Consider the following 72,089-nt stretch of genomic DNA (forward strand, 5'->3'; position numbering starts at 1 on the left):
ATGTTTTGAACATTCTGTTCACTGGAAAAATTTTAAATTTTACAACTTAGCTGCTTTCTTGACAATCACTGAAGATTGTTCGCATTTTTCTTTGGCACAACAGTAGTCTCCTTTTATGCAAAAGCTGCATTGAGATCTCCAGGTGCATATATTTTTGAACAATAATTCATTGTGGGATAGCATATTCTTTTCCAAAGGTTTTTATTGCGCCGTTTCATTTTAAACATCACACAGTCATTCCAAGTCATTTCTACATCAGCCATCTTCATTACAAATACCTTACAACTTCATTAAAACTGCTACTGACTCGCACCAAAACACTCTAAGCAGACAAGAACAACACACCGATATTGTCAAGACAATTAGTATTATGTTCAGTGAGATACACGCTACTGTCATTTCTTTTTACATTTGTTTCTATAATTAAATGTAAATATTGGAATAATGACAGTTTCTAATGTAATTATGATTTCAAATTAAATGGAAAATACTGAAAGTAATTATGTTTATTCGAAATTAAATCCATGTCAGTTCCATCTCTCATTTCTGTTTACAAACGGTATAAGACTGAGTTACATTGTCAAATTTACAAGTACAGAGTTAAAATTCTGGTTCTATGGATCAGGTTGTGAAAAAATTCATATTGGATTCTTCCACATATGATGAAACAGAGAGGTGCACTGACTAGCTCCAGTATAGGATGCATTTACTGTGCTTGTAATATGTTACTTGCCCCACATGCACATGAAAGGAAAAATTTCAGTGTAAAACTTATTGTTGTATTCATTACTTAAATACTTCCTGCAACATTTGAAGCAAAATTACAGAATGCTTTAAAACTTAACATAATCGTTTTCTACACTGGCCACACAGGATTAGCCGAGTGCTCTAAGGCGCTGCAGTCATGGGCTGTGCGGCTGGTCCCAGCGGAGGTTCGAGTCCTCCCTCGGGCATGGGTGTGTGTGTTTGTCCTTAGGATAATTTAGGTTAAGTAGTGTGTAAGCTTAGGGACTGATGACCTTAGCAGTTCAGTCCCATAAGACTTCAGACACATTTCAACATTTTTTTTCGACATTGGTACACACATTTGAATTCTAGAAAAACTACTAGAAATTATATTTATTATAATGTCAAATAGTTCACATAAGGCCCATGTAAACAGTGACCCAACAGCCACCACCATGCATCATTATCTACATTTTAAAAAATCAACAGTTCTGTTACATTACTATAAATATTACATTCTCACTAAATTTATATTTTTCATACTATAATGTATTTTATTTCCATTTTATATAAACTGACATTTCAGTGTCTGTAACTCAAAAAATTGTTCCTCTTAACTTTCAACATTTTTTTAAACTTTACTTGGCTGTTGAGATTTGTACATTTATATTTATCTTGACAATGAGCATTATTATTACTCTCATTATCTCTGGTTTTCATAGAACAGTTTAATTAATTCACAATTCTGTCTTAGCAGTGTCAATCGCTTATACAAATTATATGAACTTGTAACATAAAAAAAATATTCATGTATTTTTATAATGTCATTTTTGATTACACAAAGAAGAAAATTATTTTCCAAAATTAGAATCCTTTCTGATTCAGATAAATTGAATCGACAGTTGGAAGAAGGAAATAATTCCATAAACCAGTTTGTTGGGAAATTCGAAAAAACTGTATAACACATGCATTTTTAATTGAAGCAGAAATTATTTTTACTGCGCATACAGAACATCTCCATCCATTTCCAGATGTTGCACTTTGACTCATAAAATTAGAAAAAGTTGATGAATTTGTTTCCTTCTTCTAACTGATTGAAAATGTGACTAAAAATAAAGAAATAAATTAATAATGCCTTTCAAATTTTATCCAAAATTCACAGGTGGTGCAAAGCTTTTATGTCCAGCTCAGCACTTAATTTAATTGATTTACGGCAATAATGAGAATGGTGTATTGGGAACTTATTTATATGATCATCAATAGCACTTAGTATTTGTGTAGGTAAAGCATTACCACAGTTCGTACTTTTACTGCACATATCAATTGCAGATTTTCCAGAAGCAATTAAAGTAGACAAATGGAAAAGCACTTTATTTTTTATGCCATATAAAATGGAAAATGCACTTCTACAAACTTCTTGGCATTTTTCAGAACAAAGAAATCGAAAATGTTGTCTCGTTTCTTAGGGTTTTCTTTCTTTGAACAGCGGCGTTTTGGATCACGTCTTATTATCAGACCCATTAGGAATGTACCCTGTTCATTTTTGGTTCATCCATCATATAAATTATCTAGACAATATTTCTTCTTTTCAGGAGGGAAGTTGTCTGTACATTTCTACTTGGAAGAACATGAAATGTTGGTGTTTGATTTTGCAGGAATAGTGTTACTTGTGGAGGTACCCAAATATTGTTGACTGAGAAGACACTGTCTCTTCTGTACTTCACGTTTATAGCTGTGAACATTGCAAACTCCTTTTTTCCGCTTGTTTGTGAACAATGAAGCCACTTCAGAATCACTCTTGGAAATCGATGACGTTGTATACATATCTTGTAGTATGAAGAAATTAGTGATTATTAAAAGCTCTACACGAACACATAATCACATTAACCAACTGTTTGCAAACTAACTAGTTAAAAAGATATTCAGCAGATGGAGCAAGAACGAACTTGTCCTATGCCCTGCTGCCATGTCTTGGCCATGCATGGCAGTAGTTGGAAGACAGAAATAAATCCAGTCTTTGTTTCCTTCTTCCAACTTTCAGAATATTCAGACCTGGTTTTCAAGACTTGATGGGGAGGTTTTCATTCCTTTCTTATATTCTATAGTTGCGTGTACCCTATCATGACTTGAATTTGGCAAAACCTAGATTTATTATTTTCTATGTTCATTCCCTTCCTCCAACTACCGATTCAATTGTCTAGTTATCATTGTTGGTTAAGTTAGAACTATTATTTATTTCATGTAACAAATCAGAGCAAAATTACCCCCAGATATAAAATGGGTCAATTTGTGTCAGTATTTTACTTTAGTGTGTTACTGTGTTAGTTATATCTCAGATCCCAATAGCATACAGTACTGTACATTACGTCACATGTCATTTAATGGGATACATAAATAAATGTTTAGAATGTTTATTATTAGCTGTTCAGTATGTTTTCATACAAGTGGAATTGTCAACATGTAAATTACAGTTAATGTACAAATTATGAGTAAAAAAAATTTTTATATTATTACATTTCAGTTTGGGTTATTAGTACACATATTAGATATAAATACTAGAACACTGTTTACACATATGTAAATATTTAATCACAATATGTTGATTATGTAGATTTGCATATTAATCACATAAAATTACAGTTTACAGATACGTATGGTTAGTAGAACGTTTCAGCAGGTTCTGACACTATTTTTTTTAATGTGCTTGTGAGTTTCACTTGCTCAATCGTTTTTTTACCCAGAAACTGCTGAAACATCCTCCTATCGTCTGTATTTCATGTCTAACTCACTATCACTTACTTTCATTAAAAAAACATGTATTTTAGTATCATAAAATACATAGAAAATTAAGAGGAATGAATATTTTTCTTATTACATTCACTTATTATAAAAAATTATATTTTATAAAAAAAGGCGAATGTAAGATAATAAAAATCGAAGTTAAAGAAATAAAGGAAACAATTACATATCTAAAATTTATTTAATTCTTTCTTCTCGAGCAGCCATAAGGTTTTTATGAACAATTTTTTTAAGTGTTTTTTGATACAAGGCTCGTTTACAATTCTATTGCACTCACATTTAACTTTTATTTTTTGGTATATCTTATCACATTCTTTACATATACTATGATACCCACCTGATAGATACTTATCTTTATCATATTCCTCAATATTGTTTCATCCATACACAGACTAAACTTCTTGGCATTGTCCATGTAAAGCTTGTATATTTTAAGAGGAAGAATAAAATTTTTAAAAATTTCATAGTTCATATTCCAAATCATAAAAGTCTTTATCATAAATTTTAAGTTTTCTCGTTTCTTTATCTGTCAATTTAATATTCTCTTGCTCAAATAATTGAATATCCCAATTACCAAATATCTATTAGGTAAAATAATTTTAAATTCACTTCTGACTTCCAAACAAATTTTTTCTCCATATATGGTAAGTACATATTCACAATCAGTAATATAAAACGCATTTACTTGTAAATCAATAACGTTTATAATTCAGATATGTTTCCACTTACACAGAAAAAATTTTATTCAGTTTCTTTACAATGCATAATGTCCATATGGTAAACTATTTTTTTTTATTTTTCAAAACATGTCTTTTATAACCAGGAGGACTCAATGCATTCTTGCTGACTTCAAATGTGCAAATTTCATGTTTTTCACTACGAATCACGTTAATTGCTCTGTATTTTCTCTACTGTCGAATAAACAATCTTTATATAGTCTTCTAAACTTATTCTATTTTTAACAACACATTTCTCAAAACCTTTAGATTTTTTTGTTTGTATTACCAACAATTATATAAGCATACATCTTACCTCTTAAACCACAAAACTCTTCCCTTATTTTTCCATTTTATTTATCTTTCATTTTTCCTAATACATCCTTGGTTACTTGTTGAATACCATAAATATTTTCTGACAAATAGTCACCTTTGTCAAAGTAATCAATCATCGATTTCATGTCCTCATAGAAATCTTCAGTTTGTATTTCGTAAATATGGCTGTGTATATCTTGATAAAACAACTTAATACTTTTTTCCATATTTTGGTTTCGTAGTTATACAGTGAAAATGATACATCAGTTCCTTAGATAAATCAAGTATACTCATATTAACACAGATAGATTCATTAAATGTGATTTTAGTTTAATCATGTGAGTAGCAACACGATTTGCATTAAATATAATTCTTCCTTCAAAGTTTGGTTTTATTATTAGTTTATCACATTTTTCTCCATCTGACACTAATTTTATATTCGCTCTGTTTCTGGTACTTTCCATTGTCTTAACAAATACTGAATTATTCATGGACTTGTAGAAATCTTTTTAAAACCATTTTTGGCTTTAATTCTCGTTTCAGTATTCAAATCTACATATTTCTTCAACCAATCTGACTGACTAAATTTTAAAAAGATTAGTGTAAAGCAAAACTATTTTTGTTTTCCAGATAGTTAACAATTTGCATTCTTTAGTGTTCAGAACAATTTTATTTTCAGGTGCAAGATGTAAATATTTATGCAAATCATGTAATTTTCTTGAATGTAACAGATCTACAACAAATACATATGCATGTGCATATTTGTCTGTAATATCGCTTATTTTTGCACAATCAAAAGAAACTGGTTCACCCATTTCAAATCCACATGTGGTAAATATTGACTCCTTGTGTAACCATATAAATTGTTTACATGTAAATATGCTAAAAAGTTTGATATCGTTTTAACATTATCATCTTTCATATACTTATTAATTGCATTTACAAATTCCTCCTCTTATGTCTTTTTCAACAATCAAAATCATATCATAATCATGTAATCAATCAAATTGTTGTTTGGTCTTTCTTAACATGGCATCCCAACATAATCCAGGTGCAGTAAAATACCAAGATGTATGTAAATTATAAGCATTTATACAAGTTTTTCTAAAATTTTCAGACACATGAGCCAATAACGAGACACCAGTTTTAAGATACAGATTATGATATTCACCAAGATTTTTGTATTAAATTTGTCATATGTTTATAATCTTCATCACTTATTTCAACCTCATTCAGCCTACTGTTATATTCTTCCTCCGCTGGTAACTGTGTCTCTTCAGATTTCTTCCAAGATGCCTTGTAATCATATGTGTTAACACCTTTCCTGATCACTAGATGGAGTAATTCTTCTGGAAAGAATTTTATGTTTTTCATTTGATCTCTCTTCACATTTGATGAAAGTTTGTCAAGTGAAGAAACCATAAACGTAAAAGTGTCAGTGAACCTCATCTTGATATTTTCTGTCTTTTTACCAAAACTGACACATCTATCTTCATTATTAAATATTAAATCTATCTCTTTTTTACTGTCATCAAGTTCATTTACAAACATATGTCGGTCATATCCCAAGAGATTGTGTAAAGAAATTGGTACAAAATTCAGATGTGTCAGCTTTAAATTACAATTTTACATAAAGGTTTTATAAATTTTCCAGTCAAATGATCCCAATGATGAGACTTTTATTTTTCTTTGAGTGTATAAACTTATCATCTTGCATATCCTAATTGCTCTTCAGAAGTCAACAGCTTCATTTCTTCAACTTCAGAATAAATTCTTCCAATATTCTCTACTTATTGTTTCATATATTCAATAAATTTTGTATGACAATATGGTCTTTTGTATACAACATGATCTATATAGTGACCATCTACATACTTAGTAAAATAACCGTATCCACTTGATTACTGTTTTTGATATTTCATTGTGTATGAATTTTCTGAATATGGTTAACAATTATCCATCTTCAATAGTAAACTTTAAAAATCAGCATAAATAACAAGCTGAACTTATTTGTATGTTGATAAATTTCAAAATGTACATATGAGCCTATTTCTGGCATTTCTACTTCTAACAGCTTGTTAATTACAAAATTTCATTTGTGATTATCTAATTTTTCTTTACTATTCAAGTGGAGTAAACACAAATCAGAAAAATTATGCTATTTCATGTTTATTAATTTGGCTCGAAACAAGTTTAGATAAACTTTTTTGTGTAACAACAGAGCAAATTACTTCTGTCCTTGAAATAAAAGAGATTTACATGTTTCTTTCACTTATGTTTCGAAACTTTTGATGGATACACTTGATGTTTTACATCAAGCTAATAAACATTGATAGATACATTAATTATGCTCTCAGTTATTGGAAAATTACCAATCACTACTGGAAATTCAAAATTTTTAAGTTTCTGATTGATATCATACCTACAATATTAAATTTTACTAACTCTTTCTGTATTTCTATCTATGCGATATATTGCAGATTTTATAGACCACAGAAAACATTCTTGATCATTATTTTTTACAGTTAGACATGCTTTTTTTTATTTTTTGCTTTATCTGGTAATTCAGCGTAAGATAATCCTCTCAGTGGTACATATCTCCTAATTCCTAATTGCAAATTAATAATTGTATTTAATGGCCATCAATGCGCTTGAAAATTATCCAATCTTGATAAAATCTCTTATTTACTATTCTTATATTTTCGATTAACTCTCCTGCATTTGTGATCCAACAACTTACTGTCTGGAACTTAAATTCCATAATATTTTTACATGTCTGCATTTGGTACTCGAAAAACATTTAAAAGTTACTTTCGGTGTGTGTTGTAGTCTTGGATTCTCTTTCACAATTTTCGTGATTTGCTGTTTTACTACAGTTAAGAAATAGTTAGCTTCAACTGAGTTTGGTTGTTGGTCATAGATATTAGTGGAAAATGGAGATGTTTTTTGAATAGTTTATCTTCTTTAGTTTCAGAAATGTTATCATTAAAATGTGGTAACTGTTCCCAAGAGCTCCACCTTGAATCAGTTGAAGCAGACTTAAGTCTGTAACTCGATGCCTCTTAATAAATGTAATTAGATCAGACTTATTAATTTACTACAATCTCTTCAATTTTTCTTTTATATTAATCGTGGAGTTGGGTGGCTGTAAATGGCTCCATTTATTTAATACATTAATAAAAAACTAGCATTTCAAAATTTGGCCAATGCAAATTCTTACTTAATAGGTATTTTAAGACTAAGTGTCAAATGATTGTCCTTTCCTCTTTAGCATATATTCTTACAGACTTTCTTACATTCACTATTATGTTTATTTGTGGGATTTCTGTAAAAACAACTTAAATCATTAATTTCTTAACAACCAATACATTTTTTTAGGGTTTATCAATTGGTTCTTCATTATTTTTCATCGACAATAATATTTTTGAATGTTCTTCAATCGAAATTCGTTGTACTTGACTCTTATAACAATATTTAAATATATTTTTCCACATACACAAGGAATTAGATTTTCACTGTACACTTTTACATGATATTCATTTACATGTTGTCTACACATCATTCTTTAGCAATATTTTAGGTATTTCTGTGAAGTAATATTATCAATTGATTTCTAAGTGTTATAATATTTACACAGTTTAGTTGTAATCGACACTGCTGATATAAAAAAAATATGTAAAAAAAGCTAAAACTTTCTAGCTTTTGCAATGAATTTTTTGAAACAGTTGCTAACTCCAGCGTTAATGAAGACTGTTTATCACAAATAATATCAAATAAAGGTTAGTAACTTGTACTGTCCAATTATTATCCTTAAAAAATTTTAACTCTTATGAAAGTTTTAATAAAAAGTTTATAATGTAAACATCTAATAATTTAAGCCAATTAGTTTATATTTATAATAACTTCCCAAAAATGTATAAAATACGAAGTACAAAATAAAGAACTATTAAGTAAAGGATAATTAGAACTGCATAAAATAGTGAAAGATTTAAACATGAGATGTTATTCTTACAATAGTAAGGGAAATTCAGTGGCATGAAAATGATTAAGGAATAGGAATTTTAAATGTAAGACAACACCAAGTTATTACAGATTTTTAAAGCAGAAAAGTACTATAACTATTGTAGAAACATATTTGATAAAAAATTACAGATTTGTGTTAGAAACACCAAGTTTTTACAGAAATTTTAGAGACAGAAAAGTACTATAGCTATTGTAGAAACATATTTGATAAAAAATTACAGATTAGTATTAGAAAAACCATTTCCAAAGGATTTAGAGAAGAAGAAACAAATAAAAAGGGTATTAAATTCATGGATATTCGAATGTGAATGGTAGTAACAGTTTCGAAAAACAGAGTTAGTAAAATTAATATTACAAACAGAGGAAAGGTTTAAAGGAATCCAGGACTTCGACCATGCAAAATTTTTAGATTAGTGTTCGTTTACGAATGATATAATGAATCTAGACACAATCTGAAGACTACTTAAACTGCCCCTTCACCAGAATTGAGTTCATATTCTCTCAATAACTTTCTATACATTGTACAAGGAGAATGATCTGCTAACCATTAACCAACACATACTTTATGAAAAATATGATTACAGTTTGTTTTCACAAATTGATTTCTTTCACAACTTAACATATAGAACATTTGCAACATTCAGACTTCAGCAGTATTTCATAACATTTAAAAATTTTCGGTTTGAATGATTAAGATAATTTTTGATCTTTTAAAATATACTCCCAATTAGCTTCATCTCCAAATTCTAGTCTAAAATCTGACAATACTTGATCACTTGGTATACCATTCCAATCTAATTTATCTTGGAATTCTCTCATAAAATCTTCAGATAATTTTTATCCAAGTGATATATCTTTCCATTTTAATTTATCTTCATATCCCCCATAATATTTTTGAGAAATTTTCGATAACACAATACGCTTTCCCGCCTATTTCATCTTGAAATTCCCTTACAAAATGTTCGAATAATTTTTGTGCACATGATATTTCACTCCAATTTAATTTATCTTCAAATTCTCTTATAAAATTTTCATATAATGCTTGTGAACTTGATATATAATTCCAGTTTACTTTATCCTGAAATCCTCTCATAAAACCTTATGACAATTTTTGATATCTGATGTATTATTAAAAATCTAATTGATCTTGAAATTCCCTTACAAAATCTTCATGTATTTCCTGGCTTCTTGGAATATATTCCCAATCTCATTTATAGCGAAATTAGCACATAAATTTTTCAAATTTATTATAATATCTCGAAATTAAGTCTTTACATTCAGATTTACAAAATAGTTATTCCTTTTTAATATAATTAATGACTATTTCACCATATATTTCATATGTTAAATACAATTCATATAATTGCCCAAAATTTAAATTTGTGCACAGAACATCAGTTATTTGAATAATTTGTTAATGTTTAGCTTTAATTCATTCACTTCATTATTAATAACATTTTTCACTTTCTCATTAAACCATTGTTCTTGTCTTTGTAAACATTATGGTTATTAACAAGTTCAATAAGCTGTTGTTTTCATAGTTTCAAATAACCTTCAAATCCTAATGGCTTTGCTGTAGTTTTTAATTTGCACACTTTTAAACCATTTTGGAATGTCATTTATCAGAAACAATTTTTATTAGATTTGTAACAAAGGAAATTTCAAACATCTGTAAAAACCCAGTTCGAAGCTGATTGTTTCCTAGAGAGATTAACTTAGTCCTTGTAAACAAAGGCAATTACGAAAATGCAATGAAAATTTAACCTCTTGCAAATCCTTGTAAATAAACAGTAAGACTGACTAAATATGGTGTTTTACAGTCTTTGAGTGTTACAGTGAAAATATTGAAAATATAAATTGAGATTTAATTAGATCGTTTAGAAATTATGATCTTGTATATACTGTAATTAATTATGAAAATTATCTAATCTGTATGATTAATTATCAGTTAAATCTCGGTCTTTGCTTTAAGGACAATTGGATTCCTTTGTCTGAACAGAAAAAATGTATTGATTACAAACCAATTTTTTTTATTTGCTCAATTTCTAGAGGGTGAATTGGGCCTCTTTGTAGTTACATTTAATATTTGATACTTTAATTATAAAGACATACATATACCAAAAAATGTAGACATCTTGAATAATACTGATGTTCAGGGTGTCAAGAATTCGATGATCCATAAAAATATTGCTTTCAGTCATCATAAAAGATATTTCGATTCCATTGTTTGGACAGAATAATGCATTAACTACGAATGAAGTTTTAATATCTTTGTATTGAATTTCAGACATTAAAAATTTATGTCCTAGTAATCTTAAACAAAAGAAGATTAACTTTGTGGCTGAAAATTTAGAGCCTGCGACAACATGTGCTGAAAACAGTTTAAAAAATGTTTTAATAACTAATGATATTTTATACATTACTTAGGAGGTCTTTCAAGAGGCTAAGTGTTTAGCCAGTTCTGAAAATGTGGATTTCAAGATATAAAATAAATTACAGGTATTCAGTATGGCATTTCAGTGAGTGACACTATACTCTCCAGAAAAATAAATAATACAGACCTACAACGGTAGGGCCTGAAAAATTAATAAAAACAGATAGGATAACATTAGAGAAAAACATCATAAAACATATGAAACTTTGAAGGGAGGCGTTTAGCTTGCTTATAGAATTTGCACCCTCATACTGTATTTATTATTGAACCAGTATTGTATACTTTAGTACGAAAATAAAAAATCTAATAAATCGCAGCTATCATAAATACATCTAATTCAGAATTATCTATGCTGAATGTTTTTGAATTTATTAAAAATGGATATCAACTTTGTTCAAAGTACATTGCTCAAAGATAATTGATTTCCAGTGTTTGATAAGAAAACTGCATTAATTACAGATGGAATTTTATATTCTTAAATAGCAACTACAAAAAGACCATTTTTTAAAGTTGTTTGCACAATGGAAACTAAAATTATATCCATACTATCTGTCTACAACGCTGGTAAACGACAAGGCAGTAAGTTTGAATACTATTACGCGGAAGATTGTGTTAATTATCATATTTCTGAAGATTTCTTTCAGTCAGGTTTGAAAACGCATTCAAAAGAAGATGGTAAAGAACTGGACAATATGTAGTTTGATGACATAAAATATTTCTTAGATATTTTTATTAATAAAGCGAGTGACTTGTTGTTAAATGAACTAAAATTACATGATGAGGAAGCTAGAGATAAAATATTCAATAGCATATTCCTACCTTCTCAATAAATCCAATCATTAAAAGTGTCTCGAGAACTAACAACTAATGTAAACAATATGGTAATTGATGTAATTGTATGAGATGATCTCAATAGAGAAGAACTATCTCCAATTATTTCTAATATCTATGAAGAGATTCCTGATGAACTGAACATTGTTAGACGCCCTTTAGAAAATCTTTTTGAATCTAAGGGATAGACAACTGTAGGAAGTATGAAGTGGATAATATGCAATGAGTTTGTGACTATTTTATGTGATGTTAATCCAAATACAATAACAAAATTTAAATATCGATAATTTATTTAATGTAAACATAAGCAATGAAATTTTTTTAACATTTATGTCATACAAAAAATTCACATCGTCTTCAGTTAATTATTTATGAATTTAGAGACTAGATCTTCATCTTCACCAGTACAACATGCAGACAGAAAAAGTGAAAGTGCTGATTTTATCATTCATACTGTTTGACACATTTGTATATGAAATTTTGCTTTAATATTTAAAAATTACCAGGTCTAACTTTTACGAGAGAATTTTATCTTTAACGGTCCAACTATTGTGTGAATTATCAAATACCAAACATTTAACATATGATTTTTCTCTTGTCTTTTTCAAAACTTTTTCAGTAAGATATACATAGTTGCAAAAATTACGTTTTACTTCTTCAACATTTAAATCTCTTAATTTATATATGATTGCATTAGCATGAATAACAGATTCAATATTGTATATTCCTCTATACCAGTTGCTTGTGTATCATTTTTCAGAAAGTTCTTTAAGTTTACTGATTCTAACTTTATCCACTTTTTTCTAATTTCAACTTATCATACAATAGTAGCCAGTTTATAAGTTTTTCATTAACTTCTAGCAGTTTCATTTTTATTGTTGAATGTTTTTGTTATTGTTTTCATCAACTAATTTTGAAACTGCTTCAGAGCCATTTCTAATTTCCTGGTAAGTCAATTTTTCCCACATCTTTTGTTTAGTGTTGTGTCAAATCTTCCAAGAACTGAGACTTTTAATTCGGTAAAAGGTGAATAATGTATAATATATTTTTTCATCTGTTGTTTAAGGTCTTTGGTATGAAATACTTTACCATTATCTGTTGTTAAATTTTGTGGTGATCGCTCTGAAGAGCTGTGTATGTCTTTGACATTTAATCTATTTTCAAATATTTTTTTGAAAAGCATCAGTTAGATTCTGCCCTGTTTTATCTGTAACTGGAACAGCCCAAGCAAATTTTGAGAAAACATCCATAACAGTAAATAAATATATATAGTGTTTACTTATTTTTGAAATTCTTTTCAAATTACCAGAATCCATTTCGACCAAAGCAGCTATGCCTAAAGAAACAACATTTTTGTTCTAAATTTTCTCATTGGTTCATGGAATTCATCAATTATTTCTTCGCCTAGAAAATTTTGGCAACGAATTTATTTTTTTTACTCATAAAAATTGCACAAAGACCTTCAATTCTCTGTCTTCCATTTTTTGTTTGTTCCCTGTTAGGATTATGTGTTTCAGTAAAGTTTTTACACTTCAAACGGTAGATATGGTTTTTCATTTATATGGATAAAAATTTAATAAGATGTCCATTATTGTTCCATTCTTTCATCATTAGTTGATTCCAGAATAAGTTCACCAAATATGAGTAGTTTACCTGAAACTGCTACAGTTTTAATAGAGAGATTTAGAGTTATAAATAATTTGTCTTTCACTTTCATTTTAAATAACGGATTATTGTACTAAATTGGATATTAATTTACCAATTCATCAACATTACATATGTTTGTCTCTATTTTAAAAGTAGTATGTGACGAATTACATTCTATATTTGAACAAATAAAATAAATCTCTTGATTGTACATGGTATTAAAATGTTTATTTCAATATTTCATCATCCCTAATCTTACGAGGGCTGTTCAATAAAGAATGAAAATAATTTTTCTTTGATGACATACCTTTACTCATTCTCATAATTTTGATGGTCCTTCTCAAAGTAGTGTCCCATAAATGTGATGCAGTTGTCCCATCGTTTCTGCCAGCCTTCGATTGCATGCTGTAAACCATTTTTTGAGAGGTGCTTCAAAGTCGCCTCTTCAGCCTTCATCACTGCTTCTGATGATTGATGTTGCCTCCCACAAAGGCGTTTCTTCATGTTAGGGAAAAGAAAAAAGTCACATGGGGCTAAATCCGGACTATAGGGAGGGTGAGGGATGTACTTCATGTTGATTTTTGCAAGATATTCCGCAACAACATTGGCACACATTATCGTGGTGCAGCATCCAGCCTGCTTCATGGAAATGTGGTGTTTTGCGCCTGATATGGACTTACAATGTTTTCAGGACATCCCTACAGTATTTTCCAGTTACTAATGTGTGTGCAAATAAAACCCGATGATAAACCATTCCATGAATACCAAAGAATGAGATGACCATAACCTTTCCAGCAGAAGCAACCACTTTTGCTTTTTTGCTGGGTTGGTGATGCAGGAGATTTCCACACTGGGCTTTTCTGTTTGCTCTCAGGATCAAAATGATGTAGCCAAGTTTCATCAGCAGTGATTACATTTGAAAGGGACTCTGGATCTTCCTCTGACATCAATTTTAGCTCCATGCATACCTGCACACGAATGTCCTTTTGTTTGGGAATCAACAGTCTTGGAACCTATCGTGCACAAACACGTGTCATGTGTAATTTTTCTGTCACCAACGTGAGGGATGAGCGGAAACTTATACCGGACCTCCGCCCGGCTCTTATGCGAATTTCCGGCTGTACTTTCTCCATCATCCTATCCTCTTGTGGCTTCATCCAGCTCACTGTCCTACTATCCGTGGCACCCTGCAGGGGCCCCTCGTCTTGCTGCAGGCCCGCCTCCTCTTCTAGCCTTATGACACAGTAACTCCCTTATCGCGAACTGGGATAGTCATGTCCAGGTCCGTATGGTGTAGTACTTCATAAGGTACCGTATATGGCGGCTGCAATGTAGTTCTGAATGCGTCGGTTAGCAACATTACATGCGAGCATTTGCTCAACTCTCGATGTACGAACGACGGCCTAACGCCATGCTGTGTCACCGATTGTGGCCTAAGCTCGGCCAGTTGAGCCCTTACTCTCGTTAACAAGTACGGTAGGTCCGTCTCGCCTCTACTCTTCTGAAAAAACTCTCCAGGTAGGGGTAAGGTTTCCCCGTCTACTAATTCCGCTGTAGATGCTTCGAGGTCGGTTTTGAAAACAGTGTGTAAGCCTAGTAACACTAGTGCCAATGCTGCTGACCAATTCTCGCCATGGCACATTAATGCGGCCTTAAGTGTTCGGTGCCACCGCTCTACCATGCGGTTGGTTTCCGGATGATAACTTGTGGTACGGTGACGGCGGAACCCGCACATGTTTGCCAGATTCAGGAACAAGGAGGATTCGAACTGACATCCTTGGTCCGTCGTGACATGTACGTGCTATCCACGTTGTCAAGAACGCCCGACTGACTGTCTCTGCTGATATGTCTGAAATGGGGATTGCTTCTGCCCACCTCGTAAATCTGTCAATTACCATCAATAGATACCGACAGCCTTCGGACATTGGCAACGGTCGAACAATATCCAGATCCACATGTTCGAAACGACCAGTTGGTCCGTCAACTTTACCCACTGTCTTCTTCACATGGCGTCCCACTTTACATCGCTGACAATCCACACACGTCTGCGCCCACTTCCGACAGTCTCTCTTAATTCCTGGCCACACAAAACGCTCTGTCATTAATTTTACACTCGCTCAGGGTCCTGGATGAGCAAAACCATGTAACCCTTCGCATACTTCCTGGCGCAAACTCTCCGGCACAAAAGGTCTAGGCCGTTTCTATAAGGTATCGCACCATAACTGTATTGTCTCACCTTCCAGACATAGTTTTTTTTAACTTCAACCCGGTGGGCTTGCTCTGCCGAAAAACTTGCAGTTGTGCATCATCCTGCTGCTCTCTCGCCATTGTAGCATAGTTCACTGAAAACTTTATTGCCGCAACTCGTGAGAAGTAATCTGCCACCATATTCTCTGCCCCGTTAATATTTCGTAAATCAGTAGTGAACTGGCTTATATATTCCAGTTGCCTGAATTGTTTAGGTGACGAAGCATCCGTACGCTTGCAGAATGTGAAAGTGAGCGGTTTGTGATTTGTAAACAGTGTAAATGGTCTGGCTTCCGCGTAAGGCCGGAAATACCTTATGGCTTCGTAAGCAGGCAGCAGCTCTCTATCATACGCTTTCCAATTCCGCTGTGGGTCTGTGAGTTTCTTGGAGAAGAATCCTAAAGGCTGCCAGTGACCAGCAGTCCACTGATGCAACGCTGCCCCAATCGCCACCTGACTTGTGTCAACAACAATAGCTCACTTCGCATCTTTCTCTGGGTGAGCTAGTAAAACCACTTGCTTTAGGCTTTCCTTGATCTGCTCGAAAGCGCGCTGCATGCTTGCTGTCCATTGAAGCTTCTGATTTTTCCTCGTGTTCGTGCCTGCCAAAGCCTCCGTGAGTGGTGCTTGTAAAGCCGCAGCTCCTGGCAGATGGCTGCGGTAAAAATTTAAAACACCTGGGAACCTCCGCAAGTGTTGCAAATCTAACGGGCGTGGCATCTGCTGTATAACCTCGACCTTCTCCTCCAAAGGACGGATGCCAGCTGCTGAGACTGGGTGACCCAGGTAAGTCAGGCGATCTTTACGCAAACTGCATTTGGTGTCATTTACCACTACACCATAAGTACGTAGCCTCTCGAAAACTGTCCGGAGGTGCTCTTCGTGGAGGGCTGCTGTCGCTGAGAACACCAGTATATCGTCTAAATAGGTGAAAGTGAAATCTAGCCCTCCCAGCACCTCATCGATGCAGCCTTTTTTAAACCAAATGGCATGCGTAAAAACTCGAAAAGACCGAAAGGTGTAGTGGCTGCTGTCTTCGGTACGTCACTGTCAGCCACCAGTATTTGGGGTATGCTTTTTTACAGTCGACTACACTGAAACATTCAGCTCCAGCCAATTTATTGGGAACCAGATACCGATCGTACGGGCATTCAACAACCTATAATCACCACAAGGTCTCCAACTTCCGTCTTTCTTCCGTACTAAATGTAAAGGTGACGCCCATGCGCTATCAGACCTTCGTATCACCCCCATTTCCAACATCTCTTCGAACTCAGCTTTTGTGTCTGCAAATCTGTCTGGGGCCAACCTTCTCGGTCAGAGGGAGACCGGAGGCCCAGGCACGGTGTTTATGTGGTGAATTGTATAATGGGCCACCCTGGCTATCGGCTGCGCTGACGGTTCTCTAAGTCGGCATACTTCTGTCACTCCAACCGAACCGTGTACCTTCTCTGTGATTATTCCTACATGACCATGAACCACTTCTTTGCCTCTTCTAAGCTGCGATAACCGAATGTCCACCGCAATACCGAATGCATATAGAATATCTGCTCCTAATATGCACGCTGCCACATCTGCAATGACAAAAGTACAGTGACAAATAATACTAGGTCCGAAATTCACTTCTTTGACACAACTGCCATACGTCATTATGGGCTGTTTATTTGCAGCCTTGAGGGAAAACGATGTGCTGTCACTGATGGAAGTTCATTTCCCCTTTAGCCACGTGCTGACATCAGACCCCGTATCTATCAAATAGTAACACGAAGCCGTCACATCCCGGACATAAAGTCGCCGAGATACCGTTAATAAAGAAACGTCTGTACTTACAGTCTCCATGTTATTTGCACGGCGAGCGTGACTGCACGGTAGAATGTACTTTGAGGCTCGCTTCCCGAATCGTTGATGATACCAACACAACTGCTCCTTCCCGGCATCTCCGTTGTCCTTATGTGTCGGCAGGACCTCCGAACCGGTAGCTCTCAACGCCTCCATCTGCCTCTACAGCCTGTCTAGCTGCTCCTTGAGTTTTTGAAGTTGTGTACCAGTAATAACGCGCAACTGCTTATTAATCGCCGCCGCTTTGTATTCTTCCGTTGTCACCTCCATATTTGTTATACTGAGAGAATTTGTTGGTTCAACCCTCACATGAACCCTATCAGTGAGTTGGAGTAGTGCTTGTATATCATATCCGTCATTCACTGCCACAGCTATTCTTACTGGAGACGGAAGCTGTGCTGCCCAAACGGAATGAAGTGTAGTGTTCGAAAGTTCATTTTCCGTCACGATTCCACGCTAATGCCTCCAATATTCGGAGGGAGCTCTGTCACCTCTACGTTCACCTCGCAACACCTGACAGACTCTTTGATCTAGCGGTTTAGTAAGCTGGCTTATTAAAAAGCCCTTCAATGTTGTATATTGCCGCGTTTCCAGTGGCCGTCTAATTATCTCTTCAACCAATATCGCTCCCCTGGCATCCAGACTGTTTGCCGCTATCATGATCTTTTCCCAGTCATCAGTTACCCGATTATGCATGAATGCCAGTTCTAACATGGACAACCAAAGTTCCAGTTTATTGGCGAGGAACGGCGGCGGGCGTACTGTCATGCGTTGTCCCAGCGAATCCTCCCCTCGTATATGTGTTCCGGGCGCGGACTTTGTCCTGGTAATATCACTGTCCCGCTCTGCTGAATCCATTCCGTGGTATCGAACGTCGTTCCATAACTCCCGAACCTGACCACGCAGCGTACCCTGCCGGTGTACTGATTGTGCTGTAGAGCTTCTGCCGTTTGGCGTATGTAGTAGTGTACCTTCGTTGTCCTTCTCCTCTGCCTCTTGCCGTACGTGTTCTTGTGACTTTGGGGTCACCACTTTGTAGCCACTACATAGCTCCATTCTATTAATGATAGACTCGTTCCTATTCTTAATGTTCAACTTTATTCTGAAGCCATGAGCCACACATTAACATAGAACAAGACAAAACAAAAAAAGCAAACAGTAAATGATTATGTGCACACTAGAGTCTTTGCCGCTGCCCCTGTACTGTGCACATGTAACAATTCGTCTGCGTGCTCCCACATGGACTTGCTTACCAAACTGTTTTTGTTGGAATGAAGACACTATAGTGGGGGGGCAGTGGTGCTGTTATTGCTTTTAATGATGGCAACGTTGGCAGAGTGAAAGTGCTACAGCGTACGGGAATTAATCGTGGATCAAACTGCATCAGAGAACTTGAATAGATGGCCAAGTTTCGGATTGATAAAGTAGAGTATGCAGAACAATTAGCCACTAAGGAGTCCAGAAAGAAGAAAAGAAGTAAAAATTTGGAAAAATATGAAGAAGATGATATAGTATGGTGCATGGTGCTTCTACAAATAAAAATTAAGCATGTTACAGTCTTTTGAAACTTTAGAAGCCGTTCCTGAAAATTTACGTTATCTGTTGCATTTTCCCTAAATCTCAGAAACCACTTTTGATACAGTATTCAAAATTTTGGGGAGTAATAACATACATATCCTGAGTCTATTGAACTAAAAGAAGAACATGATGGTATGTATAATTACCATTATTTAGGAAAACGTACAAAAAAGTACACAACATTTTATCTGTGCAATTAAAAAATTGTATTTCGAAAGCAGTGGTTGAAATGCAATTATTGTAGTTCCATAGACACAGAACATAAAGCTTAATGTCCTGTAAAAGTTTAATGTCGGTGGCTGCAGTGGATCCTGTAATACAGGGATGCCAAGTCACTAAATTTAAGATTGTCTGGATAGGGCAATCCAACTCCCCTTCAATCTGCCTTTCAGAAGTAGTCTGAAAAAGCTTTATGTACGTTCTTCTTTGTAAAGTAATTTGTTAGGATAATTTTAATAAGTTTATTAATCTTTTCATTACGGTGTTTTGTAGTGAAATAGTTAATGAGCTGTGCTAGAACAATTGTGTATCCAGGTTTTGCAACATATTATTTTTCTACATATTGTTTGGTAACTGCATCATACCCACTTATTGGATGTTTTAAATATTCTAATATTCTATCTTTAAAATCAATATATCCTTCAGTTACTTTCAAAATCTCACATAATTCGTTATGAAACTGTTTAGCTAAAGTCTCTATTTTTGGATCAATTTTTACTAGTAATTAATTTTTATGTTGTCTAAGTTTATTTTTCTAACGTTCATAGCACCTTTAGGATGATTTAGTTTATTTCCAAAAATGTTCATTTATGAAATTTAATGTATCATTAAAGTTGTAATTATCTGACAAACAGTTATAAAACAAATAAATGTAAATGACCACAAATAAATTGGTTTAAATTCTGTATTCTTTCAACATAACATTTTCCCAAATAAATCACTAATTCTTTTGGGCTATTACCACCAAATGAATCAAAATAAATGTCATATTTTCCGATTTATAATATCAAATCCAATGAGTACCAACATGGTCAGGTGTATCTCAATTTACTATTCCACATTCAAGATGTTTTTGTTTATTTGGCAATTCATCAAGCAAGAATACACCACCAAAGTGTTTAATTTTTAGTGCCTTAGAAAAATTTTGATGGATTTGGATAGAAATCGGTTATTTTTTTCAATTTTTTTTCTTTTTCACTCCATTGCCAGCTTTCTTTTCTATTGCCAAATATATCTTTTCTGTTCTTATAATTCTTTATAATCTTATTTCATATATTATTGCATTTGCAATGGCTACAGAACCACTAGCTGATGAGCCAATAGTTGCTAAATATGGTAAATTGGCCAGACATTATGCTAAAAATCCTCCATGTTTGTTAATCCAGAATGTTTTTTTCTATAGATATTTTAAAATGGGAAAACCTCAAGATATGATTAAATTATCACCTGTTTTTTTGTCGATTTATCTCTCTTTCTTTTTTGTGCATGAGTTAAGAAATTATCAGCACTGTTTAGTTGTTCATTATTCAATATAATTTTAATTGATTTTGGTTTAGCCTTGCCACGAGGTAGAGATTTATGATCAGTGCTTAAGTTATTCATTTACCTAGACAAAAAATTATTATTATTTTTACGAACTCCATCCAGTTTCATCAAGTATAATACGCATACCTAATTTCTGTTTCCCATACATTATTCCTCTAACAGCTGTTGCTGCTAATTTTTCATGAAGTGAAGCATCTTTAGCATACACAGCCTCTTTTGCCACTAACTGAAGTTGTTTGTCGGCTTGCTGTCTATGTTCTAAATCTTTATTATCTTGATATGCAATAACATATTTTTAAAACCTTCATCTAATGTGTCATTCCTTTATCAGTTTCTAACAACCCTACCACAACAAAGGTCAGCATTTAATAACGGTTGTGGTGTTGCTCACACTGCTAAATACTGCATTTTTGGGCAACAACTAAGTTATTACGTGGCAGGTGTCATTAGAGCACAGTTAATAAAGTTATTTCATGTTATAATCAAAAATCTAGGCACTCATCTTTTTGTGTTTCCCACGCTGGTCTCGTATTATCATGGCTCAATCGTTGAAAATCTAGGTGGTTATGATTCCAAGCTTGGATGCAAAGAGGCCTAGGTTTTATTCTGCTATATTCAAAAGTTTTGTAGATGTGCTTCACAAACCATTCTTGGAGATTACACTTTTGCTGGACACTGTTGATGTAAAAAAATAATCACCACTCCGAAATTAAGTTACACTTCCTTTTAATTGCTTTTATTGCAATATCACATGACACACTTAACATCAGTTTGCAATACAAAACATACCTGAAAACATCTTCCTCACAGTCACTGTTAAAGTTCACATTTTATAAGCTGACTATGTTATGCGTCTTTCCGACATGACATCCAAGACGTGACTCTCTCAACGTCCGACTCTCTAACAAGTTAACAACTAACTAACTATCGCTTATGTGCCCAAAAATCAGAGTTACAAGTACGTCAAAGACCATAGTGACAAAAGAAAGAATACACATAAGAATAATATCATTGCAATATAAACATATTGATGTATCACAAATGAAAATCTGAATGTTGTCTCAGAAATATATTAAGTAGTTAATAGAAATACAGTAGAATATTACTGGTATCGAGAGATTCAGGTGAGGTACCATAATGGTTACGTAATTCAAGTACCATTAAAAGTTCTAGATAATCTCTCTTGTAATTATGTTCCAGGACATCAGTAATTATAACCAGGAAGACGCATTTGAACTGGTGATTTGTTAATCAAAATATTTATTAATCGTTTTCCATATTTTTCACTTTTAAAAATGAGCAAGGAAAATTATTAAAAAATCAAATCAAGTACGCAATTCCTTTTGGATTTTTGATGATGAAATCACTGAATTTGAGTTACTCCAACTTTTTCATTCACATAATTTTTGTTTCCAGACAATTATTCTCTACGAATTACTGTTAAGCTATCGATTAAATCTCTGACATTATTCATCCAAATATATTCGACTGGTTTTTCTGGATATTTGTTTATTAGACTTTGACGCGTTTTTTCATCTGAATTTGAATCTGTGTCAACTAAATTTTCTCTTTGTAAGTTTGGGAAACACTCATCAACAACTGGTTTTATCAATCCTTTATATTTTTTTACTTCTACTTGACTTGATTTTATTTCGATTATTATTGTATATAATGCCCCTGAATGACATAGTATATCCACATAATAAGATAAATCAACACCATCAAATTTTTTACCCATATCATCTATAGTAATATATATTTAATTAAAAGATTCATTAATCCATCTGTAACTAAATATTGTTTATGACCAGTAGTTATATTATTATAAATGAGGTTAACATGTAAACTACCACCATATTCAAACTGACCAACAGGTCTTAATACAAAAACTGCATCTTCACAATTGTTGATGTACTTTAAAATTCTTTCACTTGTATTTACTCTTTTAAATTAATCATTGTCCTTTTTTTAACTTCATTCTACCTCATTTTCAACTGCACCCTGTAAACTGCCAAAGTGGTCTTCAGACTACATCTGAGTTAGAGTTAACTTTTTAATTTTTGCTCCATATTTATTCAATACATCTTGTATTTCTAATTCACTACTTGCTTCCCAATAGTGGCTTCAGACCAATGGCATATTTGTGTAATTGCAATATCATCTTCAGACCTATCGCATAGTTGTCTAATTGGTGACAAATGTCCAAAATCTTCTGTATGATGACGATGCAGAATCATTAGTTTTTCAATTTCTCTGTTTTCTTCAATTGCTTTCAACACATTATCACATAAACCTCCGATTCCATGTTTAACTCGTTCGATTGCAGCGATAACAGGTTGATCTTCTTTTTTACATTTTTCATATTGTTCTTTGTTTTATCCCATTTTTTAAATTCTTCTTTTAATTGTTCTCTTACTCTTCTATTTCGTTAGGTCTTTTTAACAACTTCTGTGTCGTATTTTTTAAACATTTACTAAAGATGAAAGAACCATTATTCAATTATTCTTAAATGTTTCATGTTTATATTTAATGTTTTTGCTTAATGTTCTTGTTTAACATTTATGTTATGTTTAATATTCTTGCACCAGCCAGTATTGGCTTTGGCCAGTGGCTTGTTCAACGTTTCTGATATGCTGTATTTTGTTTCAGAACCTACCTTCATTTAGTTTCCTACTCATGTCTATTGTAAAAAATCCAAGTTGATCATTCCAGAATTTATTACATGTTTCTTTAAAATCGTCAAACCTATTTAAATCTCCATCAACAAACTCATGACAAATATTATTTAGATTTGTGTTATCCTGTCACACAATATTTAAAATATTTAAATTATCCCTGACTAGTTGTTTCTTATTTTCAAATAAGTTTGAGCTGAGTAAAAACAGTCTGTTTCTTTATGTCTACGTCCAGTAAAATATCCTTTAACTAAATATAAATCTTCTAGATGAAGTCAAAAACTACAACTGAATTCTTTTGACATTCATCTGATGGAATAATTTAATCATTATTTTCAGTAAAGTAGCAACTTCTTTGTTACGCTTATCTTTAATTTTTTCACATCATTTTATAATTTCTTGTTTTTTCTGTTGATCTTATCTTTTAGAGTACATGTACAAATGATGAATTTTTCCCAATTTAGCAGTCCTGGTGCTAGAATTTAATTATGAGTGATTAATGTCGTTTTCTAAGAATCGCTTGGTCCTATGATTGCATGTCAAATAAAATTTAGTAAAAGTTTACCACACATATGTTTTGACTTCTCAGAAATTCTTATTTTCATTTCACAATTGCGTTTCATTTAATTCAATAAAAAATTTGTTAAGAAATGATTAGTATATTTCAGTTCAGTGATACATCATCTACTTGCAAAAAAAGATACCTGTACCTATACAAGAAAGCTATAAGGATGTGGCATTTGTTGTTTTTTATTCAACTTTTTTAACTCTCAATGTTATATAGAAAACTTTTAAACACTATTGTGATAGAGAAATGATGAAAATTTATGTCAGTCAGAATAGTTTAAAACACTTAGAAAATCAAAACACTGAAGCAATTGAAATTTTAAACTGAGTAACTATTGAGAGCGATCTAAAATTATACATAGATATAAAGGACAGTATTGTAAGTATGCTTGGTTTTAGTGGACAAACTGCTGAAGCCAAGGAAAAGGACCATTGACAACGATTTTCGTAAAACTATAACATTTGAGTTAATTAATGTAAACTTTAATATATATAATCATTTTCATCAGAAACAAATATTATTTTTTCATTTAAGCCTACCATTGATTTTTGTAAATCCATAATTCCTGAACTAAATCTTCCTGTACATATTCCAATTTTTGATTGTATTTAGCATTACTATAAATGATGAGAATGAAAGTTGATTGATTTTAATGTTCCTCGTGTAACGGTTGTTTTAGAAATCTCATAATCCTTAATATTTTTTCCTTGCAAAGTCATGAATAAGATCGAAAGTTATCAATTGTACTCAGTCCACTGTGAATGAGAAAATAATTTATATGTACCCAACAAGGATACAGAAATTAATACAAATATTGGTGATAGATAGTTACATCCTAACCATGCACAATTATACATGACCTTCAGTATTACTTGAGTTGATAGTACAGGTTATCCAACATACGATGGTAAATGCAATAAAAAATAAATCGATAATTATGTGGCAAAACTGCTTGATTTCATAACCATGAAGAAAGGAAATTATATTTTATCTACATTTGAATATCCTTTTATTTATTCATCAGTTCTGTTGAATTTTACTTCACTTGTTACTGATAGGTACAGAAGGTCATATTCTTAATAATGGAAAATGAAGAGTAAGAAAAATTATTCATTTGGAATACTTGGCAGGTTTTTGGAAAATTATAAGTAAATTGTGAAGGGAAGGTGATTTGACTGCAACTTTTATTTGGAGTTTAAGTGCTGGAGATGCTATTCTTATGGACTGACTACAATGAACTTGGAGTTAGAAGCAAAAAGGCATTCTTCAAAAAGAAGGAAAAATTGTTGTAGAAACTATTGAAATTCATGTACCAATTGTTAAATGTAACCCAATTATGAACTTGACTAATAAGAAAATATACTGAAAAATCATAAAATTCCAATATTTTTTTATGAACTTCAAACTGTAGAAGTTGCAGGATTAAGTGGCAGTAAGGTTTTCGAGATAGATATTACAAATTTCTATTACACTGCAGAGTTTGATATTCTATATTTTGTAATTTGTTACATTTCGGACAATCGTAAAAATAACAAGTTACTTGACTTTTCCTTATTCGATCAAGTTAAGTTACAGAATATATACCTGAAAAATGGAAGAAATGATATTTTCCCAGAGGAAACATGGAATATTAATCCCCCAAATAATTTTCTGAAAGTTTACAACGTATTTCTAGATTTTAAATGAGTTATATTAATTAAAGCAGACTGATATAAACCCATTTACTTTCCTAACGAACTTTCCTATCTATATGATTAAAATGACTTGCAGAAAAATATTGTTACATGTCAGAAAACAACTATGAAACTTTGTGCAGCTTTTTATGATAAAATTCGGAATGAAACACTGTCTGTATAGTAATGTATGGTAAAAAGAATTTGACATGTAATGCACAACATAGAATTTTAGCTGAAAAGTTTTAATAGATTACGATAGCATTTTGAATTTTTAAAATCGTTTAAAAAATAAACAAAAATCGATGTCTTAAACTTCCTATGAGCGAGAGTTGTCTGTATGAAACCTCTCAGCTCACTGACTGAGAGAAAACTTAATGCTCACAGCTGGAGCAGTCTACACCTTCCTGTGTCTCCCTCACATGAACATGAACATACCTCTAGCTCATGTGCCATTTCTTAACGGAATAACAGATGTCTCTGCTATAAGTTCCTTTGACTTTAATATGGGAACTGCTTCATTTAAAACGTAAATTATTCATTTTTAAAATAATTTTAATATTGTCACTTGATATTAACATGTTTTTTACAATTCGTCTCTTTAAGTAAATGTAATATTGTGAAGAAAATAATTTATTTTAATTGTGAAATAAACAGATGAAAATGAGTAAATTAGAATCAGCTTTATTTCTCGAATACCAACTACATATACAAACTGCCGACCTGTTTTTTGTCAAATTCCACATGAATACAATGACTGAAGGAATGTGGTTATAGATCTGATGAAGTCCTAAGTGCATGAAATGTGGGGAGAGCTAGCCATTTGACAAAATGTTTTGTATCCTGGCCTGTGATCTTAATAACGACCTGAAGAAAATGAAGCAGTTCAGTTAATTTTGAACTTAGTCTTCATGAAGCATCTTGTACACAGGGACAGTGGCCTGAAACTTGGAAACGAGTGGACGATGTTGGACAGGTAACGTTTTGCTGTTTTTAATTTTATCATGTTCACCTTTCTTAAGAAATATAATTTTTATAGTAAGTGAACACAATAAGAAAAAATATTCATCCCTCTTAATTTTCTATGAATTTTATGATAAAATATACATTTCCTTAACAAAAATAAGTGAGTGAGATGAGAAAAATAGACGATGGTAGAATGTTTCTTTTAAAAAAGTGGGTCAGAACCTGATGAAGGATCCAATATGACCGTTTCAAGTAATACGGGGTACTAGTATACCTATTTACATTTGTATGAATCCTTAATTTTTATCGTAAAATTATTATTTTACTGCTAAGTTCAGCTACTCCAAGCACAATTCTTGAAAATCACTCTCCATGAATTCATCAACTGAGTAAATTTTCACTCTTTTATCCCAGTTTCGAAAGCTTTTTTAGATGTATGTTGTGTGCTGTTTTCTGTAAATTTTTGAAGAATATCAGCCTCATGTTTTTATGGTGACTGTGTGTATGGTACAGCTTTGACTATGAAAAGTCTATCATGTGGATATTTGGATATTTCTAGTATTTCGCAAATGAACATTATTTCTCAGTCTAAGCTAGTATAAATTTTCCTTGGCATAAATCAGAGAATTATAGCTAAAGATGCTGGGTAATGTCGTTATGTTAAGTGATCTGACTTCAGTACTCTAGAATACATCAAATGGCTTTCTCCTGCCATTGGAAAATGTTAAGTTGACTCTGGTGCATTTTTCAACAACAGTATTTCTTTTTTTGGTTTGAGTGAAAGAATATGCAATAAGAGTATAGCAAAAGATCTTTACTGGCGTTTTGTCTTAATTTATGTAATAAATATAGTACTCTAGCAAGTTTCCTCCTTAAGTAATAGATGTGTCTTTTGGTATGAGTTTCTATACCTGGTGAATCAATGACAAGTCATCACTTTATGTAACAAAACGTATTTTTACGACACACTGATACAAATCCGTAAATCACTAACGATAACAATGGCGATATAAAATAGAATGATCCAAAGATGATACCACAGTACTTTGCAGCAGTTTAGGCAGTCCATTGATAGTCGATCTGCAGTCGATACTCGTCACAGAACTCCATCACGCCCCCCTCCCCCCATTTCCTGCCTCTCCAGAGTGGAGCACAGGGAAGGACTGGCGCTGCAGTGGAGTGTCAGCCAATAGGCGTCGGGTGAGGTGTCCAAGAGTGTGTGACCAGGGAGACATGGGTGGACCATTTCTTAAGGCCAGAGGCAGTATGAATTGTGGGTTCCGGAGACCACATAAACCCACAGCCACTGAGGTGGACGCAGAGCTCGGTCTGCTCGAGAGAGATGTATTGTCAGGTCCTGCACTGTAGGGAGATAGTGTGTGGTGACTCGGATGGTGACAGAAAGGAGACTTTTTGTCGACAGAAGCCACGATGTTGTCCTTGCCTGCACTGTGTAGAAGCTGCAAGGAGCAAAGAGTGAGGTAGGCGGTTGTTGAATCATCGAGCGTATGTGCAGGAGCATGGAGAACGAAGAAGATGGCGTTTTAGGATTGGAGAGAGAGATTCTCGACGTAAAAATGCATATATGTTGACCATGAACATGGCAACACTAGGATAAGAATGAGGCGACGACGGTAAATGAGTTACACAGGGTGAGGGCATATCTTCTGTCAGGGAGTCATCACATGAAGCACTAGCGTCGGCAGATACACAGGGAGAGACGAATTTGGAAGACAACTGGTTGGTGTACACGGAGGAAGTCATATCTATGGATGATACCTCAGAACTGTATGTCTATCGAGGATCCTTATCAAGGTTCCAAGTCGGTTTAACATAGTTAAGGACCACAATCTGTTCTTTCCCATGGAGGCAAACATCTAAAGTGTTACTCATGCGCCGAAGCACCCCATATGGGCCACAGTAAGAGGGCTGTAACACTGTTGGTCCATGTCTTATCAGAGCATAATGAACTTGCAGTGCTCTTCGTCTTCTTGTACAGACTTTCGCGATACAGTGCGAGCATGCAGAGGCAGAGTGGAGATGTTGGCAATGTGTGAGCAGATGTGCTAATCTAAGGTGGTTGCTCGTCAAGGGAAGGGAGCTAAGAATCTTTGACAAACCTGGCAGGGAGTATCAAAGGCTCGCCATAAAGGATTTTGGCTAAGGAAGAGTGAGGTCGTCTTTAAAGCTGTGGGGATGCTGAGTAACATCCATGGAAGTACCTCTAACCAGGAGCTTGATTGACACATTTTTGCTAACACTCAACCAGTTCATTGCTCTGGTGGTGGTATGTGGTCATGTGGAATTTGTTGACACTACTCAGGGCACATAACCTCGTAAAGAGAAATGACTCAAAATGTGTCCCTTGATTGGTCATAACAGGAAAGGGACAACAAAAGCAACAGACCCATGTAGTGACAAAAGTTCATGTGACCAAATCAGTAGATAGGTCTGAGAGAGGAACAGCATCCATATGTACATGACTTAACTATCCCATTGGTATTTTCAATTATCATAGAGTGGGTTGAGGATTATGACCAACCTTGGTATGTTTTCATGGTAAGCACATGTGCGTACAAGAACGACAGTCGTCTTTTACTCCAGGCCACAAGAAACGTTCTGTCAGAAGATGCATGATAGATTCCTTAGAAAGCCATACATTATATGGAGGGCAAGACTAGAGGGACAGTGTGCACCTGTAGAGGTATCACACAATACTGGACATGAAGAGCTGGGAAGAGAAAGGGATTCCACTGTCATTGCTGAGGCAGTGTCTTGTTGCAGATTTTGAATGACTGGGTCATTCATCAGCAGATGCACTAGTTCGTACATGTCCAATGGAGAGGAAATGACATGCACACGCCACATGTAATCGTTGACAATGTTATCAGTCCACTGATGTAGCGGACGTCTGTGTTGAGGTCTATATCACGGAAATGTCGCAGGGGAGATCGTTGGCAGGGTTGGTGAGCACATCTATGAGCGGTTTGTAATTAGTTAAGATCGTGACTTCATGTCCTTCAGTGTGCTTGTGGAAATATCACACAGCCTCATAGGCCATAAAAAGTTTCCAGTAAAATGCTGACCATTTGCATTGATAAGGGGAGAGTTTCTTTGAACAATAACAGAGATGTTGGGTAGTGTTGCTGAGGTGTTGCTGAAGATTGGGGCCAATCTATGGTTCACTCGAATTGGTCGTGATAGATACACGAGCATCAGTAAATGTGTGCACAAGTGTAATAGCGTTCCTGGGGGCAGTCTTGAAAGCGTCGACTGTGGGTGTCACGTCGTCGAACCCTGCACTTTCTGCTCCTCAGATGAGTTCTTGCCTGTACAGGCACTCTTTAAAGGGGCCTAGAGACAAGCAATTTGAGGTATATGGCACCCAAAAAAATTTACCATTCCAAGGAGTCGCTGCAGATTCCAGTAAGTTTGTGGTAATGGCAGGTCATTGATAAATGCGAAGTGGCCTGATGTTGGATGGATTGCCCGAGCTGTAATGGTGTGTGTGATTGAAGTAACACCAGTGTTTCACATTTGTGGCCGGTTGCAGTTAATCTCCACACTGTGGTCGGTGAGTCCTTTATGACCTTTGTTGTGTGTTGTTCGTGCTCCTCAGCAGAGATGGAGAAGAGAGCCATAGTAATAAAGTAGGGAAAAACTTAAAGAGTCAGTGAACTGCCGCCAGATCTGAATGGCGTTCTCGAGACCATATGGCATAAAGCTCCATTCAGACAAGCCAAACAGCGTAATGAAGGCTGTTTGTGGCATATCATCTGATGATATGCCTTATGACAGTTAATCACACTAAAACTCCATGTGTTGTTGAGTTGTTGAGCAAAGTCTTGTGTATGAGGAATAGGGTAGTTGCCCATGATGGTACGAGCATTGAGCTTGTGATAGTCCATACACAACTAGATTGCATTGTCCTTCTTAGGGACTTGATGAATGGCTAATGACAAATCGCCATCAGACTGACACATAATTCCAGTATTTAAGAGTTCGTGAATGACTACTTTCATGTCACAAAGTTGATTGGAGGTTATGTGTCGAGCCTTGTGATGGAATGTAGGGACTTCTGTAGCTGATAACCTATGGCAGGTAGCGTTTTTGATCAGGCCAACAAGAGCAGTTCGAGTACATGGAGGAACACATGCATATAGACATGAAATGGAAGTGCCTGATCACATGAAGATTGGTAGGATAAATATCACTGACTTGACTTGTATGAAGCGTGGTCAGGAATGAGGGAGCAGTGGACACAAAGGAAGAAACAGTGACGTGAGATTGCAGCGAAGTGGTGAGGTCAAGACTGTGCAACAATCACATGCCAGGTTGGCTGACACATTAGTGATCAGCTGATGAACGATGTTGTTGTTCCAGCAGAGTGTGTCGATCCTGCAGCGCTTAGTTGCAAGGTTAGTTTGTGAGTTGACAAGGTTACTGTCAAAGGGGAACATTCAGAGGTAGCACATGAATAGTGTCATACACAACCACTGGTGAAGGGAGGATGGAGCGAAGGTGCCAGGAATGCATGTGCCGGTTGTATGTTGGAATAAGGGGACCCAATGCTGGTTGGGAGAGAGACTGAAATGCTTAGGAAATCGATCCCAAAACTGGGTTGTCCATATTGGCAACATGGAAGGTCCAAGTGAACTGCATCTCTTGTGTAAGCAGGAGCCGGATGTCAGCAGTGCTGTGTACAGTGATCTCAGAGTTGTTGGCAGTGCAAAGAACTAGCTTCATAGGGAGAAGGCTCAAAGGAGCATCGAAGGAGGGAATGACATTGACATCCATGCTGCTGTTGGTGACAAATGTAAAGTTGTTGGCAGAGCCTGAGATGTAGAGTCTGCTTCTGATAGGAGCCACTGTGTTTAACAACTGATGTAATGGTGCCCTGTAGTGTCGCCGTGAGCTGTGGCCCCTAAATTGACCTCATGTTGAGTTTGGAAAGGCGCAGATGGGATGCAGGTCCTCACCACATCGTCAAGAGTTGCATGGTACCAGCAAAGTGGGTATGTGGGATGCAGAGTGAACTGTGATGTAGGTGAGCAAGCTGCAAGCTGTGTTTCAAGTCAGTTGGGAGGCTGGAGAGGCGAGCAGTAGACCATGGAGCAGAAAGTACCAGCAGTGGTCCACCACAGTGCAGGGAGGTAGCTTGTTAAGCTGCAACAGCTTGCACATAGCTTGTACCATCCAGGCATGGAGTGCTGTTACCGACGTTAGAGGTCAGCAACGAGCTAGCCATAGGGAGAAGCTGTTGGTGAAAGATGATACGATATGCCTGAGCTGCTGACCGAAATTTAGATTTCTAATGTTAGAAACCAAGATCACTTGATGTGAAGTTTATTACATGACCAGCTTCGACAACAACTAGCTGTCATCTTCAGATTCTCAGATGTAAAATTTGCAGAGAGAATAACGTTAGTTTGATACTCAATGTAATTCTATAACAATTACACACAAGGAACCATATTACCTGAACAGTAAAATCGTATTTCAAATCAAGCGATTTTGGATTCTAATATTAAAAACAACAACATTAGATGGCCCCAACGAAGTTGAGATTCAAAAGTGTCAGCGGAATGTGAAAGTAATTGAAGTCGTAAGTCAGTCGGAGGTTTAATGAGCCACAGTTTCCACAAAGCAACATCAGGCATGTTCCCCAAACCAACCTGCATTAGAAGGTGCCTTCCAGCTGCGAAGGTGTTCTGTCTTGAAGTTGTACCTAGTGTACTCGTATATTGTGATGTATCGCCTCTGAAAGAGGGTGCAACAGGTGCTCAATGATGCGGGACTTAATGGTGATGTATTTCCACTGAGTAAGAGAGCTGAGAAGAAAATCTCTAATAAGGTCTGTATGATCATGGAAATGGCTGATAAGACAGATAAAACAAGGGTCATCGTTAATTATTCCATGACCATGCAAAACGTTGTCAACAAAGGCGAACCATGTTTTTGGGTTCTTTTCCTGCTGCTTGTGGATGTCTGAGAAATCTGCCCACAGGAACACGCTGCAGCGGAACAGGGTAGAGTGTGGACCAATGAGTGGATGGCAAAGGCTTAGGCAGCTGAGGAGGAACGCCGTCGGAGGCTGAATTCTGATGTAGATTAGCGGACAAGGTAGGCATAGGATGCAGTTCGTCAGCCTAGCCTGGCATGTGGGGGGCAGGTGGTCACTGTCTGCACATCACACACAGTGAGGTTGGTGTAGAAGGTAACCTGACAGACGTGATGCAACTGTGGTTACCAGAGAATGATTCAGAAAGTTTGTAGCAAACAATTTGAATGAGCATCCAGAACATTCATAGGCTGCTGGGACAGTGAAGACAAAAGTGGAAGTGTGGCAAGCTGATGTGACAATGTGATTTTGTGCTTCAAATAGCACAGCAAACATTGCAAATGAGCCTAGAAACCCACTTTTGGTTCTGGATATAGCCGTGAAAGTATGTATCGTTCCCACCATGGCGGCGTCATCCATGTGAGATTATGAACTGGAGCACATGTATTAATGTGCAGGTGGACGCAAATCTGGACAATGTAATGAAGGTAGAGTCTGTACTTCAGAGTCGGAGTTCACTGTAGGATACGGGAATGTAGAGTTTGAATCACAATGTGGTAAGCACTTCATTGTTTACAGATCTTGGTAACATACGAGTATTTCATGAATGAAAGAAACGGACTGGGGTGATGAATGTGGCACTATTCCTGGTGAATATAATGATACGTGACCTCTTTACATAACGAAATGTAATTATTACAATACATTGATACAAAGTCGTCATTCACTAACAAACACAATGGCAAGAAAAAAAACAGACTGAGTCAAAGATGATATCACAGAGTTTGCAGCAGTTTAAGCTGACTCTCGATAGTCAAACAGTTATCGATGATGATATCACAGAGTTTTGCAGCAGTTTAAGCTGACTCTCGATAGTCAAACAGTTATCGATAGTTGCCACATGTGTGTCCTATGATCAAATTATTTAGATTTCACACTTTTCTTGTTTCATTAAGGTGTCTTCTCAGAAAGCACTTGCTAGTGGAATTTGAATTATATACAATAAAACCTTTGCTGGTATTTAAATATTGGTGAAGGTATCAGGTTACAAACTGCACTGAAAACAAAATGCTGATTGATAGGAATTTCCAACACAATATGCAGCCACTTAAAAAAAGTATCCAGGGGTAGACATTGCTTTACGTATTTCAGCCTGCTGTTCAGCACTTTATCTCAAAGGTGAGTAGTAAAATTTGTGGCATTATTTTTACAGATTTTCTGGTATCACTTAGCAGCATTTCGACATGATATTGCTTCCTAAAACAATAGCAACAAGTAAACATTTACATAGTATTTCGTTTCGAAGGTCAACGTAATTTTAATTTTTTTCACTGTAGTTAACTATAAAATCTTGGGAGTACATTTAAATTTGATCTAATTAAAATAAGATGCTAGCACTAACATGCATAGTTTCTTCTGTGTTACAGGATCAAGAATTTAAAAAACATGATGTTTACACCTGATAACGTAACAGTACAAGTATGGGAAGTTATCACATTCACAATTTGTGCCTACGTACACTATGTTACTGCACTTTATCAAGCTGTATTTGAGGAACATTGCACATGGCTTTTGATTGTTGTATATCTATTGGATGCCATATCTTTGATTGAAATGTATTTTAAATTTCATACTGGTTATGAGGATGAGTTTGGGAACATCGTGCGGGATCCAAAGATGATAGCTACAAGGTAAGAAAATAGTAATTGAACACTCAGATTAAACTTTAACAAATTAGTGACTAATCAGCTAAATTATGATAGTAATAACCACCACTTATTTACAATCCTGTGCATTATCCATTGATAATATGTTTGTACACCAAACAACCTCCAGTGATCTAGCTACAACACGAATAGACAATGATTTATCTGGTCATGGTCGTCTAATGTTAACAATAAAATATGCTGACCAGTTAGGTACAGCTAGTAGAAGGTGAGTAAACTATCAGAGTAGCTTAAAAATGAGTTGTGCATGGGGCTCAAAAATAAATTATGATAAGTATGAAGGAGATAAATTTATAAAATAGATAATGTGAATAGATGATATAACTATTCTGTGATTTTATTTTTATAGAATTTTACAGCTACACATACATTAGATACATACTGCACAAGCTACCGTATGCTGGGTAGCGGAGGGTGCCTTGTACCACTACTAGCAAATTCTCTTACTGTTCCACTCGTAGACAAGGCGAGGGAAAAGTGACTGTCTACACGCTACCATATGAGCCATAGTTTCTAGTGTCTTATGTTAGTCGTCCTTACGCAAAATGATCTTTGTGACAGTAATATCGTTCTACAGTCAGCTTCAAATGCTCCAGATTTTCTCAATAGCGTTCCTCAAAGAGAATGTCATCTTTCCTCCAGGGATTCCCATTTCGGTCCCTCAAGCATCTCTGCAATATGTACATGTTGACCGAACCTACCGGTAACAAACCTAGCAAAACCATCTCTGAACTGATTTAACATTTTTATTTAATCCAACTGCTAGGGATCACAAACACTCGATCAGTACTCAAGAATGGGTCGAAGTAGTGTTTTGTTTATGGTTTCCTTTAGAGGTGAACCACAATTTTCTATAACTCTCAAGGTAAACCGAAGTCGAGGATTCCTCGGTTCTATTTCATATTGCTTTGCAATGTTTTTCCTATATATTTAATCGACCTGACTGTGGCAAGTAGCACACAATTAATGAGGTATTCGAACATTACAGAACAGTTTTTCCTTCTCATCTGCATTAACTTACATTTTTCTACTTTTAGGCCTAACTGTCATTCATCACACCAAGTAGAAAGTTTGCGTAAGTCATCTTGTACCCTCCTACAGTCACTTAACGACTGTACTTTCCTGTACACCACAGCATAATCATCAACCTGCCGCCCACCCTGTCCGTCAGATCATTTGTGTATTTACAGAGAACAACAGCGGTCCCGTCACACTTCGCTGGGGCAGTTCTGACGATACCCTTGTCTCTAACGAACACTCGCCATCGAGGAAAACGTAATAGGACACAGAACTCAAGAAGTCTTCGACCCAGTCTCATATCTGGGAACCTATTCCAGAAGTTCGCACCTTAATTAACAGCCTGCTGTGGGACACCGTGTCAGACGCTTTTTGGAAACCCAGGAATATGGAATCTGCTTGCTGCCCTTCATCTGTAGTTCACAGGTTGTCATGTGAGGGAAAGGGCAAGCTGAGTTTCGAAGGTTGGTTCTTTGTAAAACGCGCTGATTCGTGAACGGAAGCTTTTACGCCCCAGCAAACTTTATTACATTCGAAATGAGATGTCCAAGAATTCTGCAACAAACTGGCGTTAAGGATGTTGGTCTATAATTCTGCAGGTCAGTTGTTTTACCATTCTTATACGTAGAAGTTACGTGGACGTTTTTCCATTCGCTTGGGACTTTGCGCTGGACGAGAGATTCACGACCAATGCGAGCTAAGTAAGGGGTCAGTGCCGTGAGTAGTCTTTGTAAAACCAAAGTGGGTTCCATCCGGACCTGGAGACTTATTTCTTTTCAACTCTTGTAGTTTGTTCTCTATACCAGGGATACCTATGATTATGTCCTCCACACAGGAACCTGCGATATATTTGTACACTCCTCTTGCGTGAACGATTTCTCAAACGCTAAATTTAAAATTTCAGCTTTCCATTTGCTATCTTCTAATAGTTTTGTTAACGAGTAAGTGATTAGAAGCCTTCTGCCCTCGTAGCAATTTTACGTAGGACCGGAATTTTTTCGGGTTCTTAGCTAGATTCTTTTTAAGGTATAGTGTTGGTAGACGTTCTATGTTTCGCACATCGATATTTTTACAGACCCACGAATCACTACTAACGTTTGCCTGACGCCACTTTCGTGTTTTCTTTTGAAACTAGAGTACAACAGTCCTTGCTTCCTCAGTGTTTCCTAAATTTCGTTATTAAATCACGGTGGTTCTTTTCTGTCCATAATCCACTTGCTCGGCACACATTTCTACAGTACGGGATATGCGATCCATTTAAACATTCGCCATAACTCCTCTACTTCCATCATACTAGAACTAAATGATCTCGTATCAATGCCTGAGTGGGAGTCTAGTAACTGTTTATTTGCCCTTTCTAGAAAAAATACTTTCCTAGCATTCTTGATTTATTTATTAACTTTAGTAACCATAGTCGCTATTATGAGATCATGATCACTGATCCCTGTATCTACACTGAAACCATCGGTAAGGTCAGGCTTGTTTGTTGCTACAAGGCCTAAAATATTTCCATTACGCATGGGCTTTCGAACTAACTGCTCAAGATAGTATTCGGAAAACGTGTTCAAAAGTATTTCGTAACACTGCCTGTCTGTACCCCCGCAATAAATCATAGATGTGCTATTCTATACGTGGTAAGTGAAAATCTCCAACTTATATTGTGTGATATGGATATTGCGTCGCTACTAAGACTAGACTTTCTTTGTATGACTAAAATTATTATGACTAACATTATGACGACAAAATCTTGTGGCCGGTGAAAAAATCCAACGATTAAACAATCCAACAATTAAGTTGATTTCACTTAGACCTGTTATACAGAGCCAGATAACTTCACAGTAACACTAGTAATCGACCTCATAAGAGAGAATATTTTTGCTGACTGCAATGAACAGTCCCCTCCAATGGGATACTTTGTTTCTGAAGTACTTTCCATGACTTGTTAAATATTTCAGACCTTTCTACTCGGGATTTCAACCTACTCTGGGTCCCGAGAACAATTTCAGCGCAACAAATTTCCAGGAGGGCTGGAAATTCGGAAACTTTGTTAGAAATACTTCAACAATTTACAGATAAAATTTTGGCAGTCAAAGTGTACTTTTTCTAAACCATGTCTCATTTTCCTATCAGTGTGCTGAATGACGACCGTTTATCAGAGTACTTAAAACTGCCACCATGCCTAAAAATCCCAATATGCACTCCACAAATACTCTGCTACCCGAGTAGCTGCTTCCTTGATGTGTTGCACCCCTGACCTATCAAGTGGAGTACTACAACTCTCCACATCTACATCTACGTGATTGCTCTGCTATTCACAATAAAGTGCCTGGCAGAGGGTTCAGTGAACCACCTTCAAGCTGTCTCTCTACCGTTCCACTCTCGAACGGTAACACATGTCAATAAATCTGCAGTCAAGTCCGTGACAGTCGACAAAGGTTTTGGTTGAGACCTTCAACTCAGCTCCAAACCAAAGGACAGTGTTTATCTGTGGAAACAATGCTGCAGATTGTTGCGAGCTCTGCCTGCAGCCTACATTTGAGGCCAGCAACCTTCAGCCAGCCTCCTGGATGAACTGATGATGGCCTCAAAAATCAAGCAACTGGCGTCACTGGTGCCAACATGAGCCATAACCAGAAGACGACTACACTCTACATTCTCGATACTCACAGGCAAGACCTCCTCCACACCTCAGATGAGTCCTGCTGACAGATATATGGAGTTTATATTGGCTTTCTTCCAACCCTGAACACAGTTTCCATAAGAGACGGAATAACACACCTAACATTGGAGCTCCTGATAACTAGTAAATCCTTCGCTCCATGTGTCTGCTCAGACCCTACAGAAAGGGTGGCCATGTGTCCTTTGGCCAGCCTCCACATTGGCCCTCCACCTGGAGCGACTCTAGTGCCTTACCACCTGCCACATACCCTGTGGTGAGGCTCTGTATTGGTCTGCTGGAAGGTGCCTCAGCAGCAGAGCTACTGAGGTAAACGGGCGACATTTGGGGTGCCCCATGCAATGCACTAGATGCTCCACCCCAATACACCCTAAGGCAGCATTATGAGACTGCTGCCAAAAGTGTCTCTTCAGCTGTTTGTGAACCGTGACCAGCTCCTTCTACGTCTGCACACAGCATGTGCACATCTTATCCATCCAAATACTACAATGAAAACACAGAAAGAGCTAAATACATAACTTATTGCTCTGCAGATGTGTAGGAGGCGACAGTTGTAACCCGAACAAGTTGAGATGAACAGTTGCTGCTCTTCAAAACAAGCAAACTAACAGCATTGCACTACAGATTGCCTGAATTTACACTTTAAAGTTACAAAACGCGAGATTACACCCCTTAAAAAGAAAACATATATGGAAGTTAAGAATTAAACTACTGTGTGTGGGGATCAGTTTCATTTAGAGGAAAAATGGTTTTTCAAATTTTCACGAATTTTCATTGTAATTGTATTTCATATGAAATACAATACTACCTCTTCGGTAAGATAGTGGCAGAGCCTGGACTGGCATAGTACTGATGTTTTGTGTAACACCCACGCTCAGTCCACGTGAACATAGTCCCATGGTAGTACCACTGACTAGGGACACTATGTTGAAGGACACCCAATGGAGCCCCTTCTGCTCACAAATGGGAGGATTGGGATGGGGGCAGTCAGGTGGGGTGGGTCAGGTTGGTTGGTGAGTATGGGTCAGTATTGACAATGCTCTCTTGTCTGCCAGTGCAGTCCGCAACTGCATAATCAGACATCTCAACTAGTTCCTCCCCACATGGGGAACTGCGTCCCAGTGTTACTGTGACAGGCTCCTGTTGTTATAGTGAGATTGAGTTTAGTGTACCACTTAGGCTCTGGCTTTTGGAGAAATAAAACATCCATGATAACTGGAAGCAGCCTTTTCTTTCGAAGATTTTTCTCCAAACACCAGCGGACACCCCACTCCCCGCTCATTTTCCCATCCTGACCAAGTCCAGCATGTACACTACTAAGAAAACACAGGAAGAGCTATATATGCGTTACCTCGCTGCTCAGAGGAAGTGCAACAGGCAACAGTTCTAACCTGACTGTAAGTCCTGTTTTTACCAAACCAAAAATGGGTGAAATTAAATAGACGGAAGTGAATGATAGAATGAATTTATGTTTGTTCAAAGACTCTGTGATCAGAATAGAGGCAAAGTTGGATCTGAATTTGATGGGAGTGGAATGTATGATGAATTCTAATGAGACACTAGTCAGTAGCAAGAGTTACAGTAATGTAGTCGAAAGTAATTAAGATGAATTTGCATCAGAGAAATTAGATGAAGCTATATATGAATGTGGCGTATCAGTAGTCTCATCAGCTGGTGATGAATTTTATTATGTAACGGTGGAAGTGGGTGGTCTATTGTTAAAGGGAATAAAGATGATGTTTTAGAGGCTGAAGATGAGACAGGTGAGGCTACTGATTTAGATATCTCGGAGGAAGAAGTTTGTGCATTAATTTCTGTTGAGGGGAGTGAACCAATGGCTGTAGACGAAAGCATGGTTTGCGAGTGGATGTGGAAGGATGAATATGAAAGTAAAATGTTAGGTAGTGGATCAGAATGCAAATTGTTGGAGAAATTTCAGAGGAGAGAAATTGTTATGGAGACAGAGGTAGCTCCGAATTTGGCGGAATTCGAGTGTCCTATGAACTCTGATGTGGCGAGTGCAGTAACAGCACTTTCAATGGTGTATAGTAGCAGTGGATGAAGTTATTGGTGGTGATTTCTACAATGTATCTAAGGATCAAATGGTTGTTTTAAGTAAAGAATCTTATGAGTTCTTGGTGGATGTTAATGGAGTTACTTTTGGTGCAATTTTCTGTGATTTGGCAGAGATAAGTGAGGATCTGTTTTAGAGAGACAAAGTCTTACGTTGTGTGGTTGACTGTGAGAATGTTGGAGCTACTGATATCGCGGAAGGAGACATTCGACTCTGAAGAGGACAGTAATGCGACGGATTTAGAGGATGATTTAAATCCTACAGATGATTTGGAGGTAGCTCCGGAGAAGGGTTGTTCTGAAATTATAATGCGCACTATAAATGCCGAGGAAAAGGAAGGGATATTGAAACTGATCATTTGAGGGCACGGTGTTTATAGAGGGGTGAAATTAATGATGTGCAGCCTGTAAATGCAGTGCATAATTTCGATAATGGAAGAAAGTGTGTGTTCCTCGAATCTAAAAATGGTGTTCTGGCAGTAGTGACAAATTTTGCTGTAAATCTAAGGGTCCATTGGTGAATGAGGAAAAGGCCTCCAATTTGAGCTATTCAGAAAACGCGAAAAGGTGAGATTTAAAAGGCACTCGCACTGGTGAGAAAAATGGTGTAAGAGGCAACAGTGGCAGAGTTGCCACCTTTTAAAAGAAGAACGGTGTGTGTATTAATAAACGTGTGTATTTCCGTGTAATTTTCATGTATAGTTTACAAGAACACTTCGGGGTTATTTCTGTTTTGTGTAAGGCATGATTTAAGGTGTAAGATGCATGGAGGCACAGCTTAGTGAAAGAAGAGTGCCGCATTTGCCGCACCACTCTTGGTGTGTGGAGGTCGGCAGAACATCCTTGCACTGGTGTCCAAAATTAAAGCAACAAACGGAAATTTTGCAAGGCTGATTTTATTTTACCACAAAACAGTGTAAAAAGGTGACAGTACAGTAGAAACAGTGTAATGAATCCAGAATGTAATCACCTGCAACATGCATACTGGTAAACAAAAAGGTTCTCCGTCCTTTTTTCCCAATGTAACTGATTTGCGTACACATTCTGACAACTGGTTAATGTGCTCATATGGGGTGTAACTACTTCTGACACCAAACAGGCCTGACAAAGATGGGACATGCTGTGAATGATGTCATCAATCTGTCGTTGAGGAAATAATGCCCATTCTTTCTGCAGAGCTGCTCTCAAGCCTTGGAGAGCGGATGGTGGATGCTAACATGATGCAACTCGTCTCCCTAGTGTATCCTAGATATGTTCTATGGCATTAAAACCCGCAGAGCGGGCAGACCATGGCCATACGTACAATACCTCCCATTTCCAAAAAAAAAAGTCAACCAACCGTGTTCTATGAGGTCGAACGTTATCGTCCATCAGTTAGAAGTCTGTACCCACAGCACCTCGTAACGTCCGCACATGAGATCTCAAGATGTCGTCACGGTATCTGACAGCAGTTAAATCTTGCTGATCCACCTGTGTGTGAAGAAGTGTTCGAGTGGTCAACATAATCGCTACCCACACCATTAGGGAACCTCCTCGATATTGATCTCTTTCCAGAAAGTTTGCGTCCCGAAATACTGTTCCACATGCCCTCCAGATGCGAATCTGTCGCGAATCACTCTCCAGATCAAATCGGGACTCATCTGTGAAAAGAACATTGGCTCACCGTTCGACGGTCCAGGTGGCATGTTGACAGTTCCACTCTAGACTTTCCCTTCTGTGAAAACACGCCAGAGGTAAACAGACAGCAGGTCTCCAACAATAAACGCCACTCTGCTGAAGCCTTTTCATACCATTTGCTGGATACCATACGTCCAGGGGATGCTGAGAGGTAAGATGCCAGTTTCCTTGCAGTACTAAGGCGGTATCGCCGTGCCCTTACAGTCAAATAACGGTCCACTCTTTCTGATGTTAAACGTGTTCCTCCCGCTCCTGGTCTTTGGGGTACAGTTTCGGCCCCTATAAATTGTTGCCTCATCTGAGAAACGACAAAACGATTCACATTAAGCCATCGGACCACATCAGTTTGCGACTCTCCTGCTTCCATTCTTCCTATGACCCTCCACAGCAGAGAGTCTGTAGGCGTCTTCTCTGTGCTGTACTGCACCGTCTGTGACTGTGCACATAGGGGTTGTGGATGTGGGGCTATCCGGCAAACATTACCTCGTTTCATAGGTAACCCTGACGTTGTCCTTTGATCAGAATGCCATCCTTCCTGCAGAACACAATCGTAACGTCATCTATTGACAGTTTGTATGATTATATCGTAAAATAGCAACAGAACGGTGAAAGAGCAGTTCGTTGCTTTAATTTTGTATTTGCAAAAGAGAGGAATACATTGTACTGTATGTGAGATTTGGAGGAACTTTCAAGGAGTTATTTAAATGTGTTACTTGTAGTACTTTGGATAGGTTTCTCGTGTGATATGTGTAGTTTAAGTGTAATAATTAATTGCACAAAATCTGATGCCTAGAGGTCATCAGGCCTCATTAAAATTGTAATTACTTATGGCAATAAAATATGGGGTTATGTGCAAAGTAGCAGCTAAGCTTTTTAGGGTATGTTATGTAGCAGACGCAGATCGAGAGCTTTACTCTGAAGGCTCATACACGTGGGGTCACACATTCTTGCTTGCCTGACGTCATTGCACCCCCCGCACACTGTCTCGGCGACACCGGTCGCCTCAGCCGCGCCGGTTGCTCCGACCATCGCTCTGTGGTCACATCAAGACTGCTTTCCACCTGCTCCCGTAATGGCACGAGCCGTTCCTTCCGCGCCGGTTTCGGGATCAGCTCCCCCTTGGCTGTTTCGTGACTACCTTCCGCCCGCTGTTAACCTGCAATAACGACCATGCCACACCTGCCTCCAGGTCTGCAGTTGGGACACATTGTGCCGTCGGTTTCGCCAGCCCACGCCTCTTCGTGTGCTGCTTGCGGCGCCCTCTCCCTCTCCCCCTACGAACACCTCAGGCAATGCATCGCTCACTGCTACTGCACTCCCGGCGACAGGTCTCCCTCAACCACCGACACGGATCTGCGCCTGCCTGCGCTACTTCAACGAGTGTTACCCTGTAGATTTCCTAAGCTGTCTGCATTGCGAAAGGACAACCCCTGCGGTGGACTATCTACTGGATATCCACGGGATCTCGGACGACAACGTACTTTTCATCTGCCTAGTGAGCCACCTCCACGACCACCCTGACCTAATCCGTGATCTGCTGCTCTCGCCGCCTACCTCACCCAAGTATGCGACGCCAAAAACTTTGCTTATTGAACGTCTTTCTCGCCCTCCGGCTGAGGCCATGCACCACATCATCCATGACGAGCATCTTTTACGACTGCACGCCTTCGCAGCTCTGGCGGTGCTTTTGTACATTGACTGATGACCAAGCACTACCTGACACCACACTATGGACTCTGTGGACGATCAGACTCCAGCGTCACCTGCTATCATACGTCGCCAACCCTCTCAAGGTCCGCCTACGCACGGCTGATCGGGCCTACGCAATCAATCGTCACCGACACTGCGTGTCAAGAACGACATCGCCTTCGCCTTCTGTTGGCACCCCTGCTTCGCTGGTTCCATGTGCCGCCAGTAGAAGTCAGCACGCACGCCTCAGCAGCTCAGCGACCTGCCAGGAGCTGCCTCCTGCATCCTACAGGAGGTACTACCTGCACCCTCCCGACAGCAGCCGACCTCACCCAAGCAGCAGCCCGAGCGTTCTCGAGCTATGATGCAGCCAGCTGCGTCCCCCGCTCGCCCCACAACGCCTCGCCTCCAGGCTCACCCACTTTGCTGGTACCATGCAACCTATGGGGACACCAGTCACAACTGTCGACAGCGTTGTGTGTACCCAAACGACTTCGGCAGGAACGTTTAGGCGCCAAATCCCGCCATGATAATCAACGGCGACTACCTTCCGGCGCCATACCACGTACACCAACATAGTGGTGCCTCTACATCACAAACTTGTTGTCGGGCATGCACTTTCTTGTCAACACCAGCTATGATGTCAGCGTTATGGCAGCTAAACATGCGGGCAACGTGCTTTCTTCAGCTAACCTATCACTGGTCGCTGTGAATCACTCTCATATCGTGGTCCTCAGCTCCATCAAGATGTTGCATCATCTGTCCCTGGGTGCGACATTTCCTTGGACGTTCCACGTCGCCGACGTGGACAAACCTGTGATCGGGTTGGACTTTCTACACCATTGCAAACTTTTGCCGGACCTACAGGCTGCTATGCCCCACCACACATCTGGTTCTACCGTTCTGCACTCGAACGGGTGCAGCACATCCTTGCTCTCCACATCCTTGGCCATGCTTTCCACATGTGGTTCTCTGTTCGAAGATATTACAGCTTGCCTCTCTGACTTATCGAACGTCCGCTAACAGATCGACGAAGTACACACTCATAACACAGGGTTATGATCCTGCATTGCTACCGCCTCTGCTGAATTGGCTTATGCATGGATTACCTTACACTGCCTCTCTGCAGAGCCACTCCTGTCAACGCAGCCTCTCTCTCCTACAGTGTTTTCGCCCTGCCCCACTCCTGTGTCGAGCTGCACCTTTCCTGCTGCCAGTTCGATGCAGATACAGTTGGACCTACAGGACACACCCATCCCTGCTTCACAGGATCCTCTGCATTGCGTTACCGTCATGCCACGTCCACCGTCGCGGTCCCCCACCGAGGCCCTGCCCACATCACTCCAGTCCGGCTCGGACGTCCATGTCCCCACTTCGTGGGATCGCTCGCTTGCCATGGCTACCGCACTGCATGCTCAGCCATTGCCTACTGCCGACACTTCGTATACACCATCCCGGCACTCCAAGGTCAGACAACAGCAGCCACTCGTCCCGCCTCTCTAGACCCACCACGCATGCCTCCCTTTGTGGGTCTCGGCAATCAGCAACAGCACCTGCCAACAAATCCGCACCACAGACGACACAAAGATCGATGTCTTAACGCTAGGGAAATGTTGCGAGTGAAACAGATAGTTCAGGATTTACTGGCTTCAGGTGTGCTCCGACCTTCTGACAGCAACTGGTCCTCCCCCATTCACCTGGTGCCTAAGAAAGACGGTTCGCTCTGCATGTGTGGTGACTACAGGTCCCTTAATGCTAGAACTCTTATAGACAACTATCTGATTCCTCATGTACAGCCGGCCGCGGTGGCCGAGCGGTTCTAGACGCTTCAGTCCGGAACCACACAGCTGCTACAGTCGCAGGTTCGAATCCTGCCTCGGGCATGGATGTGTGTGATATCCCTTGGTTAGTTAAGTTTAAGTAGTTCTAAGTTTAGGGGACTGATGACCTCAGCTGTTATGTCCCATAGTGCTTAGAGCCATTTGAACCATTTGAACCTCATTTACAGGATTTCACAATGTTACTGCATGGCTTGAAGTTCTTTTCTGTATTGGACTGTTCGAAGGCATTTCACCAAATTCCGATGCATGAGCCAGACAATTCGAAAATGCCACTCATTACGTGTTTCGGCTTTTTCGAATACTGCTTCATGCCATATGGTTTAAAAACGTTGCACAGACATGGCAACGTTTCATTGATTCGATTTTGCTACCACTTCCTTTCGGTTTTGCCTATTTGCATGACGTACTTACCTTTGCCTCATCTGCAGAGGAACACAAATTTCACCTTGACGCAGGCCAACGTCGTGGTTATTAATGACAACAAATCGCAGCTCTGTTCCACATCTGTTACTTTCCTTGGCCATACGGTCTCGGCCGACGATCTCCGTCCTACTGACTCACGAATCGCGAGCATCCTCGCTCTGTCTCTCCCTGAGGATTATGCACAACTACGCCGTTTCTTAGGCATGGTGAACTTTTATCGGCGACACATACCTCGGGCTGCCTCCGTCCAGTCAGCTCTAACCAACGCTCTCTCTGGTAAAAATACAACTGAAAAGCGTAAACTGGACTGGACTAGGCCCATGCTGGATGCTTTCGACAGTTTGAAATCGGCCATCGTGCAGGCTATCACTCTTGCGCACCCTAACCCCGAAGCGGAGACTTCTATCACTACCGATGCTAACGAGTCAGCGATAGGTGCTGTCCTGCAACAGCACACTGCAGACTCAACGCAGCCGTGGTGTTTCTTCTAATGAAAAGCTTACGAGGAGTCAGTGTAAATGGTTGGCCTTAGACCGCGAGCTCCTCGCCGTTTATGTGGCAGGCAAATATTTCAGGAGCGACATCGAAGGACGCGCTTTCACCATCTATTCTGATCACAAGCCTCTTGCTGACGCGATCCGCAACCCGGCGAAAGATCTCCCACAGCGCCGCTTCCAGCACATGGACTTTATTTGCCAACATTCTTCAGATTCTTGCTACATCCGCAGTGTGGAAAACGTAATTGCCGCCTACGACTCCCTCATTTCGATGATCTCTGCCCCACTGAACTTAAAGGAACTGGTGCGACTTCAGGCCAAAGATGCAGACACACAACATCTGCTCTCAGATGACAGTTCTTCGTTCATCATCAAACCTATTGCCCTGCGCAGGTCATCAGTTGCTATCATCTGTGACGTTTCTACCGGTTCGCCCTGGCCCTTGGTGCGTTCCCCTCTTCGGAGTGGGATTTTCGACACATTACATAATCTTACTCACTCCAGAACATGGGCAACAAGACACCTCATAACCGAACGTTTCGTCTGGCCAGGCGTGCGGCGTGATTGCCACTAGTCCAGACTCCTTACTCGTCACAAAGGACGAGTTGCCACTTGCACGCCAATCACACCTTTTCCACTCCACCAGGCTACCTTCGTAGCTGTGGGGCTTCCCCACATCTTTCACATTCAACCCTATGTTCCCAAACTATGGACCAAGTCATTTACAGTACATTATACAGGGTGTTTCAAAAATGACCGGTATATTTGAAACAGCAATAAAAACTAAACGAGCAGCGATAGAAATACACCGTTTCTTGCAATATGCTTGGGACAACAGTACATTTTCAGGCAGACAAACTTTCGAAATTACAGTAGTTACAATTTTCAACAACAGATGGCGCTGCGGTCTGGGAAACTCTATAGTACGATATTTTCCACATATCCACCATGCGTAGCAATAATATGGCGTACTCTCTGAATGAAATTACCCGAAACCTTTGACAATGTGTCTGGCGGAATGGCTTCACATGCAGATGAGATGTACTGCTTCAGCTGTTCAATTGTTCCTGGATTCTGGCGGTACACCTGGTCTTTCAAGTATCCCCACAGAAAGAAGTCACAGGGGTTCATGTCTGGCGAATATGGAGGCCAATCCACGCCGCCTCCTGTATGTTTCGGATAGCCCAAAGCAATCACACGATCATCGAAATATTCTTTCAGGAAATTAAAGACGTCGGCCGTGCGATGTGGCCGGGCACCATCTTGCATAAACCACGAGGTGTTCGCAGTGTCGTCTAAGGCAGTTTGTACCGCCAGAAATTCACGAAGAATGTCCAGATAGCGTGATGCAGTAATCGTTTCGGATTTGAAAAATGGGCCAATGATTCCTTTGGAAGAAATGGCGGCCCAGACCAGTACTTTTTGAGGATGCAGGGACGATGGGACTGCAACATGGGGCTTTTCGGTTCCCCATATGCGCCAGTTCTGTTTATTGACGAAGCCGTCCAGGTAAAAATAAGCTTCGTCAGTAAACCAAATGCTGCCCACATGCATATCGCCGTCATCAATCCTGTGCACTATATCGTTAGCGAATGTCTCTCATGCAGCAAAGGTAGCGGCGCTGAGGGGTTGCCGCTTTTGAATTTTGTATGGATAGAGGTGTAAACTCTGGCGCATGAGACGATACGTGGACGTTGGCGTCATTTGGACCGCAGCTGCAACACGGCGAACGGAAACCCGAGGCCGCTGTCGGATCACCTGCTGCACTAGCTGCGCGTTGCCCTCTGTGGTTGCCGTATGCGGTCGCCCTACCTTTCCAGCACGTTCATCCATCACGTTCCCAGTCCGTTGAAATTTTTCAAACAGATCCTTTATTGTATCGCTTTTCGGTCCTTTGGTTACATTAAAACTCCGTTGAAAACTTTGTCTTGTTGCAACAACACTGTGTTCTAGGCGGTGGAATTCCAACACCAGAAAAATCCTCTGTTCTAAGGAATAAACCATGCTGTCTACAGCACACTTGCACGTTGTGAACAGCACACGCTTACAGCAGAAAGACGACGTACAGAATGGCGCACCCACAGACTGCGTTGTCGTCTATATCTTTCACATCACTTGCAGCGCCACCTGTTGTTGAAAATTGTAACTACCGTAATTTCGAAAGTTTGTCCGCCTGAAAATGTACTGTTGTCCCAAGCATATTGCAACAAACAGTGTATTTCTTTCGCTGCTCGTTTAGTTTTTATTGCCGTTTCAAATATACTGGTCATTTTTGAAACACCCTGTATAAAAATTATTTCATTAGTTATTTAAATCCACAAGCATAATTTAACCAACATCATTCAAAAGTTTCACATAAATGAAACCTGTATACATAGTCAAAGAATTTCCAAGACAGATACAACATTATACATAAGCAATACCACAAACTGACATGAAAATATCAATACAGATTAAAATACGTCAAAAATAGGTGTTACAATATGAGCAAAGCTACACTTCTAGGTCCTCTCCACGAGTCATTGTAATGAACCAAGTAAGACCTTGGACCCAATTTGACTGGTAATATTCTCCCTAACGTTCAGCACAGTCTGCAGATGGTTGCACCTTGTTCCCTCAGTGGCTGTCTGAACAGCCATGGCAACATATTGAATGAGTGTTTTTAATACTTTTAAAACCATGGCTTTTCCCTTATATATGTGTATCATATACATTTCACACATATGTGACGGATTCCCTGATTCCACCATACAATCCAAGAGAGGACGTTAAATTTATCTGCATTATTCAGCAATGTGACACATTTTTGGTCCACTTGATGGCAAATTCATTGAATTATTGTCATGACCTTGTTGACACACTGGGCAGCACAAGTAATAGACAAATTACACTTCATACTTTTAAACAATTTCTAGTGAACTAAATACAGAAAAGAATTACCAGCGGGTCATTTTAGAACATTTTTATATTTGTGTTGTCGGCAGTGAGAGGTAATGCCTTAAATGTGGTAATATCAACATGGACGTAATCACGTGGGAAACCTTTTCACATGAATCACCTGAACACACATGACAGCTCCGCCAACGCACTGCTCTTTTACATCTTGTGTACATGATACTGCCGCTACTTGTGCATAATGCTATCTCATGAATTTTGTCAACTCGCTGTACATTTTTGTAAGATACAAGGTTTGCACCCATGGTTTCATCTGTGTACGCGTATGTTGGCTATGATTTTGCCAAAAAACAGGAAAAAATTATATCTTTCCCTTAATTTACACCCCACTTGTACTTTTCTCTCATCTCTTCCACCTGTTTCATGGTGTCATATCTCTCTCACAACTGCCATCTCGAACACTGTCCTTCCACCTGCCTCCTCACGTCCGTGCATCTTCCACCTGCCTCCTTGTACCTTCTCATTCTTCGATCTTACGTCCTGTCCCTCTTTCATCTGCCTCCTTACACCCTCTCCCTCTTCGACTTCAAATCTTATCCATGTTTCACATGCCTCCCCACATCCTCTTCCTTTTCCACCTGGCCACTACCCTTCTCCATCTTCTATTTTCCCATAAACCGCCCCTTCCTCCCTATTCTCTCCGATCATCCACTCCTCCCCATCTCTCTGTCCATCTTCTCCTCCTCTCTCACTCTGTCCAGCTCCCCTTCCCACTCTCTCTGTCCATTGCCACCTTCTCCCTCTTTCTCGCCATATCATTCTGCCCCTGTCTCTGTAAATTACCTCTTCCCCTTCTCTCTGTCACCCCTCCCCCCCTAAACAGGAGCTAGGCGTAAAACCTGATTCTCTCCCAGCACATGCAATGTTAAAATAACTTATGAGAATTCAGCCAGGTGACATCTTCAACAACTGTCAACATTTCGACAAAATGCAAATGCAGCAAGGAAGTGTGGGTGCATGGTAATTTTTCAACTCAGTATACAGAATATCTCTTCACACACACACACACACACACACACTGCAAGAACTAGAGCAACAACATTACCAAAGATGATCTACATCAGAAGTTATCGATAGCGACAATTTATGAGCAACAGGGTTTAACATTGTCCCTGTGTTTTTTGACATGAAAGAGACGTGAATACCATACCGAATTTAAGCTAAATCATCTCTATTTGTAATGTCACTTCACAATTTAATTTCAAATGATTCCTACTACCTGAAAATCTGGATATGGATGTCAGTATTTACTTGTTGTTATATTCCATAGAAAGATTAGAGCGAAGGCATTGTTCTGCAATAGAAGATTTTCTGGGCTGTTGTAAGCATGTGTGACACTTATACCTATCACACCAGTCCCGCATAGTACACCAGTCCCCAGGATTCTGATGGTCTGGCATGTGTATGACATGCGCCAACAGCAATGAAAACGATAGATAGTTACCTGACACAAACGAAGATAATCCTTTACGGATGCTAAAACGGCCCTAATCTTAGATGGTGGTCTAAAAACACGTTTTATATCATATTTCCGCAAAATACGACCAACCCTGCGGAAATGCTTCCTGCCAAAGGCGAAAAGACCGTTAGACTTCGGTGCCACCTGGTTGTCATCATCACTCACCCAGTTCGTTGTTGGCTTCTAGTGCAATGGTTATCTGATATGTCTTTCACGATAAACATTCTGACGAAAGGTGATCGCAAGATGTGTTCCCTCGGCTGACAAATTCTTGTGGTCTTAGATAACGTGGGCCCTATGAATCAAGGTATGATACATCCCTTCGCGATGAACTAGATGGTGACATTTGTCGGCCAATATACACATGTCAGTCTGAGATGGCTTCCTGAAAATGGCTGATCAATACATCAAGGGAAGAAAGCCATCCATCCTTTCCCACCTCCACCAAGAAATAAATATTCTGCCAAAAAACCAGGAGATTTCAATGTTGCTGATACCAAGGCACGTTCCTCGAAGTTTTCCATAAACAAATTGGCAATAATATGTGACAACAGGCTTCCCATCAAAATGCTATTCATCTGTTAGTAGAACTGGTCACGGAATAAAAAGTAAATGGATGTCAATACATATCGATAAAGGTTCGTTAATTCAACACACAATGTAACCTCAATTAACTGCAATGAACCAGACTGATAAATCCAAATGAAGAGAGACCACACCAAAATCATTCAAATGCGCGCTCTCTAATCGTGCAAGGAATCCAGGAACTTCTTAATATGCTCACACCAACTACCAGCGGGATCAACAGAGTAGCAAGGTGTTTTGCTACACAATATGTCAGTGCACCAACGTTGTCACAATCGGACTAAGAGGAACCCATTCCTTGGGGGTTTGGGGTGGACACCATTAAAAAAACGCGTTTCTCGTCGGGGTGGGATCTTCTGACGAAATTTCAATCACCATCTTTCTCCGGCGAATGCGAAAATATTTTGTTGACACCGACCTACATAGGGAGAAAAGATCATCATAATAAAATAATGGAAACCGAAGCTGGCATGGAAAGATATAGGTGTTGGTTTATTCTTCGCGCTGTTCGGGAATGGAATAGTATGAGTTAGTGTGAATGTGGCTCGATGATCCCACTACCAGCCACTTTAGTGTGATTTGCAGAGGAGTCGTGTAGATGTAGAAGCAGATCTTCATAACAGGGACAAAGTTAACGTCACCCACTGGTCAATAACTTTCACTACTTATAACTCCTGACGCCGCTCATCTTTGGTTGTATTTCTCTAGTTCTAAACATGTGTGTGTGTGTGTGTGTGTGTGTGTGTGTGTGTGCGTGTGTGCTATTTTTCCGGAAATACTCTGGTTACTGAGGTTTAACTTCTTTTGCGTAGAACTTTCTTGCTGCATTTGTGTCTAGAAAATGGCATGTTGTTCACTTGTCGAAATATCGGTGGTTATAGAAGACGTCACTCGATTGCATTCCCGTAAGTCACCTGAACAGGAACTAGGTGGTTCTTAGCTTTTGTCAGACAATAACTGTTTTGTGCACATAGTTTTCAAGAAATGGAATCAGTGGTTTAACAAGAGATATGGAATATGTATACATACATATGAACACACATATACACACCATGTGATCAAAAGCATTCGGACACCTGGTTGAAAATGACTTACAAGTTCGTGGCGCCCTCCATGGGTAGTGTTGGAATTCAATATGGTAATGGCCCACCCTTAGCCTTGACGACAGCTTCCACTCTCGCAGGTATACGTTCAATCAGGTACTAGAAGGTTTTTGGGGGAATGGCAGCCCATTCTTCACGGGGTGGTGCACTGAGGAGAGGTATCGATTTCGGTCGGTGAGGCCTGGCACGAAGTCGGCGTTCCCAAACATCCCATAGCTCTTCTACAGGATTAAGGTCAGGACTCTGTGCATACCAGTCCGTTACAGGGATGTTATTGTCGTGTAACCACTCCGCCACAGGCCTTGCATTTTGAACAGGTGCTCGATCATGTTGAAAGATGCGGTCGCCATACCCGAATTGCTCTTCAACAGTGGAAAGCAAGAAGGTGCTTAAAACATTAACGTAAGCCTGTGCTGTGATAGTGCCACGCAAAACAACAGGGGGTTCAAGCCCCCTCCATGGAAAACACGACCACAGCATAACACCACTGCCTCCGAATTTCACTCCTGGCACTACAGACGCTGGCAAACGACGTTCACTGGGTATTCGTAGTATCCACACCCTGCCATCGGATCGCCACATTGTGTACCGTTATTCCTCACTCCACACGTTTTCCCACTGTTCGACCGTCCAATGTCCACCCTCCTTACACCAGGCGAGGCGTCGTTTGGTATTTACCAGCGTGATGTGTGGCTTATGAGCAGCCTCTCCACCATGAAATCCAAGTTTCCTGACCTGCCGCCTGTTATGGTACTTGCAGGGATCCTGATGCAGTTTGGAATTCCTGTGTGTTGGTCTGGATATATGTCTGCCTATTACACATTACGACCCTCTTCAACTGTCGGCGGTCTCTGTCAGTCTACAGATGAGGTCGGCCTGTACTCTTTTGTGCTGTACGTGTCCCTTCATGTTTCCACTTCACTATTACATCGGAAACAGTGGGCGTAGGGATGTTCGGGAGTGTGGAAAGCTCGAATACAGAGGTATGACGCAAGTGACACCCAATCACCTGACCACGTTCGAAGTCCGTGAGTTCCGTGGAGCGCCCCATTCTGGTCTCTCACGATGTCTAATGACTACTGATGTCGCTGATATGGAGTACCTGGCAGTAGGTGGCAGCACAATGCACCTAATATGAGAAACGTATGTTTTTGGGGGTGTCCAGATACTTTTGACCACATGGTGTACATACATCTATTATTGTATATATTGTGCTGTTTACAGGCAGCTTCGCCCACATAAATGTGTATACATATACTGAACACATCTCCTTCTCTCTCTATCCATCTCCTCAAGGGCACGCATACCCAGGGGCAAGGGGGGGGGGGCTGATCCCCTCACCCACTAGCTATCAGGAAAAGGAAAAATTATAGTGTAGTCAGGCGCTTTTTCCAAAATAAAATGGTGTAACAGTCGATTTTATATTGGTTTTTTAATAGAGTCAGAACCAGAACTCTTTTATGGTTGCTTAACAAGTCGCCATTAACCTTCCAGAATAATAAAAATACTCCAAGCCTCCAGGTCTAGCGCCCCCCACCCTACCGACTATCGTATGGGCGCCCTTGCATCGTCTCCTCCCTTACCTCTCTGTCCATTGGATCCTCCCCCACTCTTGCTCCATCCGCTCCTTGCTGTCTCTATCCACTATCTCACATGTCACTCCCACTCCAGTAGGAGTTAGGTGGTTCTTAAACCAAAGTACTTCTTTCTGGATAATAAGTGTTATGTGTACAAAGTTTGGTTGAAACTGATCCAGAGATTTAGGAGGAGATGTGACACATACATATGCACACACATACATCCATTCTAGATATTAAATAGATTATTATCGGGATTATTATTGTAGTTATATTTCCTTTCGAGACATGTTCAGTCCAAACTTTGTCTTCGATAAGGGTAGAAGCTGAAGCAGTGAGCTAAGATTTGTGTCAAGGCCAGGGCTTCAACCCAGGTATACCACTTACTAGGCAGATGTGTTATCCACTACACCACCTCAGTGCTGTGGCTACCACATCTGCACGGACTTCCCATATCCATTGCCTTCCCTAGCACAAACTTCAGCTTACACCTTATCTGATTTTCCCCTTCTTAAATCGTCACCACTGCCGAGACTGTCCAATACTGGAAAAGCAATCTGGCTTTGTACGTAATGGGGAAATCCTTCTTCTACCACAGGCGATTTAAGAACAGGAAGCAGGAGGCTTGGGTTCAACTCTAAGCCGTAGCACGAATTTTGACCCTCTAGTTCAGCTTCTATCCACTATTATTATTGTTATCACAATCATAGTTAAATTATGTTTAATTTGCAGTGAACTTTATAGCTGATTTTCTTTCGCAATTATTTTAAATAAATGTATTTTAGATATCTGTTTCATCTAGTAGTTTAAATTGTTGTCCAATTTTATTCCCTGATGTAAATGCTGGGTTTTCTTCCTTGACTGTACATAGAACTATGGGTAATATACTTAGCCCTATTCATGTTTTTCTGACACGCACAACAGGTTGGGAAGTGAACTCATTTGAAGCAGGAAGGATACATATTTTTTAAATATTTCTGTACATTTAGCTCAGCTACTAAATTTACTCGTTATTCTCATGGCCCCTTTTTCCTGTTTGAAAATTCTGTCCCTGTATTTTGCATTTCATTCCAAGAAAAGAATTTCTATCTACTAATTTAGTATACAATAGACTGATATATCGTAAGTTTCCAATGTAATTTCCACTCGTCCATATGCATGAATCAATGTGAGGGAGCTGCTGAACAGTTATCTGCTTGCTGAAACTGTTGTTGTAAACGTATTTAGAGATAAAGTATTCATTAACTGTACAAAACTGTTATTTACTTCAAATTTTCAGGTACATGAGGTCCGCATTGGGATTTTATTTTGACCTTTTCACCTTGTTTCCCTTGGAATTATTTTGTTTTGTGGCCCCATATGGACAAAGAATGTTTTACTTTGGCATTCTTCGTTTAAACAAGGCTCCTCGAATTGTAAGTATTATTTTTTCCAGATGATTTTTAATAACTATTCCTATGATTTTCCATGAATAACACAATGTAGCCATGGTTTCCAGCACAAAACGGTGGTGGAGGGGACACAAATATGAATGACTGAACAATTTTATGGAATGCTTTTCTTGTGACGCTAATTTTTTTGCTCATTACTCATTCGCTTGAGTTCTCACTAGCCATTTATGACTTATGTCCATCCAACAAGAACCTGAGTATCACACAAAACGCTTATCTGAAAATTGTGTAAAAACATTATTGTGAAATTTTTAATTTCTCTAGCATACAGATTGTTCCATGAAGTAATGGGTGCTTCTGCTGCAAGTCAATCCACTGTTTCACATGTCCTCCATGAAGAAAGCTCACCTCATTGACAACATTAATTGTCTGTAAATGGTAAAATCGCAAAATGACACTGGCTACACATTTCAGGAAGTTTTTCTATGACAGAATCCCAAGCTGATTCTATCTGGAAATCACCATCTTGATTGAGAAGGGGCTCAGACATCTGTATTTCCATTGATGCATGGATGAAGACGAATGGCTCACAAGTTTTGTTTCATTGTGTATCATCGACTGGCCACTAGAATTACAGTGTTCTGGAATAGGAGATTTTCTGTCTTTGAGGGGGTGAAGTAGTTGCTATAGTTCAAATCATTTATCTTGGCGGCTCGCGCATGCCCGCCCAGACGCGGGAGATTGCAGCGTTGCCAGTTGTACGCGCCAAGAGAAGCAGCGCCGTAGCAGTGTAGTTCTCAAACTTACGTTTAGGGGGGAGCGCGCAGTTTATGAAGTAAAGCCACCACGGCCGCATTAAACCTTTCGCTGCTACAGAGACGTGCTCCCCGCATTCCACGCCGTGCGCGATTTTGTAACCACTGCACTGCTCGCCTGTGCAGACACATAGTGTTCCGACTGCTTTGACACACTTATCATTCGATTTCACAAAAACTATTTGGCCCAAAAATTTGATTTTGACACATCTTCTTGACTGATACGTTCCCCCCATAAATGACTTAATTTTGTTTCGATTTTCAACGCAGTTATATTGCAGCATTAAATGTAGTAAACCATTGCACGAAATTTTGAAGAGTTTGCAGAGGTAAAGTTCATAGCGTATACTTTCCGTATGTTCGATTGTAGTTACCACAATGTTGAGAATGAAATGTGGACAAGATACCTAAATTTCATATAAAATTTACTGTATAACATCATCTCATTTAATTTAAGTACCAGATTGGTGTCGTATGTAATATTGAGAAATATTCCGTCTTTCGCGACTGTAATAAAAGTTTTATTTACACCGGGCGCGTTTGACTTTATTTTAAAGCACTTCAATCAGTCAAAAGGAAGTACACAAAATACGTTAAACAAAACTGTGGACTTACAAAAACATTAGGACTTGAATATACTGTGTATCAGTGCTCTGAGCTATGTCAAATATAATTTTTGTGTGTGGCACACACAAAAAGCATTTATTTGCTAAAACACTGATCGGCCGACACAAACGTTGAATATTGTGTTACCTCACCACAAAACTACGAAAGGTGACTTGGCAATGGAGGAGACAAAATGCTGTCCAATGAAGATGCTTCAAAAGAGAAAAACGCGTCTGGTCTAAATAAGACGCTTATTACAGTTGCAGAAGAGGAATATATTTCAATACCATTGGTAAAATTGCAACTGTGGAACAAAAACAAGAAAGAGAACATGAGTATTATTGTGTATGTGCCTTACCCTTCATTGTTGTCAATCGCTGCGATAGTCTTCTGCATCACTGTAGTCAGTGTCGCAGTCCGAATCATCAGGTCTTAGAGTTATGACGATGGGTTCAAGCAGATTGTCAATTACAATTTCCCTGTCCATGTCCTCCTCCTGTAGCCTTTGTGCATGCCGAACACATTCAGCCCATGCTGAAGAAGTAATTCTGTCAAGTGCTTCGTGCAGAAGCCTTTCTGTATCGGCAATTTTAAATGTCACGTTTCGTTCTGCGACATACCCTTTCACTTGTGCCCAAATTAACTCTATCGGATTGTATTGGCAATGGTACGGTGGCAAACGCAAAACTGTGTGTCCATGTTCCTGTGCAATACAATCGATTTCATAAACTTTTGTGTGAGGCTTATGAAGCACTACAAGATTCAACATTTCAGCACGAGTTTGGTTGGCAGTATGTGGAATATTTTTACTTGCAAGCCATAACATGATATCGGCTTTTTTTGTACTTGTTGTGGGTGTCTTGTCAACAACAACAGAGTGATAACTCGCATTGTCCATTACAATCACCGAGTTTGCAGGCAAGTAAGGGAGAAACTGATTCCTAAACCACAATTTAAATGTCTCAGAGTTCATTTCGGAATGATAATCCCCTGAATTTCTCTTTTTTGCCCGGAACACTAATTTGCTTTCTGGAATGAATCCAGAAGCAGAACCAGCGTGAAGCACAATTATTCGTCCACCTTTACCAACTGGTACTTTAAACCCACCTGAACCATCACTCATTTTCCAACACGCTTTCCTTGTGTGATTTTGGTTCACCCATGTTTCGTCCAAGAGAAAAATGTTCTTATTCCCGGATTTTCTTACTTCAATAATACGTCTTAAAAACTGTGCCCTTGAAGCAGCGATATCACTACGTTCCATTAAAAACTTTCTTCCGTCATTTGTATGTACATATTTGAATCCAATGTTTTTAAGTATTCTATTCATTGAAGTCATGCTACCTTTAAAATTTATGGTTTCACGCATTTTCACAGTGATTTTTTTTACAGTAGGAAATTCGCCTGTGTTGTACATGTTGAGCACTTCTCGTCTTAGAACATCTTTGTCGAAATTATCTAAATTAGTTACAGTCCTCTCACGAGTGCGATATTTCCCTGGCGATCTGAAAAGTGGGCTTCCACAGGTCTCCGTAGATAACTTTCCTTCATTGGCAATCCGCTGAACGGTTCTCAAGCTAACGCCTGTCGCTTCTGCAGTGCGTTCCTGAGATCTGGCGACATCCGTGATAGGTCCATCGTTTTCTGCTTCGTGCTTGAAAAAAGCGTGAATCCGGTAAATTATGTCCCTCGCCTGTTTATGGAGAGTTTGTCGCTTACCACCATTATCAGCCATGACAACTTGCAACAAATGCGATAAAAATTCACCAAAGAATAACTACAATCACATTTAACACTCGCACTCGCCAAGACATTCCCAGCAGACCGTTCAGAAAACTATTGAACACTCATTGGCTGTCAGCGGATGCGTGACGTCAGGTGCGTAGAACGAGCCTTAAATCGACCGCAGTCGTTCATGGTTCCAACTATACAGAGTGTTCATTTTAATTGGAGACATTGAAATATCCGCAAATCTACACATCGGATCAAACAAATTTACAACTAAATTTTTTTTGTCTCAGAGGGGGACATCCAATGATACCAAATTCGACGAATTTGTAGTCAAATTTGTTATAATTGGATGTCCCCTTCCGGGAGGAACTAATTTTCATTAGGATTTCTTTTGGCTCTGTGTGTCGTTTTCAAGAGATTTCAATGTCCCCATAAAATGAACACCCTTTATAACATAAACAGTATTTATAAATTGGGAAATATTCTATCTTCAGAAACTGTAACAAAACTTTCTTTATACCAGAGTCATTTCGCTTTTTTCTAAAACGTTCTGATCAAAACGAAGTTGGCGAAGTACACAAAACTGAATTTTGGACGTAATAAAACATAAAACTAAAATATATTGCCAGTGAGGCACAGTGCGCAAACATTTTGTTTTTGTCACAACGGACAGCAAATACTTGCCAAAACATAGATCAGTCGACGAAACCATTGAATATGATGTTGCCAAAGCAGCGAAGCAAAGAATTCCGTCAGACAATCGAATAGCTCGGCAACGTACGAGCCGAAATTCTGCTCTAAATAATACTTTTAATACTGCCGCAAAAGAATATATCTCAATATGAATAGTAAAACAGCGACTGCGGAAGAGGTGATATACAAACAAAACGGATAACATGAATATTGTATGTGTGCCTTTTCGTTGTTTTTAATTGCTGTGAAAAGAAATATTGGAGGAGAAAATTACAGAAACTGAAAACTTATTATGATTATAATGAAGCACAGGAAATTTCAAAACATTACATTCAAACGAATAAAATTCATTAAGTAAGACACTTCGCTATTGTTTTTAAATAGATAAAATATCTAGTATGCAACAAGCCTTGAACTCAGAATCTTCCGATTAGCAGCCCAACACCTTAACCATTACGCCAACGCAGCTACTCATTTCTGGCATTTCCTGGAGCACTCTAAACGTTTGCAAAATGCCGACAAACACTGTTGGGATGACTATGAATTACTCACATTGCGTCGAAGTACAATAGGAAATAAACAATTACCTCTGTTCTTTATTGCGAAAAAGCGGTTCGTGAGACTGATACAAACACCTTTCCTTGCTATCGCCTGAATTAGGAGGCTTATTGTTTGTTTGGTTTAATTAATTAATAGAATATGAAGCAATTGGTGTAAAGAATGCTTTTTCCAAACTTTCTATAAAAGAAAGTCTGCTATCAAGACATTGCTTTTGTTCAATTACTTCATTTATGACTGAACGTTTCTAAAATTGAAGACACTCGTCCGTGCTCTGCACTGCAGTCGAGATCTGGCAACGTCGTTCTCTGTTCATTGGCTGACTGTGATTTGTGACGTCAAATGCGCAGAACGAACCTAAACTCGGCCGCCAAGATATATGACGCGCACCTTAGTAGTGTGGCAACAGGGGCATCACCCTATGTTGCATTGTTGCTAAATTTGTGCAAGATGGAGGATCCAAGGTGGCGGCGATAGATATGACAATGTCACAATGAAATCATGGCGGGTAGTTCAAATTCTGCAGGGAAAATAGGTCCACTGGCCTACCTCCACTAACCTAACCACCTCCCCTCCCCTTCCCAAGAACATGGCGTGAAAATTTTGGCAGAAAAAAATGGGGGGGAAAAAAGGTCACTTGGGCAACCTCCACTAACCTAAGTCAACCAACAACCACCTCTTCCTTGGAATTGGCGGGAAAAGGACTCACTCTGTGTCATGGTGCTGGAGAGGAGGAAGTGTACTTTATGCATTTTCAGTGGAAAGTTGGAACAATTTATTTATAGGTAGATTTCTTGTACATTATTTACTATTCTGATACAAAACACTCTCCCTGATGTGCTTGGGGCCACAATAAATAGCCTACAGACCTGCAAACTACTCGTAAATTACCGAAATAATGCAGTACACTGGTGTACAGACACGCAACCAACTCGTAAATTGTCAAAATAATGCATTTAGAACGCTCTGCAAACACGTTCACTAATTATAAACCGTCGAAATAATGCACTGCACAGCCCCCAGAGATGTTCACAAAATAAAGCAGTACACTGATGTATAAGAAGTTCACTACGCGTAAAACTGGCTAAATAATGCATGTATAATGTTGTGCAAACACGCTCACAATGCTTAAACAGACGAAATAATGCAATGCACAAACACTCATTGCATGTAAAAAGACTTTTGAACTATTGTTAAGAAATTCGACCATGATGTATCAGTGAATTGATCCCTACAGAGGTCCAAGGTGGAATGATGAGCGAATGTGACAGGGAATGCCGGACCCACCTGACCCTCACATGTGAGATGTCTCTGGGTGTGCATGTGTTTATCTCGCCACCATTGCTGGTGTGCTATGGCATGGCATGCTATGGCATGAAGTCTCATGTCTATGTAAATAACAGTCAAGTCTCCCTCTGGACGCGCTATAGTAACCTTTTGCAATGCTTTCAGAAACTGTTTACGAAAGTATCCCAGAATAACGCAGGACGCATTGTTCCCAGTGATCCTCACAGTACAGCTCGTCCTTACATATCAACCCTTCAAGGAAATCGTGAAGTGCTGCAGAAATAGCTAATGGTCGCCTTTGCTGTCGTAGGAGTTTTCTTAATGTCTCAGCTTCTCTGGATGGAAATTCTTGTCCTAACAGGACCTGTTTACGAAAATACCCTTGAATAACACCGAATGGATTCTTCCTGATGGTCCCAACGAGGCACTCCGTCCATCACGTGATACCCTTTGTCATGGATGTTATTTTTTTTTACCGTATTTGTCGATACTGAATTGAAAATGTTTTCTTATATTTTTGTCAGAATTTATTATAATTTGTCTTATTATATGTTAATTTACTTCTGTTTTTTGAGAGTAAAAGCATATTGATTACTATTAGAAAATGTATCGAAGAATAGCAAAGAAACTGATTGTGTAAAATATCTTTGACATTGGAGTAGTCTTTGACTATAGTCAGTCCGAGTCGGAAGCTAACTCTTGGTGTGTGTTGACGGAAGAACAATGTGAAGGTCGCCGTCATAAATAATTTTGAATTATGTTACTATTATTTTTGTATTATCTGAAAAGAAGAAACTACATTGGAAGAAACTGTATTTGAAACACCAAAATGAGAGAAACACGCTGAACCATGTCATTTTCTGCAGCCGGCAATGATGCATTGTGGAATCATACTTAGACAACTGAAACCAAGACTTATATTTGCTTGCAAACGTCTAATGGAAAAGGTACTGTCACGAAATATGGCAAATTTAAGTTTATAAAAAAATAGTGACCATATTTTCAACTTGTGTAATAGCCGGGATGCCATATTTCAACTGGGGACTGTAGCCGGGATATTGTGTTCACGAGATCTTCAACAGTGCTACGAGGAAGAAAATTTTTGTGTGTTAATACCAGTTTCTTCAGAATGTGTGTTACAGTGTTCGTGTTCATCGGGAAGTAAAAGTTTTGAAGAAGAAATGTTTCGGCAACAAATATAATTTTCGACAGAAGAAAATACTTCAAGAATTTTGGTCAACAATCACATGGATGGAAAACGTGGTTTTGCAACAGTAGAAGAGTGATCCAGATAAGTCACGAAACCCTCATATTTTGTTAAAACAATATTTTTATCTTGTTTTATATTGTTGTGTGTAAACTTTTGTTCTTCACAATGACTTATGAGATTTTCGAGAGTATTGTGCCTAAAGTAGAAAGTAGTAATTTAATAGACTTCGAACATCAGGACATGTCAAATGACACAGAAAGAACCGATCAATTTGATTTAAAAAGTTTTCTTGTAAATTTCACGAAAGAAATTAAACAATCAGTTGACGACAATAAGACATATTGGGATGAAAAAATTGATAACATTTTGTTGCAAGTCCAAGCAGTCAATACCCAAGTGGGTGAGCTTTCGAACAGAGTTGGCAGTGTTGAGGAAAAAATTGAATCTGTGGAAGCAAAAGTAAATGAAATTGATGTTAAATTGAGCAGTGAAATTAATACTGTAAAAAATGAGTTACTGGTAGATAGGGAAAGAAATTTAATTGATTTTAATGAGATAAAAGGGGAAATTAAAAATTTGGATAAGAATACAAAAGTTTTAGTTAAAAATGTACAACAAGAAACTGACAATCGTTTGGTTACTCTAGAAGAAAAAGTAGAATGCAACGATTTGGAAAACAAAAAATCTGTCAAAGAACTTAGCGAAAAAATTGAAAGTTTTAACATTGAATTTCAAAGCAAAAATTACAATGTCAACACGTGTAATCTTATATCTAATATTCCAGTGAAGCACTTTTCGGTAGATGGACCCTTACATCCCATTGATTTTATGCAGTATTGTAAGGATTGTTTTTTACCGCACTCACCAGATGAAATAAAAATTAAATTTGTGAAAAAATTCTTGGAAGGGGAAGCTTTGACTTGGGCAAACCAGATTGTAACTTTGGGGATGACCTTTTCAGAATTTGAATCAAAATTTCTGGAAAAATTTTGGGATGATCTTAAACAAACTAGAATCAAAAGTGAATTTTTGAATGGGCGAAACTATAGAGAATCAGATGGGAACATGAAACAATTTTGCAAAAGTGAACTTCAAAAACTTATTCATTTAACAAAACCTTTGGATGACTTGATCAAAATTGATACCTTAAAGAGAAGATTGCCATCAGAATGCAGTTGAGTTTAGTTCATTGTCCTGATAGTAATGTAGAGCAGTTTCTCAATTATATTGAAAAGTTGGATAGGGTAACAACAAGAACACACAGTGGGTTTACTCAGAAAGGTAATGGTCAAAATTGGGGAATGACAACTTTCAAAAAAGGGAATAAAACAACTATCATGGTGTCAGTCAAAATTCAGGGGGATATAACAATTTTGTAAAGAAGGACCATAATTTTTATCCAAAACAAGAACTACATTTTCGCGTTAATAATCAACAAAATAGAGAACACTTTAGGGATCAAAATCACAGAAATTTTGATAGAGGTCAGTACAATAGAAACTACGAACAATCAGGTAATGGATGGCATAGGAATGGGATCAGAAATGTTGATCAGAGATATTGGCAGAACCACAATCAGCAGTTCAAACAGGAACCGGAAATAAAAAACGAGTAGACGCCCCCTTGAAGGTCCGCAAGGTTGAGGCAGAAGGTGAGCATGATGAAAGGACCAATGGATGTGACTATCATAAACCCAAACAGGTCAGTTCCAAACCTAAGCTATCACATGAGGTCATTAGTTGTTACTTATTGAAGAAATTTCAAGAGGAAAATAATAATGATAAAGATAACATTTTCAATACACAAGAACATACAGTAGATAAAAGTAATTGTGATTCATTTAATTTAACAGAGTTTTACACTTGGGCAGAAAAGAAAAACACTTTGTCGGATGATGTAATTTGTAGTAGTTCAGAGATGTGTGTGAATGAAAGAGAGAATGCATGCTGTGAGAATGAAAATGTTGGTGAAAGGGATCTGGTAACTTTAGAAAGGGGAAATAATATTTTGGGGAATAATTTGAATGTGTATGACCTGAATATGTGTAATGATAACGATGTTGTTGATAAAGTTGATAATGATGGTAATGGTATTGATGATGATGTTGAGGAAAGGTATTTCATTAGTTTAAATAGGGAGTTGGGTATACACATGGTTGAAAATGGATTAAATAGTGAGAATATTATAGAAATTCCCAGGGATGTTACCAGGATGAATAATACTCGCAATCTGGGTGTATGTAAAAGTGTGAATTTAGATGTTGTTGGTAAAGAATCTGACTACACAAATAACGATGACACATGTATAACTTCTTACCTAAGTGAAACTTTTATAGATACTAATGATACACACACATTTCTTATGAATATATGGCTGAACAGTGAAACTATTTCTTTTGACAAGAACTTTAGAAAGATGCTTATTAATGTATGTGAAACTGTATGTCCTGAGTGGTGGAAAAAGATGAGATATTTTATTTTTGAAAAGCTGAAGGATAAGTACTTCAATAGTATACAATGTGATTTGGATGAAAATTCTTGGCTATTTGAGATAATAGAGAGTACTAATGACAATTTTGTATCTTGTGCAAATTTTATAACTGTGACAAATAATACATATAATGGTATACCATATGATTCTGATAAGTATAGGTTTGGGGAAATTGAAAGTGATTTATTACATGAGGATACAGGTTCTGAGAAAAGTGATCAATTTTGCAGTCCTTATATAAAAGTTCAAATTGGGTCATGGATTGATAAATGTTTAATCGATACAGGAAGTGAGATCTCGGGAATATCTGAAAGGTTAAGCAAGAAATTGAAAGTGGGGAAAGATAATGTTGAACTGCCAGTTGTTGGGGTAAAGATAAAAGGTGCTACTGGGAAGAGCAGTAAATTGGTAAAAAGCCAGGCTTTAGTGACATTTGTAATTGAAGGCAAGTTGTTCACACATGGATGTTTTGTAATTCAGGAATTTAATGAGGATTTTCTTTTGGGTATGAATTGGATAGTAAAAGTAAATGCAGCATTTGATTGGGTTGGAGGAAAACTTTTGATAGAAACTAGTGAAAGGGAATACATTCAGACAAATTTTGTGAACACACTTGGTGATCAGAGTAATGGAAATTTTGACAGTATTAATTTACTAAAAGAAAATAGATTGGAGAATATTGAAATTCATAGATTTGATACTGATGAAGTTGAATTTGGAAATTTAGTAAATTTGAAAATTTCAGAAACACAAAATTTATCTGGGGAGCAAAAACAACAGTTAGAAAATCTGCTGTGGGAATACAGTGATGTTTTTAGTGACATACCTGGTACAGTAAAGGGTTACCAGTGTGAGCTTCAGGTAAAACCTCATGAACCATTTTTCATAAAACCATACACTATTGCAATATCAAAAAGACCTGCTGTTGGGAAAGAGCTGAAAAAGATGGAAGGATGTAATATAATAGAAAGGAGTATCAGTGCATATAATAATCCTCTAGTAGTAGTTTCGAAAAAAGATGGTGGAGTAAGATTGGTTTTGGACTCTAGACACTTAAACAAAATTTTGTTCAGACAGACAGACCATCCTGAAAATATTGATGAGTTACTCTATAAATTTACAGATATAAAATATATGTCAAGTTTGAATCTAACTTCGGGTTTTCATCAAGTACAACTTTCGGTTAATTCTAGAAAATATACTGCTTTCTTGTACAATGGTAAGAGTTACCAATATTGTGTTGTGCCATTTGGGTTAAATTCTTCTGTTTCCGAATTTATAAGAGCTTTGGATCATGTACTGGGGCAAGAACTTGCGTCTAAACTGATAATCTATGTAGATGACATTTTGGTTACAGGGAAAAATTGGGAGGAACGTTTTTTGATTTTGAAGTCAGTTTGTGAAAAACTTAGAAAAGGGGGGATGACATTGAAACTAGAGAAATGTAAATTTGCAGTTTCTGAATTAAAATTTTTGGGTCATGTTGTCACAGACAAGGGAATTTTGGCAGATCCAGAAAAAATTAAAGCAATTTCAGAAATTCCTATTCCTAAGACTAAAAAACAATTAAAGTCGTTCTTTGGGTTATGCGGTTTTTACCGAAAACATATATGTCATCAGAGTCTGAATGCACCATGTTTAAGTCAGTTACTTAAGAAAAACACTGTTTGGGTTTGGGATAAAAGTTGTCAGGAAGAGTTTGATAAAATTAAGCAAGAGTTGAGGAAGCAACACTTATTACACAGACCTGATCTTAATTTACCATTTTGTTTGAACACTGATAGCAGTAATTATGGGCTTGGAGCAGAGTTATTTCAAGAAAGAGTAGAGAATGGAGTTAAGATACATTGTACCATAGCATTTGCAAGCAGAATGTTGCTCAAGCATGAGAAAAATTATACAGTCACAGAGAAGGAACTTTTGGCAATTCATTGGGCTTTTACAAAATTTGGAATTTACCTTATTGGACATAAAACCATAGTATTTTTGGATCACAAAGCTTTGAGTTACTTACAAGAGTGCAAATTATACCACAGTAGATTGACCAGATGGGCAATTTTTTGCAACAGTTTGACTTTGAAATCAAAGACACAAAAGGTTCTGAGAATGTAGTAGCTGATTCACTTTCAAGGTTACCAATTGGGGGAGAAAAGGAAATTTTTGAACAAAAGGAGGAAAAGCAATTTAAAATTAGATACTTGAAAGGGGTGGAAAATGAGAAAACAATTAGAGCTATGTGTAACAAAATTAGAAAAAATCAAAATTTGGATCAGAGTTGGAAATTAATCAAAGAATGTTTAGGCAAGAAGGGGTATGAGAAACTTGATAAATTTTACAAATTACATAAGGGGATTTTATTTTGGAGAACAGATGTAGATTCTGATAATTGGAAACTGTGTTGGCCAGAGGCAGATGCTGAAAAGCTGATTATTTACATACATGAAAGTTTTGGTCATTGTGGGATACAGAAGTGCATTCAAAAGATACAAGAAAATGTTTATTTTTACAATATTGGAAAGAAGGTAAGAAAAGAATTGGCTACCTGTGACAAATGTCAGAGAGTTAAAGTGAGCAATCAAAGACGTGGTGGAGAGATGCACAACATTATTCCGGAAAAACCTTTAGATCTTATCGCAGTGGACTTATATGGAATGTTACCAAAGAGTAAAGGTGGTCACTGTTACATATTTGTTATGGTAGATGTATTTTCAAAATTAATTAAACTATATCCAGTGAAAAAAGCTACTAGCCATGAAATTATAATAAAAATTGAAAGAGATTATTTCGCACAGGTGGGTAAACCAAAAGCTATATTATCAGATAATGGTTCACAGTTCACCTCAAAAATTTGGAAAAAGTTTATTCAAAGATCAAAATTGAAGCATATACTTACATCTGTTTATTCTCCGTCGACCAATCCTGCAGAAAGATATATGAGGGAAATTGGGAGACTTTGTAGAACCTATTGTAGCCATAAACATCCAACTTGGTTTGAGCATATTCGAAATTTTGAAGATATTATGAATAGCCTACAACATAGTTCCACAGGATTTTCACCATATGAGATTATGTTTAATATTAGCCCTCCAAATCTTATATCAGAACTTATTGAATTTCCTAAATGTACACCTTTAACTATGCAAGAGAGAGAAGATATTGTCAGGGAAACTATGAGGAAACAAGGGGAAAAGAGGAATAAACGACATAACAATAGGGTAAGATTAACCACTTTTAAAATTGGGGATCTTGTTCTGGTCAAATCTCATGAAAAATCAAAAATGTTAACTTCAGAAATTAAAAAATTCTTTGATATCTATATTGGGCCTTTTGAAGTCACAGAAAATCCACACCCTAATGCTTATCGTTTGGTGTATCCTAAGTCAAAGAAATTATTTGGTCTTAGGAATGTTGTCTCTTTAAAACTGTATAAACAGAAATCATAATTTCAAAATTTAAATAACCTATTATCATCTAAAACAAAAGTCCTCCACTGGAATATGCTTGTTAGAACAAAACTACCTGTACAACCAAGTATGTATATTTGCATGTATAAATTAGTAATTTGAAGTCACATGTTAATTGAAACTGATGAAAAAACACTGATGTAACAAAGAATGAGAGAAAGATTTGTTTTTACTTTTTTACAAAAAAAGTCTCCCTAGTGAGCATTTCTGAATTTTTCTAATTTTTGAAAGCTAAGTCTTCCCTGTGGGTGAAGGCATGCATGTGAGGACATGCATGCAAAGGTATAAGTTTCAAAACCAATTTTAGATAAAGCCTCATGATATATGAGCAGTTTATTGTTGTTTATACTGATGTTGTGGGGAGCAAAAGTACTCTTCATAAAAATGTGACTTGTAGTAATATTGTAGTAGAGAGGCAAGTGTATGTAAACAATTGCAAAAATTTAGATAATAGAGATCTATCTTTAGCTGTACTAAAAAAAAAAAAAGAAAATCATAAGCAAAAAAAATACAAAAACAGAAAAACCATGACTAATAAAAAAATATAAAAATTTTAAAAAAATCAGAATTTAAAATATATATATATATAAAAGGCAAATATAGAGAAAAACACATTACACTATATACGTCCAGTATCATTTTAACTGTACAATATGTAAGCATAATGAAATTAACATTAATATTTAATAAAAAATTAAATCTTATTCTAGGAAATGAGTTTTACCTTTCTATTATTTTCAATCTGTATGCTGTATGTTAGAATATTTCTCATGCATGTTTTATACCATGTATATTTGTCATGTCAAATAATTTCTTTACTTGAATTTTTTTTGTGTATGAGATTGATGGGGAAGTATCATTGCAACAACAGCCAGTAACAAGTCCACAGATTCAAAGAGTCCAAATTTGGAAGAGGTTATCAGACTGCATCATTAGTGTACTAATTGTGTAATACAGATCCATCACTGAGTGTGGTCGGGATTTTGTTGTATATGTCCATAACAACAAAAGCCCTGAGGAGCAGTTGTAATGGATCTGGGAGATGTTATTTTTTTTTACCGTATTTGTCGATACTGAATTGAAAATGTTTTCTTATATTTTTGTCAGAATTTATTATAATTTGTCTTATTATATGTTAATTTACTTCTGTTTTTTAAAGTGAAAGCATATTGATTACTATTAGAAAATGTATCGAAGAATAGCGAAGAAACTGATTGTGTAAAATATCTTTGACGTTGGAGTAGTCTTTGACTATAGTCAGTCCGAGTCGGAAGCTAACTCTTGGTGTGTGTTGACGGAAGAACAATGTGAAGGTCGCCGTCATAAATAATTTTGAATTATGTTACTATTATTTTTGTATTATCTGAAAAGAAGAAACTACATTGGAAGAAACTGTATTTGAAACACCAAAATGAGAGAAACACGCTGAACCACGTCATTTTCTGCAGCCGACAACCATGCATTGTGGAATCATACTTAGACAACTGAAGCCAAGACTTATATTTGCTTGCAAACGTCTAATGGAAAAGGTACTGTCACGAAAAATGGCAAATTTAAGTTTATAAAAAAATAGTGACCATATTTTCAACTTGTGTAATAGCCGGGATGCCATATTTCACCTTCCTAGAAATTGTAACGTCCTGCTTTCAACATACGTCTAAGAAATGGTAAATGTCCGCTCATGTTCTCACCACTAAAAGCCTTCATGTTTGTGCATGATTGCGAATACATCGTTCATCACAAAAGCATTATTGTTGTTTGGAAAGAGAGTACTGTCTAAGCACAGGTGGTAAAATTGAACTATTACTCAAACAGAATTCGAAGCTCTGTCCTACAAAAGAGAAAAGTGGCTGGAATTTTCGGTGTCCTACAGCTGCTGGTCTGGAGACGTCCTAATGCCACAGTTACGGACAAGAGATAGCATCTCGCCAGAGATAGATTGTCTGTTTCAACTTATCTTTGCACACTTGAACAGAGAAGACATCATGTTACTCTCAGAACTTCCTGTTGATACGTTGACCCCACCTTGTTCGAATCAGTCTGTAGAGGCTCCTATGCCCCAGCACAGAGAATGTCGTCGTCTGCGACTACATCTATGTTTACGTCTACGTGATTACTCTGCTATTCACAATAAAGTGCCTGTCAAAGGGTTCAATGAACCACCTTCAAGCTGTCTCTCTACCGTTCCACTCGCGAACAGCACTCAAATTTTTCTGTGCGAGCCCTGATTTCTCTTACTTTATCGTGATGATCATTTCTCCCTATGTAGGTGGGTGCCTATAGAATATTTTCACAATCGGAGGAGATAACTGGTGATTGAAATTTCGTGAGAAGATCCTGTTGCAATGAAAAACGCCTTTGTTTTAATGATTGCAACTCCAATTCACGTATCAAGTTCGTGGCACTATCTCCCGTATTTCGCGATGATATACAGGGTGTTATAAAAAGGTACGGCCAAACTTTCAGGAAACATTCCTCACACAAAGAAAGAAAATATGTTATGTGGACACGTGTCCAGAAACGCTTACTTTCCATGTTAGAGCTCATTTTATTACTTCTTTTCAAATCACATTAATCATGGAATGGAAACACACAGCAACAGAACGTACCAGCGTGACTTCAAACACTTTGTTACAGGAAATGTTCAAAATGTCCTCCGTTAGCGAGGATACATGCATCCACCCTCCGTCGCATGGAATCCCTGATGCGCTGATGCAGCCCTGGAGAATGGCGTATTGTATCACAGCCGTCCACAATACGAGCACGAAGAGTCTCTACATTTGGTACCGGGGTTGCGTAGACAAGAGCTCTCAAATGCCCCCATAAATGAAAGTCAAGAGGGCTGAGGTCAGGAGGGCGTGGAGGCCATGGAATTGGTCCGCCTCTACCAATCCGTCGGTCACCGAATCTGTTGTTGAGAAGCGTACGAACACTTCGACTGAAATGTGCAGGAGCTCCATCGTGCATGAACCACATGTTGTGTATTACTTGTAAAGGCACATGTTCTAGCAGCACAGGTAGAGTATCCCATATGAAATCATGATAACGTGCTCCATTGAGCGTAGGTGGAAGAACAAACTAAAATGAGCTCTAACATGGAAATTAAGCGTTTCCGGACACATGTCCACATAACATCTTTTCTTTATTTGTGTGTGAGGAATGTTTCGTGAAAGTTTGGCTGTACCTTTTTGTAACACCCTGTATAACGAGCCGCCCTTCTTTAAACTTTTTCGATGGCATTCGTCAGTCTCAACTGATGCGGATCCCACTCCGCACAGCAGTACTCCAGAACAGGGCGGACAAGCGTGGTGTAAGCAGTCTCTTTAGTAGACCTGTTGCACCTTGTAAGTGTTCTGGCAATGAACCGCAGTCTTTGGTTTGCTCTACCCACAACATTATCTACGTGATCGTTCCAATTTAGGTTATTTGTAATTGTAATCCCTAAGTATTTAGTTGAATTTACAGCTTTCAGATTTGTGTGACTTATTGCGTAATCGAAATTTAGCGGATTTCTTTTAGTACTCATGTGAACAGCTTCACACTTCCTTTATTGAGGGTCAATTGCCACTTTTCGCACCGTACAGATATCTTATCTAAATCATGAGTATAAAGAGCTAGTTGTGTTTCGCAAGAACGATAATTCTGAATCCGTGCTGATTATGTGTCAATGAATCGTTTTCTTCGAGATACTTCATAATGTTCGAATACAGTATATGTTCCAAAACTCTACTGCAAATCCACGTTAGTGAAGGTATTGATTACGTCTTGCCACTGGTGTGCTTTATGTGTGATCAGAATGTCTTTGGATTTTCTGCCAGAATTCGAGACAGAATTTCGTTGTGGAAATTATTAAAGGCATCTCGTGCTGAAGTACGTGCTAGATTTCGAACTTTGCCAGTCT

The sequence above is a fragment of the Schistocerca americana genome, chromosome 4 (genome assembly GCF_021461395.2).
Source record: "Schistocerca americana isolate TAMUIC-IGC-003095 chromosome 4, iqSchAmer2.1, whole genome shotgun sequence".
NCBI lineage: Eukaryota > Metazoa > Arthropoda > Insecta > Orthoptera > Acrididae > Schistocerca > Schistocerca americana.